This window comes from Gossypium raimondii, chromosome 4, assembly GCF_025698545.1.
Source record: "Gossypium raimondii isolate GPD5lz chromosome 4, ASM2569854v1, whole genome shotgun sequence".
In the NCBI taxonomy this organism is placed as follows: domain Eukaryota; kingdom Viridiplantae; phylum Streptophyta; class Magnoliopsida; order Malvales; family Malvaceae; genus Gossypium; species Gossypium raimondii.
The window spans coordinates 11,229,650-11,301,738 of NC_068568.1; the positions used below are offsets into that span (position 1 = coordinate 11,229,650).

At 35.2% G+C, this 72,089-nt stretch overlaps 3 protein-coding genes, 1 non-coding gene and 1 pseudogene across 6 annotated transcripts; 3 read left to right on the top strand and 2 right to left on the bottom strand.

Moving 5' to 3' along the window:
• The first annotated feature begins 10,968 nt into the window (after window positions 1–10,968).
• Window positions 10,969–11,042, top strand: TRNAV-CAC (transfer RNA valine (anticodon CAC)). The gene has a single exon. It is a non-coding gene; the product is annotated as a tRNA-Val (tRNA).
• Window positions 11,043–11,128: 86 nt separating this feature from the next.
• Window positions 11,129–14,195, top strand: LOC105780431 (PRA1 family protein A1). Of its 2 annotated transcripts, none has more exons than XM_012604760.2 (8): window positions 11,129–11,498; window positions 11,740–11,780; window positions 11,888–11,966; window positions 12,129–12,215; window positions 12,292–12,380; window positions 12,487–12,558; window positions 12,641–12,763; window positions 13,691–14,195. In XM_012604760.2, exons 1-7 carry the CDS (start codon window positions 11,341–11,343, stop codon window positions 12,742–12,744), a joined length of 630 nt encoding a protein of 209 aa, XP_012460214.1. In that variant the 5' UTR covers window positions 11,129–11,340; the 3' UTR covers window positions 12,745–12,763; window positions 13,691–14,195. The 2 variants fall into 2 exon arrangements, with proteins under 2 accessions (XP_012460214.1, XP_012460213.1); XM_012604759.2 differs by having other exon boundaries at window positions 11,131–11,498; window positions 13,792–14,195.
• Window positions 14,196–25,037: 10,842 nt separating this feature from the next.
• Window positions 25,038–26,097, top strand: LOC105779043 (uncharacterized). The gene is made up of 2 exons (XM_012602795.1): window positions 25,038–25,251; window positions 25,982–26,097. The coding sequence occupies exons 1-2, from the start codon at window positions 25,038–25,040 to the stop codon at window positions 26,095–26,097; spliced, it is 330 nt and encodes a 109-aa protein (XP_012458249.1).
• A 223-nt stretch (window positions 26,098–26,320) lies between these two features.
• On the bottom strand, window positions 26,321–44,139 carry LOC105779042 (uracil phosphoribosyltransferase-like; annotated as a pseudogene).
• Window positions 44,140–51,471: 7,332 nt separating this feature from the next.
• Window positions 51,472–53,268, bottom strand: LOC105781036 (F-box/kelch-repeat protein At5g60570-like). 2 transcript variants are annotated; one of them, XM_052629902.1, is made up of 4 exons: window positions 53,104–53,268; window positions 52,337–52,430; window positions 51,718–51,995; window positions 51,472–51,613 (listed from the first exon to the last, which is right to left on the bottom strand). In XM_052629902.1, exons 2-4 carry the CDS (start codon window positions 52,396–52,398, stop codon window positions 51,609–51,611), a joined length of 345 nt encoding a protein of 114 aa, XP_052485862.1. In that variant the 5' UTR covers window positions 52,399–52,430; window positions 53,104–53,268; the 3' UTR covers window positions 51,472–51,608. The 2 variants fall into 2 exon arrangements, with proteins under 2 accessions (XP_052485862.1, XP_052485863.1); XM_052629903.1 differs by having other exon boundaries at window positions 51,718–51,992; window positions 53,104–53,262.
• Window positions 53,269–72,089: the final 18,821 nt, after the last annotated feature.

Consider the following 72,089-nt stretch of genomic DNA (forward strand, 5'->3'; position numbering starts at 1 on the left):
GTGCTTTCTCATCGTTAAATACAATAAAGCGCATTTCTCCATCCCCGTCTTTTTCCTTCTCAATAAACCCCACTCTAAGGAAAACTTTGGTCTTACCTATCGCCATGCAAGTTGTGTTAAACAAAGAGTAGTAAACAAATTACAAACCCATCGATAAATGAACACCGATTGTTGTGTATGAATGATCACACAAAATCTTTAATCATGGAGCATAAAAATATGTTCTAATAACATCTTGGCAAAGGTATTGTCCAATGCGGGACTTTCATTTGATTTTACGATAAAGTCGAGAGTAGATGATGTTCTAATATCGATCTATGATTTGAATGTTGTTTTCATTCTTTCATGCTATTCGAGAAAGTATTGTTCTCAATTTGACGACTTACTATCTTTAAATACTTCGACGGTATCATCAACTGATTAATCAAATTTCGCAAGATAACAACCGTATTTAGTTTCGATTTTCTTACCGAAAGCTTCAGAGACCTTTCTCTCTAGGCTTGGATATTTTTGTTTTGTTTGGGTTAAGGTGTAAACCATGATGGATGATATGACCTGTATATTTTCCGTGTTATGGTGGAGATTATGTTTCTCGGACTAATGCCGATATGCATTTTGTTAAACTATCTCTTGGGAAAAAAATGATTTGTGTGGTCCAATGCAGATAGAAGGGAATAATGCGAATGCCAATGATGCAATCATGCTCGACAAGGATGGTTATGTATCTGAAACAAATGCCACAAACATTGTAAGACTAGGGTTTCCCCCTAATAGCTTAGATCTATATATGAATTGGGGGTTTGGGGAACATTAAGACTGAGTATTGTATCTATATGCATCAATAATCTTCATCTTTGTTCTTGGTTATTTTCCGTTGTTTTTACCAAAAATGGAAAACTGCGAAAATACCGTAGTTTGCCATTCATCTCGATAACTGATAACATTGATGGTGTGGAATGTTCAAATGCATTTAGTTGGTTATAGAAGGAAAATCTTTTTTTTCTAATGCATATGCTTTGAAAGTTGAAAATCTCTAATCGAAACATTCTTATGTTTTACGTTGCGCTTCTTGGTCAAGAAAGGTCGTGTTTTAACCCTCATGCCGATTATTGTCTTCCGGGATTACTCGAGCAATCTGTAAGTTTCTTAAACATTCATTTGAGCTGTAATTTATATTTAGGCTCGTAAATATCGAACTTCCCGGTCTCAAGCGCATAATTTTGTCATGAGAATTTCAACTATTTCATTTGTACTTTTATATTGTATCATTGGCACTGATATGCCTTTCATGCCGTTTGGATTGCAGATTATGGAGCTTGTTGTAAAGGAAAAATTTGAGCTAATGGAACGAAGAATTAGCTTATCTAAGTTCCATGCAGCAGATGAGGTATCCTGTTGTTTTTCTATCGAAAGCATTTATATGGAATACTTCTGAAATTCTAAAGTAACTGCATATAATTGATGAAGTTCCTTTGAACCATATGAAAAGGCCTTATTTGCTTCTATCCTATGTTATATTTTAAAGTTCATTGTCACGAGACAAGTGTTAATTATGGTAGTTAGCCCAAGAACTTTCAGTATATATATATTTTTCTCGAGTTAGTAACCTTCATATCAAATGGAAGATGTTCGGTTGTTTCTATTAATCATATTGTTCATGCTTCTTTCGGTGAGTCCCCATTACTTCCCTTTAGAGTTTGATTTAATAGCGAGGCAGCAATTTCCCTTCTTGGTTATATTTTGTTTGGTTCTGTTGTTGTTGCATTTGTACAAAATATTATCCACCCAAGAAAGGATTTCCCTTAACTTCTTAAAATCCAAACATTAAATCTAGAAAGATTTGATATTGAATTGCATAAGCAATTGCTGTTATTGTTCTTGGATTTGTTCATACATTTTTGTCTCACAATTTATGCCAACAAGTATATACAACAAGTCTATTTAACAAGTCCTTCCAAACACATTTTGTAATGGTGGGATATTGTGCACATCTTGTAATGGTCAACTCTTTATGGACTCAGTCTCACATCGAGAAGCTTTGGGGTATTCCTAAGTGCATTAAGCGAGTTTATCCACCTTGTGATACTTCAGGACTTTAGGATCTGTTTCTCGTTATTCATCACCAATCATCGTGCATTTTATATTTTTAGTGCCATTCATTTGTGATTTCTTACCAGTTTACATCTGAAACAGGCACTTCCTTTGGAAAGGTCGGTGGAAACTCCAAAAATCATATCTGTTGCACAATTTCGTCCCGAGAAGGTGCACATACTTACATAGACCTTCAAGCTAAATTTTTAATGGTTCCGGTGTTTCAGTTTTGGAACCTTGATTAGTTCTAGAAACTCTTTATAGTTTGATTTTTTTTTAACTCAGGAGCTGCAGGAGTACATAGCTGCAGGAGTACATGGCTGTGATTTCTTACCAGTTTACAGTTTGCATTAGTGTTGTAGAGTACATGGCTGCAGGAGCCATACCTATAGGTGAGCTAGCATGGCAACTGATATTATAATTTCTGATTCGAGCTACTTTTGTTTTCCATTTTAAAAATGTTTTTAAAATGATATTCATTTTGCTCGACTCCTCAAATTTCATAATTCACGCCGAAAATGGATATTGTTTTAGATGAAGATGGACACAAACAGATTTCTTGCTCAAAATGTAGAAGAATATGAGATCGATCTTGAAAATCGTGAAGATGCCCGAGTCTGAAAGACTCAAGATAGTTACTGAAGAAGGAGAAGAGCTAGCGATTTTCGGAGCAAAGATTTTACGATGATCTCAAAGCCGTAATCCGACCAATTATATGCGGTTCTTCCTAGTTATAGGATTGCATTAGAAGATCACAGTGACATAGAAAACAATAGTTATACTTTTTTTTTGAAAGAAAACCCGAAGGTTAAAACTTCATTTAATTGAATCATTAAGAGCAATATCATGGATTTCCGTCGGAAAATCCATGTTAAAGTCCATACAGCTCTTGTTAAGGTTTGCCCATTTACACAGGGCATCAGCAACTCTGTTACAACACCTTGGGACCCATTTAACCGTAAAGAAATTGAAACCAACTGTGAACTTCCGAATTTCTTTCAACTGGTGGCCCATCAAGGTCAAGTCCTCCTTACTGCTGTTGAAACGGTTAACGATACTTGCGCAATCTGACTCAATCACCACGCACTTCCAGTTTTTGGAACGGGCGTAATTAATACTCACTTCCATGGCATGCGTCTCCACCCACTCAATACTCTAAACATTGTTAGACATGCCCACACGTCCCCCAAGAACGAAACCATCTGTATCCCTTGCCACCAGACCGTACCACCCCGTATTCTCATGGATAGTAGCATTGAAATTAATCTTGATAACTCCTGACTCAGGTTTCTGCCAATCCCTTTCCACAATAGGCTTAGGTATCATCGGCCTGTCCAACAGATTAAAGATACGAAAGTCCCTATTTAAAGCCCCAGCCCTGTCCCATGTCACCTTGGCATCCTCCTCTATATTACGAAAAACTTTGCTGTTTCTACTATTCCAAATATTCCAGAGGGTAGAAATAAAATCCGACATAGCCTTCTTGTCCATCACGCGGGCAACATCCTCGATCCAGTCCACACACCGGTCATAAGTACCCTCGAACAGCTTTTGATTTAACCCCCCATAGCGCAGCACTGCCCTAGCACTAGGGTACTCTCTCAAAGCGTGAACAAGGGTTTCCCTCTCAACACCACATCTCGGGCACATACTGTTGAAATCCCTCCGGATTCGAGAGATATTCTCATAAGTAGGTAGAATGTCATGCCCCAGGCGCCAGCAGAAAATCTTAATTTTTGGCAAGGTTTGCAGTTTCCAAGTAAGGTTCCAGAAAAAACGGTGGGGTCGTAGCCCACATTCTTCAAAGTCATCCAAGAGTAAGCTGACTTGGTAGAGTAAGAACCCTGGGGATTATAAAACCATATACGTAAATCATCCGGGCCATTAGGAAGAAAGGGAATTTTACTAATATAGTCCCACATATTCTCCCCATAGATCACCTTCACTCTACATTCGTTCCATCCATCTTTGTTACTGTTCAAAAGATTACACACCTTGTTCTCCTGAACCTCCCTTCTATCGATACGGATGGAATCACCGGATAAGCCTTCGAAACCCCAATTATCCTTTCAAATGTCAATATTGCAGCCATTCCCCACCCTCCATCCGAAGCCCTCCTGTAGCCAAGTGGTCGCCTTTTGGATACTCCACCAAGTAAAAGAGGGTTTGTCGACCCACTTTGAATGAAAGACGTTGCCATCTGGAAAGTACTTAGCCCTTAAAACTTTGTAACAAAGCGAGTCTTTACAACTCATAAGCCGCAACACCTTTCTGCCTAATAAAGCAACGTTAAAACGCCTAAGATCTCTGAAGCCCAGTCCTCCCATACCCTTCGGAAGGCACATCCTTTCCCAGGCCAGCATATTCCACCCCCTATTATTATCCTTACCCCCCACCACACCCTCTGGATCAAGGACTGAATCTTATTAATGACACCGTCCGGGATAAAGAAAACCGAGAAGGCATAGGTCGGGATCGATTGTAGAATTGCTTTAATAAATATTTCCTTACCACCATTAGATAAGAGTCTCTTAGACCAGCTATTAATCCTATTGGCGACACGATCAATAATATTCTGAAAGACCACCGATTTTTTCTTACCCACCGGGATAGGCAAACCAAGATAACCATCAAAGTTATCCACCATCTTCATTTTCAGCAATCTGCTTAAGGTTTCGCGATTCACGTTCGGGGTGTTAGGGCTGAAATAGATCATCGACTTGTCTAAATTGATACTTTGGCCCGACCTCTTTTCGAAAGTTTCCAGAATCTTCATGACAGCCTTTGCTTCATGCTTTGAATTCCTAACAAACAATAAAGCATCATCAGTAAAGAAAAGATGATTAATACTCGGGCCATTCTTACTAGCCTTAATGCCTTTAATACTCTTAGTCTCTTGAGCATGGGTTAACATACGAGACAAGGCATCCATGCAAAAAAGAAACAAGTACGGGGAAAGGGGATCTCCTTGTCTAAGACCCCTTTTCGGGACAATAAGCTCAGAGAGGGTCATATTGCATTTAACTCTATATCGAACAGTACAGACACAGTCCATAATAATATGCACCCACTCATGAGCAAAACCCATCTTCAGTATCACATTTTTAAGAAAGTCCCAATCCACCCTGTCGTAGGCTTTGCTCATGTCGAGCTTAATCACACAACCCTTGTTCGACCCTTTTTTAGAATTGCGAAAGTTGTGAACCAATTCATGGGCCACTAAGACATTATCATGGATCATCTGATTAGGGACAAAAGTACTCTGGTACTGGCTAATACAAAGGTGGAGGTTCTCTTTTAACCGGTTAGCCAGTACCTTTGCAATAATTTTGTAAACCACCCTACAGAGGCTAATCGGACGAAAGTTAGACATATCACAAGGATTCTTGATTTTGGGGATCAAAATAATTAAGGCTTCATTGATACACTCTGCGCTTCTGTTGCCTTTAAGGATAGAGTGACACAGGCTCAGCACGTCTTTCCCAACGGTAGACCAATTTTTCTTGAAAAAGCTGCCCGAAAGGCCATCGATACCAGGGGCCTTACGAGGGTCCATTTGGTTGAAAGCCTTAATGATTTCACCGTCAGTGAAGTCGTCCAGTAGTCTCTTGTTAACGTCCTCGTCAATACACCTAGGGATCAAGTGCATGTCACTATCATTCCCCTCATAAGTCGGCGATTTAAACAAATTATCAAAATAATTCCAAGCAATCTGACAAATCTCCTTCTTATCTACGTGCCACACGCCCTGCTCATCTTTAATTCTGTCAATTCTATTCTTTGATCTGCGACTCGACGCCCTCACATGAAATAAGCGGGTATTCCTATCCCCCTCCTTCAGCCACTGTGTCCGCGCCCTCATGGCCCAATATTTCTCTTCCACATCATAGTGATAGCCCAACTTACTTCTAGCTATCTTCAGGAGACTCGTCGATCTCTCACTAATCTGGCTGTCCATAAGAATACTAATTTCCTTCTCCAATCCTTTGATGTTGTTTTTTAACTTTCTGTACCGATTATACTGCCACGGGCCAAGCTTGTCTTTTACCAGCTTCATCTTGTCCACTGCATTGCACCCCTCCATTGACCACACCTTAGAAATAATGTCCTTAGCTTCCTGCTCCTTTGCCCAGCAGATGTCGTACCTAAACCAACCTCTAGAAACATAACCCTTCTCCTTAGGCTTGTTGCCATGCAGATCCAATAAGATAGCCTCATGGTCCGACTTAGACTGGCGCACAATGCTCGAGGTAATGTACGGCATCTTCTCGATGATAGTATCCGAAATGAGAAATCTATCCAACCTTTCCTTAATAACCCCGGTACCCTCTCTATTATTAGTCCACGTAAACTATCCGTTATTGGTTTTGACATCACTCAGGTTTAACTATTCCATAATACCCCAAAAGTTATCCATCACACTCATAGGCTTTCTGCGGCCCCCTTCCTTTTCCGAATTGTTAAGGATAGCGTTGAAATCCCCACCAATGATCCAACCTTCGTTAACCTTTATCTTAACCTTCTTTAACATATCCCACGCAAGGTGCTGAAGAGTGGGGTTAGGGTGGCCATAGAAACCAGTGAAGCGAATAACCTCGCCATCGACCAGTTTAATCAGCGAGCCAATGTGGAACTTGGAGTAAGTCTGGATTGTAACATCAACACCCTCCCTCCACATCAAAGCCAGACCACCGCTCTTTCCCTCAGAACTAACAGCAAGGCAACCACCCATCCTACACCTAGACTGAATACGAGAAAACTCGTTAGCATGAATTTTTGTTTCGCATAGAAAGATAATGTCGGGAACATTCGCAACCAGGAGTTGCTTCAGCTCTCGAACTGTCACCGGGTTCCCGACCCCGCGATAGTTCCAGCAAAAGATTTTCATTGCTCTTGGCGGGACTGGTCACTAGCCGCCGCCTTTGATGGTGAAATAGGTCCAACAAGCCTTCTTTTAACTTGTCTCGCTGGACTTTCAACCGAAAAATAACCTTGTAAACTCTTTTGTCTCGTTCTCTTACTTTTCGACTTTCCATTCCCCTCCTTAAGCTGTTTGTACTTTCTATTTTCCATAGGGGAGGTAGATAGAGATTCCTCCTCAAGCACCCTTTCTCTTCCATCCATACTTGGTCTCCAGCTTTCATTGCTTGATCTAGTCAGACTTTCCTCCTTATTTTCCTTCGGTTTTACCATTGATTTAAACTCTTCCACCCCATTTCTTCTCATTCCCTTATCCTGATTTGGGGTCACAATGAGTGCCTTCATCCAATTTCCAAATTGAAGATTCGAGTCCATCATTCCGCCCTTCATCGCATTGTTCGTGCACATCTTCAACGTATGCCCTATGATCCCACACGAGTGACAAAAATCTGGGAGTCTTTCATATTTTAACAGACTTATTCTTTCATTGCCATCTTTATCAGCGAATTTTATGATTCTTCTCAGTGGTTTTGACACATCAATCTTGACTTTTAGTCTCATGAATTCTATCCAACTCCCAAATCTGTCCTTCAAATCGATTGCCACCAGTACACCAATCGTATTACCGACATCCAAAGCTGTTTGACGGTCCATAGGTTCTATAGGGATGTTGTAAATTCTCACCCAGAATGGTACAAATTGGAATTCATAGGATTCTAACTCCTTTCCTTTCTCGAAAGGAAGCAACGAGAATAAACACCTGTCAAAAAGCCATGGTGAGAGATTTAAAATACGGCTACGGTGCTCCTGGCATCCGAACTTCACAATAATCACCCCATCTTTCAGAGCTACGAAGTCAACTTCCTCTTTTGTAAACCAAAGCGACTTAAGAACCCTGTACATCGCCTCCCTGTTTGGTAGTTCGGTCACCACGATCTTTCCCATTGCCCATGCCTCCCAGCTTTGAACCCCATCCACTACCCCTGTATTAACAACCAAGGAAGATTCTTCCTCCGAAAAATTTAATTTTCCTAACAGTTCGTTAATTTCTTCCATCAATAATACAAGAATGAACACTGGCTTTCCCTCCAAGACGTTCAGCCACAAAAGATCCAAGAAAACACAAAATAAGCAGGAAAACTACGATAATAAACTTTTCATGCATGACACACCACCGACTCTATGTAAGTAAAAACTCATTAAAAAGCGAAACCAATGGACCCCGCACAGGCCCACAAAAAGAAAAGACGACCCTAAACAGCAAAAAAGAGGAAAAAAGGGGACACAGGACACAAGAAAAAAACAATCAAGAAGAAAAAACAAAAAAAGAGAAAGTGGTTAAGACAAGAAAGCACCGCAAGAACACCCAGAAAAGCACCCGGAGAAAGAGGGAAATCAGGTCCGGCTAAGAGGCATCAAAACACGTCACAAGACACCAGCACCCAAACAGCAACCCCCACTTGACACCAGGAGAAGCAGACGAAATCACCCAGTCAATGCAACTCCCTCAGAAACCTGCTAACTGCCATAATATTCAAGACAATAAGGTAGACGCTGAGCAAATCTATACTAAATTCATGGTTTTCATACGCATACGCTAAAACAATAGTTATACTTGTTCTTGTTTATTGGGGTTCTTCACCCTTTCGATCCAGTCATTAGAAAAAGCTTAGTTTAGATTTGTCAACAAAATAGATATACTTAATACACTAAACCAAATCCTCATTCTTTATTTTATTTGTTTTAAACTTAGGTTACCTTAATTAAACTAAATTTATATGTAATAATTAAATTATATGTAATAATAATTATTTTAAATTATACAAATTCATAAAATATAATTTATTAGTTATAATTATTTTAAATTTTATTAAATCATATATTTTAATTAAAATATATTTTATATTAATTATTTCAAATTTTCTTTTATAGTATCATATATTATGATTTGAGTAAATTCATATAAGAATATTAATTATTAAGAATTTTATTAAATTATATATTTTAATTATAATATATTTAATAATAATTATTTTAATTTATATTTTACAAGTATCATATATTATGATTTGAGTAAATTCATATAAGAATATTAATTATTAAGAATTTTATTAAATTATATATTTTAATTATAATATATTTAATAATAATTATGTTTAAATATGATTAAATTATTTATTATTGATATTAATAATCTTATTAAAATTTAAATAACAATAACAATAATAATTTACCAAAACAAATTTCGCTAATTATTAAGAATTTTATTAAATTATATATTTTAATTAAAATATATTTAATAATAATTATGTTTAAATATGATTAAATTATTTATTATTGATAATAATAATCTTATTAAAATTTAAATAACAATAACAATAATCATTTACCAAAACAAATTTATGCTAAGGGTATTCTAGTCATTTTAGTTTTTTCCATTATGCTATTACACCTCTATTCCATTCAACCAAACACAAGATTACTATTACGCCTCTATTCCATTACATTCAACCAAACAGTTGATTTGCTATTACACTTCTATTCCATTACACATCTATTCCATTACACCTCTAATCCAATACACCTCTAATCCAATACAGCGAACCAAACGTGGTTTAAATCCCTAACCCCTAACCCCTAAATCCTCCTAACCCTTAAAGCATAACACCTAACCCCTAAACCTTAAATCCCAAACCCTAAATTCATACCCGACCTACTCCTTAAACTCTAAACCATATACTATAATGATAATTAATTCAATATTTTAAAATTAATACTACCTCTTTTACGATTATATAAGAAATTATTTAATATATAAACTAAAAAAATCAGTAATGTATCCAAAAAACTTTAAAAATATTTTAAATAATAGTTTTTAATTTTTCCATTTTTAAGAAATATTTTAAATTATTTTAAATCTCTGAGCATTAGCGGCGCTTTCCTAAAAACGCCGCTAAATCCCCGAAAGCACAGAAAACGGCATCGTTGGGCTTAGTTTTTTTGCGGCGCTACACCTAAAACGCCGCTAAATCCCCGAAAGGCTAAGAAACGGTGTCATTGGGCTTAGGTTTTCTTGCGGTGCTTTTTTAAAAACGCCGCTAAAGCGCTGAGCATTAGCGGCGCTTTTAAAAAAACGCCGCAAAATCCTGAAAGCACAGAAAACGGTGCCATTGGGCTTAGTTTTTTTTGCGGCGCTATTCCAAAAACGCCGCTAAATCCCTACATTAGCGGCGCTTCTTTAGAAACTCCGCTAAATCCCCGAAAAGCTCAGAAACGGTGTCGTTGTGCTTTGGTTTTCTTGCGGCGCTTTTTCAAAAATGCCGCTAAAGCCCTAAGCATTAGCGGCGTGTTATTAAAAACGCCACTAATGACTCGAAAGCTCAGAAAACGGCGTCGTTGGGATTAGGTTTTTTGCGGCGCTTTCTCAAAAACGCCGCTAAAGCCCTGAACATTAGCGGCGCTTTATTAAAAACGCCGCTAAATCCCCGAAAGCTCGGTAAACGACGTTGTTCGGCTTAGGTTTTTTGCGGCGCTTTCTATAAAACGCCGCTAATTCTTATTTTCAGCGGCATTTTCCATAAAACGCCGCTAATGATCGATCTTTAGCGGCGTTTCAATAACAAACGCTGCTAAAGACGCCGCTAAAAGCCTGTTTTGGTGTAGTGAACAAATAAGCTGATTTTCAAGAATATCACCCCAAATCAGGTTGGAGCTATGGAAAAACTTAACCACCTTGTTTATTCCATTCTCTCTTCATTCAACTTTGACACGCAAAGATGTAGGCATTACCAACCCCTCGATAGATAATTGGATCATCAACATCTCTTATCCCCATGGATCCTCATCTACTGCAACAATCTCATAAAAGGATCCTCATCTTCTCCCTATGGACATCCTAAATCAAATGCCAACAATCCGTGGTTATATATAATATAAGTTAAAGCTAGCACAAAGGTTGTCTGGGTGGTGTAGTTGGTTATCACGCTAGTCTCACACACTAGAGGTCCCCGGTTCGAGCCCGGGCTCAGACATGGCAATCAACTTTCGTTTTGCCTTTCACAATCACTGAAGCCAAACCTTCCAAATTCCTTCACGGTTAAGCATTTTTCATTTTTAAAATACCATTTTGTTTTTCTGTCCAAAAAACCCTCTCCAATAACAATCTGTAAAGCTTCCTTCACGTAGAAAAATCAACTCTCCCTTTCCCTCACGAAACTTCGATATCTTTTTCCCCAGCTTCACTTCCTCGTAAAAGTTTCCTTTTTGCCGCTCCTTCCCCCTAGGGTTTCGTATAGTAAGGAACGAGGGGATCGAACATAATCAAATCGAATGGATTGGGGAAACGTAACCGCAGAGGATCTGATCGACGCGCTTCGTGAAGTTGACTGGTCATCACCGCCACGACCTCTCCCCGAATTCTTCTCTCGTTTCACCTTCCCTCGATCATATGCCAAATGGAATAGCCGCCTTAAATGCAATCTCTACTAGTATTTTTTTCTTTAATATTTTAATTTTATTTTCTTCTTTTGTTCGAATCAGTTTGAATCTTGATCGATGCTGTTTATTTGCCGAGAAGAGAAAATAAAAGAAAATTTGACGAGAAAAAAAAAAGAGAGAGAAGATAATTGTTGAATCTTAATCGGGAATGTGCTTTTGCATATACTAGAACAAATACGTCATTTCTTTTAGTTTTGTACTTGAATTTTATGCATTTCTTTCTCTTTGCAGCTACCGAACCAATTATTTCATCATGGTTGTTGTCATTCTTGGTAAGTAGACAAATCAACGATGGCGCTCGAGTTTAATTTTAGTTCATTTATTTTTTCTTAAATAACCTTGTGTGTGTGCGTGTGTGTGTTTTAATTTCATTTTGTAGGTTTGGGATTCTTGAGGAGACCGGTTGCTATTTTAGCTGCGATGTTAACAGCACTTAGCATTGCTTTTCTGAATGATAGGTAAGTTATGTTAGACCTCTTTGTTTAGTGTTCTGAATATCAAGTCAGTGAAGTTATTTTGAATGTTACCTTTGAAATGGATATACCTAGCATTGACGGTTTACATATGGTTAGGGTAGTTTCTGGTTCACGTGTGTATAACAACTTATTTATTTGTTACAGCTTTGCTGGTACTTTTAGTGAGAAGGTGACAAGAACTGTGAGGCAATTCTCTCCACATTTAGCGGCTAAGATGAGGCCTCCTCTTACGTAAGTTTTGATTACTTTGTTTGTGTTTGCAGACCTTATTTTCTTGATTGGTTATTAACTTTTTCATTCTGGTCAGGCCTGTTATTCGTGGTCGTCCCTCTGCTAAAAGAACAATTCACATATGTGGTCGGCCTCGTTGGGTCTTTGTCTTCATATTCTCAGCTGGTATTGATATGTTTCAGAAATGTTTTCTTTCTTAATAAATGAGAACTGATCTGTTTTCCATCCTGTGTAGTATAGGAAGCCATTAATTTTACCATTCTGGTTGCAGTGAGTTTCATCCTTTGGTATGTATCCTGTGGTCTCTTGACTGTGCTCTGGGCGCTTGCCATTGCACTTCTTGGTGAGTCATCTCCTTATGCTTTGTTTTTTTACCTCTAATTTTCCCCTTAGGATCTCATTTTTCATCTCTCTCTCTCTCTCAGCCACTATCCTCCATGCAAGTTTTAGAACACCTAACCTGAAGGCTCGTCTTAACACTTTCCGTGAGGAGTTCCGTGCAGTTTGGCGCAATTACAGTGAGCTGTAGCTCATATAGCCTATAGCATGTAAGTATATCTGCATCTAATGTTACATCGGATTTCAGTTTCCCTCTTTTTAAAAAAAATTAAGGTTTTACCTTGATTAGGGATTTACAACTGTTATTTTTGTTTTACTTCTCTAGTCTTCAGTGGTGAATCTGTTGACTAAATTCACATTCTTGATTTTAGATTATCGTGTATATTCACAATTTCACATGCTATTTTTATGTATTCCATGATTGTGGTTTTCTTCTCCACTGTCATATGCACAGTGGCATATTGGTATCACTCCTGAAGTCTTTGCTTTGTTTGTGTTATCTTGTATGTACACAAATGCATTATTTTCGAAACCTTCTCTATATAGTGATACTAGTTACTGAGTATCTATAAGTATCATTTAGTTCTTTATTCCATCTGATGAAAAATTTCCATTTAGGCCCTTTTATAATTTATAAAATTTTAAATTAGTAATGGTAAAATTGCACTTTGGCCCCCAAAAAATAAAAAGTTGATTTAATCCTTTAAAAATTATATAGATGTAAAATATACAATTTTATTCTGCCCTCCCCCCCCCCCCCAAAAAAAAAAAAATTTCTGGCTTCACTCCTGGGTACTAGGATTCGACATGAAGGTAATTGGCCTAGTGCTTAAAAGGATTGTGTTTGCATTAGGCATGCAAATGGGAAAGGTTCGATTTTGTTTTAGATTAGTTAACAAATTTTTCCATAGATCAAAATTGGCAAATTTCTTGGGTTTATATGTCAAAAGGTCAATTGAGTGACTGACGAGACACTTCCTAATTTGAACAGCTCTTGAACATTTGGTGTAGTAAATCACGGGACTGCTTCAAAATTTTTCTTGTCATGGTGTTGGTGTTGTATAGACTATTGGTTTTATAATTTCTAAACTCTGCTACTTTCTCTTACAACTTATACCATCAACCTTTATCTTCAGCAATGCCTAATCCTTTGTCGACTGCCTCTTGTACATGGGTGATTTGGCTTAAACACAAGGCAGGGCATGATTCTTATTGTTACTGCTTTCTTTGGTTTCAGCCTCTGGCAGTGAAGGAAGGTTGTGATTATGTGAAAACTCGTACAACATGTTATTGTAAGGTTAGATGGGTGCTGTTGATGTTTCTAAAAAGATAGCTTGTTTGGCTGAAGGCTGCTAATCTTTGCAATAGTGGAGAAGTTGTAAATTGTCAGTACCTCATTTGTTTCTGTAAAGCAGACCATTTCTGTGTTGACTCCTTATTGGAGAATATTTTTACTCAATACCCCTTCCTTTGAGAAGAAAAAGAAGTGCAGAATTTACATAAGCAATGATTGTTGTTGGGACAGGATTTAGCTACACTTGATTCATAATTACTTGTAGTTCCTTTTGCGGGTGAATTTATTGCTAAGATAGTGTAAAACCTCGTGCCTTGAGAAAAGAATGTTGTGAATGATTTCCATTATTGTTTGTTTACGATAATAATACCATATTGCTTTATTTTCTCACCGCTCACTTATCTGTGGCCCTTAAACACTGAAATATTGGTTTGAAATTTTGTCCTATCTCGGCCCAACTTTTGACTTGGCAAAATTAATGAATTAAATTACGTAAATATATACATTTTGAGTCAGCAAGTACATGGTGGTAATTAAAAAGTGAATCTTGGAGGCAATAAACCAAGATAAAGGGGGAAAAAACCAACTTCCTCCTATGACAAACGCTTTACATGTTAAATAAGCAAAAAACATAAACATTCGCAGTCAAACATAAAATCAACTCATCAACAATAAACTCATATTACTCAATTTATAAACATTTAACATTCAAGATATATTGAAAACCAGGAGCAGTATTTGGAGGAAAACGTATTTCAAAGGTGAATTAAGAGAAATTTTAGTGAAGATTAAATTGAAAATTTGAGAAAGATGGATTAAAAGTGTAAATATACTCATTTTAGAAAAATGGGCAAAATTTTAAAAAAATATTTTTTTATGAATGTGATACATATATGTATTGATATGTTGAGTTGGAAATTTTATATAGGGATTAAATTGAATAAAATGGAAAGTATATGGACTAAAATGTAATTTTCTCATTTTTATGGAAGAGGTACCTAAATAGGGGTGAGTAGATCCGATTTGACTTGAAAAACTCGGTAAAAATTTTAAATTTTGAATTAAATAGTTCAAGTTATTAGAGTTAATCGAGTTATTCTGATCAACTCGAAAAAAAATCAAATTTTTCGGTTTAACTTGAATATCAATTATACAATTCGAGTTATCCGAAAAAAGGCAAAACTACGTCGTTTTGATAAATATTTACCTTTTCTAAAGTTAAAAGTCAAAACCATTAAGTTAAAAGGCAAAACTACGTTGTTATAAATCATTTACCCAATAAATTAAAACGCAAAACTATTATATTATTTATGTAGTTAAATAATCTTGTACTTCAAATAATCGGTCCATGTAAACGCAACATTGAGTATAAACAATAGGATCCGTTAACTCGACTCGAAATTTTTTGACTCGATTTGATTCGATTCGAAAAGATTTCAAATTGAGTTTGGTTGTTTTTGACTCGATTTGACTCGTCTCGATCGAATGCTCATCCTTAGACTTAAATAAAAATTTTCCATCTTTAATTGATATTTAGAGACATGATGATGGGATTAAAATCCCATAGCTGACGAGGTGGAAAGTTTGTGGAAATTTATGGAAATTAAGGATGAAAAGAATTGAAATTTGATTGGATGATGGAGTAAATGAACTAAATTGAAAAAAGAAAGAAAAGTGTAGAATTTTCTGTCAATTAGAAGGTTGAACAGCAGCAGCTTGGGCAGCAAAAATAAAAGGGAAAGAAAGGAGAGAAAAGAAAGAAAAGGAAAAGAACAAGAGAGATAAAAAAGGAAAAATTCTCTTCTTTTTTTTTTTTTGAGTTTTTCCTTAAAACCAGAGCTTAATTTTAGATCTTAGAGTGCTATGGAATATTTTCAATCATGGAAACAACTTAGATGAAGATGAAAGTAAAGTGAAAACTTAGGAAGGTGAGGAGAAATGTTAATTTCAAGTGAAGAAATAGGTAAGTAATTAATTGAACTCAAGTTAGTTTATTTTAAATTGAATTATTTGAGTATTTAAAATTTAATATGAAATAGTTAAATAAGATATAATTAAGATTATTGAATATGTGTATTGAATTTAGTAGTTAATATGAAATTAAAGGTGTGTTAGTTTTCACAAAAAAAAAATAGGTGTGTTAGTAATGTAAGAAATGATAACGTGATAATTTAGTGACTAGTGAATTTCATGAAACTAAGGATTAAATTTTAAAGAGTGAAAATTTATTTATTTGTCACAAATTGATAAGTAAATAAATGTAGCATAGTGAAATTACTATAAAGAGGACTAAATTGTAAAGCGTATAAAAGGAGTTATGTGAAACCAATATTGTGATTAAAGACTTAAATGAAGTACTATGTGATAGAAGTGAAGTGTAAAGTGACATCATAATTATTGAATTTTCAATAATTTAAGGACTAAATTGTAAAATGTTCAAAAATTACTAAGTGTGATAAAATAGTGAAATAAAACATTTAAGTGAAGTTTTATAAGAAAGTAAAGTGTTTAATGACAGTGAATTGAAATCTAAAGTGCTAAGTGTTGTGAATATATGTTATGTTTGTTTTTTATGAATTGTGAATAAAGTAAATATGTGAAATAAAAATGTAGTGAATGTATTTATGTGATTCAAAGTGAATAAGTAATATGATACAAAGTGATATATGTGTGATATGTCAAGTATGTTATATGAAAGTGATACGTGAATAAATGCCTTAGCGAACTCAAAGGAAATATGATATATGATAATGAAATGATTTTGGAGTTGAAAGGGGCTAAGGATTCGGATGAGAATCAAGTTGGTGATACAGGGGTCCGAAGGAGATTAGGATAGGAGTATTGGGTTTTGTAATGTGTTTACTAGAGTTCCTATATATTTTTTTTTGGAGTTCTCGTTATCAAATTTCTGTTATAGGCTAGGAGTTCATGTTTAGCCTAGATCTCTACAAGTAAAGAAATTATTGAACTCCTCTGAGACTTATTAAGGACTACAAAAGTGATATGTGAAAATAAAAGTGTATGTATATATGCAATAATATGTGAAAATAAAGATAAATGTGAACATGTGAATTAAGTGTTTATGTTATGTTTGCGAAATGAGAGAAATATTTTGGTATGTGAATATACAAGATTTTGAGTCTTCGATTGGGACAATGGAAGCTCTTAGGAGCTTTGGCATTACCAAATTTTGTTGGTTTTATTGGAGCCTTCAGGTGATGAAGGAGTAGTTTTTTCATGTTCAATATTGTGCCGTGGGGTTAGAAATTTAGTCTCGTAATCTGTGCAATTTTAGGTTTTTTTTGTTTTAAATCTGTCAAAGTCAACATAACTCTCGCAAAGTGAGAATTCTCGATAGAAATTCTCCAAGACATCGAAAACAAAGCGGAAGCAACTCAAAGGTAAAAGAAGAACGAAAAAGCAGAAAAACCACAAGAAAGTAAAAGCACGCCAAGTGTTTGAATAAATGTTCTCAATAGTATTCGATTAGTATGAAGGATTACAACTGAGTGATTACAAATGAGGGGAAGACCTCTATTTATAGTAGAGCTCCCTCAGATCCAACGCCATAGATCAAATTACATCAATAGTTGAGATTGGTGTCTATCTACAAGATGAGAGTCCTAAGGGATTTAAACTCTATACATCTTTATCCCTTAGGATTTACAATATTTATCCCGATAACACTAGTTTTACTGGAGTGTTTCATTGGGCCACCAAGACTTCAAGTAGATGGATTTATCCATGTGTTCCACAAATCGGACTAGTTCAAGTGTATTAAATGAGTCTCATTTGATCAATTGACCTCCATGAGACGTTCCATAAGCATTCATCACAAATTTTTTTGATGATCATGTTGGTTGTTTGTACTACCTCTTGTAAGATGATTTTCTTTCTTTTTGAAAGTGATGTATGTTATTATAAGAGAAGTGGATTTTGAGTTTTCGGTTGGGGAAGCTCTAAGGAGCTTTAGCATTACTAAAGAAGCAGAGAATTGTGGAATTAGTTTTCTATATTCAACGATCAAAGTTACAGAGGAATTTATACAAGCTATACATGAGCTAATCCCTATTCTTTAGGAGATGAGATCAAAGTTTAAACTACCTAAAATTAAGCTAACAATACAGATATAGTGAGTTTAAACAACCATATGAAATGGTCAAAGTTTAAGCATGTGTCAGGCATGTGTTACACTGATACCCCCCCCAAGCTGAGAGTTCGAAGTAACTCCAAGCTTGGACAGATGAAGTTGGAAAAGATTATTTGCCAAGGGTTTGGTAAACGTGTTTGCAAGTTGATCCTTGGCATGAACATGAACAATACGGAGCTGGTTTTGGTGTACTTTATCTCGAACATAATGAAAATCGACAGCAACATGCTTCATATGAGTGTGGATTGCGGGATTTTTACTGAGATAAATCACGCCGACATTGTCACAATATACCGTTGGCGGAACTGTTTGATGAACTCGCAATTCTAGAAGAAGATTGGTGACCCAACAGACCTCGGATACAGAGTTTGCAACAGCCTTGAACTCCGTTTCAGTTGATGACCGAGCAATGGTTTGTTGTTTCTTGGAGACCCAGCTGATCAGGTTTGGTCCAAGAAACAGAATGTTGCCCGATGTTGAATTTCGACTATCAAGATCCTCGGCCCAGTCGGCGTCAACATACATGGACAGACCAAATTGTTGCGCAGATTGAAATCTCAAACCAAGTGTAGTGGTGCCACGCAGATATCGTAGTATACGTTTCAAAGATTTCCAATGCAGCGCGGATGGTTGATGCATGAATTGAGAGAGCTTGTTGACAGAGTAATTAATGTCAGGCCTTGTAAAGGATAAATACTACAATTTACCAAGCACTGTACAATAGCGTGTAGCATCAAATGAGGGTGCTCCATCATGTAAAGATAACGAATCAGTGCTGCTCATCGGTGTAGGAGCAGGATTACAATCCTGCATATTCTCAGCACTGAGCAGTTCGGCAATGTAGTTTGTTTGAGTGAGATATACGCTGTCAACGGTTCGGGTTACCTCAACTCCCAAAAAATAGTGTAGATGCCCAAGATCCTTTATTGAAAATCGATTGGCAAGAGAGTTTATAACTCGGTCAATTGTGGAGGTATGAGTCCCAATAATAATGATATCATCGACATAAACCAGAGCAATTATTTGGACTGCACCATTGCACATTATAAACAGAGAAGGATCAAATTTAGACTTGGCAAAACCAAGCTCATGTAGGTAGGTCGTGAGGGCAGTATACCATGCCAGCGGAGCTTGCTTGAGGCCGTAAATTGCTTTGTTAAGACAACATACATGAGTCGGAGCAGTAGAGGATGCAAAACCAGGAGGTTGAGACATATAAACCTCTTCAGTAAGATCGCCTTGCAGAAACGCATTGTTGACATCTAGCTGTCGAAGCACCCAATTATTCGAAATGGCAAGGGATAGTACAACTCGTACCGTTGTTTGTTTGACTATGGGACTGAAGGTTGAGTTGTAGTCAATGCCTAGCCGTTGGGTAAACCCCTTGGCAACCAGCCTCGCTTTATAACAATCAATCGTTCCATCCGACTTGCGTTTTATCCTGAAAATCCACTTACAAGCAACAACATTTTTAGTGTTATCTTTAGGAACTAGTTTCCAAGTTCCGGTTCGAGCTAAAGCATCAAGCTCTTCTTTCATAGCATCCCGCCACTCTTTGTGTTTTTGAGCTTGGTTCACAGTGGTGGGTATGGTTTCAGGTGAGACAAGTGTAAGGCAACTAAATGGTTTTTTTTGGTTTGAAAATATTATTCTGGGAGCGAGTGACAACTCGTGGAATAACAGGGGAAGGTTGTGGTATCAGAGGGGAAGAGGCAGTAGTAGTGGGGTTTGAGGACGAGGCATGGGCTGCATCAGATGAGGGTGAGGCTGACTCGTCAATAGGTGTTGATAAAACAATTGGGTTATCGGGTAGGGCTGGGGTTACCTCGGGTTATGAGTGAGAGGCGTTGTTTGGTGATAAAGGAGCAGTAGGATGAGAAGACATACCTGGGGTGATCGAGGACGGCAGTGGTGCCGGACACGAGTCGATAGTCCTGGTTGGTGGGGTTGGTTAAGAGCAGACCATGGATTGGGGCAGACATGGTTCGAGAATTGAGGGAGGTAAGGCAGGTTCGTTTGGGTGCACTGGGAAGTGATGTTCACGATTGTTGGTGGGAAACATATCCCACTCAATGATTTTGGAGGTGGGTAACAAGTTACGGAATTGTGTTTGATATAGGAACTCGGTTTTAACAAAGGAGACATCACGAGATAGATAGACCTTGGAATTCACAGGATCATAACAAATGTGGGAATGATGAGTGGTTGACACGCCTAGGTAGACACATGGCTTGGACTTGGGATCAAGTTTATGATTAGCGTAGGGTTTGAGCCATGGATAACACAAGCAGCCGAAGCTTTTAAGGTTATCATAGGTTGGTGTTTTGTGGTGTAGTTGTTCATAGGGGGACTTATACTGCAGCAAGGGAGTGGGCATGCGATTGATTAAGTAGACCGCATGGTGACAAGCAAATGACCAAAATGAGAGAGGAAGGGTAGCTTGGTGTAGTAAGGATTTTGCCGTCTCAACTATGTGTCGATGTCGACGCTCAACAGTGGCTACTCGTTGTGGTGTGTAAGGTGGACTCACTAAATGTTCAATACCATTGGTTTGAAGGTATGGGTCTAGGCTCTTGTATTCAGTCCCTCCATCAATGTAGAGGGAGAGAATGGTTGTGGAGTAGTGTTTTTCAAGCAATGGTTTGAGCATTTAGAAAATGGTTTTAACTTCACTTTTGAGTTTCAAAGTAAATAACCAGGTATACTTGGTAAATTGATCAACAAAGATACAATAATATAACTTGTTGTCAATGGAAAGGACTGGAGAAGGACCCCATAAATCACTGAAAATAGTTTGCAAATGTTTTGTACTTGTGAGAGAAAACTCTTTAAACGGCAAACGATGGGATTTATTGCATTGACAAGAATTACAAGTCGTAAAATTGTATTTGGTTGAAACTGATAACTGGAACTTGCTGCAAATAAAATTGAAAATTCTTAAATTTGGATGACCTAGCCTATGATGCCAGACTGCATTTGGCACGGTGTGGTGGACAGTGAAGGCTGTAGGTTGTGAAGGCGATCGGCTAGGCCACTCGTACAGTCCATCTCTACTCTATCTGTGCACCAATGGTGTCTTCGTGGTGAGATCCTTCACACAAAAGTAAGAGGGAAAAAATTCAATTGATGTTTGGTTATCATGACAAAATTGTGAAACCAAAATTAAATTACGTTTAAGCTCAGGAGCACAAAGAGTGTGAGGAAGCTTAAAAACAGAATTCGATGCTTGTAAGTGTGTTGTGCCTGAGTGAGTTACTGGAATTTTCATACCATTGCCAACAGTAATACCATCATTTCCAAAATATTGAAGCATATCATGAGATTCGGAAGTCATGTGATGCGATGCACCAGAGTCAACCAGCCATGTGTTTTGATTCTGAGAGTGTGTCATTGCAAAATTTGCCTTAGCCTCATAATGATTGTGTGAGGCTGAGCGACAAACATCTGCTTCATGTCCTGTTTTTTTACATAATTGGCAGCGAACATCCAAATTAGAATTGTTTCTGCGTCCATTTGATGAGCGATTGTTGTCTTGCCAGTAAGAGGATTGGTTGCTGGATCGTTCATTGTTACGCCACGGCTGGGAATTTCTTCGGTTGTTCCGAGGGGTAGTGTTGTTCGAAGACCTTGCGCGTTGTGCTACCGCAGCTGTTATAGGAGCCATCGGCTTCTTTGATTCTTCATGGGCTAAGAACACCTCATGATCCATTAACTTGTCGCACAAATCTTCATAAGAAATGGTCACATCTCTGGCTCTAATGGCAGCCGAGATTTCACGATACTCGGAGCCAAGGCCACGAAGAATGTGAACGACTAAGTCTCCATCAGCAAGTGGGGCACCAGCCGCAGCCAGTTCATCAGCAATTGCACGGGACGAGAGAGGTATGCTGAAATAGATTGAGTGTCTTTGGAGATACGAGCAAGCTGGTCGCGGAGACTAAAGAGCCTAGAGTGAGACTTGTTGGCATAAGTATAGTGGAGGGCTTCCCAGGCACGTTGAGCGGAGGAAGCGTCGGCCACCGTAGGTGCAATGGTCGGATCGACCGATGCCATAAGCGCATTCTGAATGAGCTGATCTTGTCGAAACCAAAGGCTAAAGGCTGGATTTAGGTTGTCACTCTCGCCAATGGTGCGTGCAGGAGATGGTTTGGTGCCATCGAGATGGCCGTAAAGATCGTGGCCATACATAAGCATGGAAAATTGAGCTTTCCATGTAGAGAAGTTGAGACTCCCAGTGAGCTTGATCGGGAGCTGAGATGCTGGATGAAATTGAATTACCGGCGATGTGGTGAGATTGTTGTCACCACTAGCAGTAGGGAGGGCCATTGGAGGGGACGAGATTAGAGGAAAAAAAACTGGATTTGGATCGGTTAAGATTTGGAAGCTCTGATTACCATAAAGAAGCAGAGAATTGTGGAATTAATTTTCTATATTCAATGATCAAAGTTACAGAGGAATTTATACAAGCTATACACGAGCTAATCCCTATTCTTTAGGAGATGAGATCAAAGTTTAAACTACCTAAAATTAAGCTAACAATACAGATATAGTGAGTTTAAACAACCATATGAAATGGTCAAAGTTTAAGCATGTGTCAGACATGTGTTACACTGATAATTACCAAGTATTGTCGGATTTATTGGAGCCTTCAGGTGATCAAGGAGTGGTTTTTCCATGTTTAATCTTGCACGTGCTTCGATAATTTTGGTATGCTTTGGCGATCCTTTGAGAAGCATTTCAATGGTGGGTTCACTAAAAGTAGTCATGATTATGTTTGATTTGCTTTCTTGGTGATTTGCTGTGAAAGGGTTTTTGGATAGGTAGATTGTTGGTATTTTGTTTCTTCTATTGGCTGCAAATGATTAGGCAATTTTTGCCTTCTTATTTCTAGTAAATAACTTCTTTGCACGTAAGTTATTAAACTTACTAATAAGTAATTTGTATTATTTTCAGCACTAAATCTGTTATTAGTGATTGAAAAAATTGGTGGAAGAAAAAAAATGTTGCACATCTAGATCATGGGTTTTGTTTTAAAATGTAAATTTTAATTTATAGGACTCATCTTACTTCTTTATTTATGAATATATGGTTTGTTTAAATTGATTCCAATTCTAATTATTATGTTTTTAAATTTAACTTTTAGCTTATTATATTTTAATTTTACAATTATATTATTAATGAAATCTTAAAATCTTATAAAAATAGTTTAATATGATTAAGTTAATAGGTAACAAAGCTAATTTATATATATATATATATATGTATATATATATATGATGTCTCTGAAATTAATTAAAATTTGACTTAGACAAGTATACCTATTAATTAATAGTATAGTTACGGTAAGTAAAGATATCGTTCCCACGAGGACTACAAGTATTAGTAATTACCGTCTTTCTATTATTTAACCGAATAATTCAAATGATCCATTAAAACTAAAATTAACTAATTTAATTAACTAACGAACGTGACAAAAAAACACGAAAATAATCGAATAACAACCAAGAAACGAAACAATATCCAAATAAGAATCTACCTAGATTTCATCTGTCACTATCAATATAAATAACGCAATTTCTTTACTTAGCACATTGATCCGTAGAAATCCTTAAATTATGCTAATATCTCTTTCGAGTATAAGAGCAACTGACTTAAGTTGATTAATAATTGAAATTTCTTTCTAATTAAAACCTCTATTATCGTGCTATGAGTTCCTCTATTAGATTTGATTCTAATATGGTAGATTTATGTGATCCTATTTCTAAGATTGCATGCAACTCCACTTAATTACACAAGATCTAATCTTAAACAGGGTCTATTCAACTATCGATTTAAGCACATCGAACATGGATTAATACTCTAGAAATATCAAGTAAAGAATTAAGCACACATAATTGAGAACAAGAAACTAAGTATTTATCACGTAAAATAGAAATCAAATGACATAATTCATCATAAGGTTCAACTCCCTAAGGTATTTAGAAAATTAGTTCATACTTGAGAAGAGAAAAATCAAATATACAGTATAACCAAAAGAATAAAAAAAAAATCATGATAACTTTCTAATAAATCAACTGAGAATCTTCAATCTTGATGGTAATCTGCTTCAAAATCGGCTTCAATGCTGTTTTTTGAGTTGTTTTCTTTAGTATTCTTTAACGGCTCTCTCATATTTTCTTATCTTTGTTATATATATGTCTTAGAATGCCAAAGAAAACCTAAAAATCGTGATTTTCTGCTGTTCAGTGCACAATCTTGTGAAATTGACACGGCATATCACACGGTAGTGTGAAAAGGTGTATCCTGTATGGCTCCTTCAACTTTGCTCTGACGCTCCGATTTTCACTCCCAAGTGCTCTATTAAGCATTGAAACATGAATTTAAAGGATTATGAGTATAAAATTCGCAATTAACATCAGATAATCACTCAAAACGCGTTAAGAATGAGATTAAAACATGTTACTTTTAACACTTATAAATATAATAAACAAGATAACTATTGCATTATGTTTAATAGATATAATGTCATAGTTATAAACTGTTTTTGGTCCTCATTTTGTAATGGGCATTTCCGCTGAATACAAATTTCAATTATCGAAAACAAAAATAAAACTTATTCCACCATCACAATTCAACACATCATATTACCCTTTACACTGGAAACCCGAATTGTAATACAGCGTCAAACCCCGCGTTACTCCGGCAGAAACAGTCAAAGCTCCGCCCATTGCCTAGCCCGATGTAACCAATTAAAATATTTATGTATGTTTGACTTTTACCTTTAAACATATGGTTTCGTAGTTACTAATCTATACCCTAATAATTGCTTCATTCAATTTCGATATACCCAAACGCGGTTTATGACTTTTCTTTTCTTCTTCTTTTAGGGGTTTGAAAAGTATGATATTCAATCTAACGTACGACAACCGTATAACCTATAAAAGGAGTTCATCGTTATCAACACATTAGAAGGGAAAAGAAAAAAAGATCAATGGAACCTTGGGTGATTCCGGTTATTATATTCTCTGTATTTTTATGTATGACGCTTCTGCTTGCTGCTCTTAGTCGATGTGCTTCCGTAGGGAGTAGTAATATTGGCGGTGGCGGTGCTGCTGCTGGTCATCATCGCTTTGGCCGAGATCATGTAAACATAGATATTGGTGGTTCTGGTGATGCAGGGTATAGCAGTTGGGGAGGAGGTGGCGGTGGTGGTGGAGGAGGTTGTGATAGTGGCGGTGGGGGAGGAGGAGGAGGTGGCTGTTAAAGAGGCAAATCACGTATGTAATTAGAATGACAAAAAACGAAGATTCGTTGGTTGACTTCAATGGGAGAACACAACAAATATATATAAAAGCTATTTGTAAAATAGATTAACAGTTTTTTGAGTTTATTGTTATGTAAATTATAAAGCTTGTTCCTCCTTGCTCATTCATAACCATGTTTGAAAATCCAATGCAAAACTACATTTATTTGATTTGATTTGTAAAATTAAAATTTATTTGGAATTTAAATTTTTATTTTCATATCTCAAAATTTAAATTTAACTATTAACATAGTTAAAATTATTTTGTTAATGTGAAGTTTATTATAATACTATTTTTAGTTATATTTCCATCTAGTAATTATTTTTTAATTTTAAAATGTCTCGCAAATAAATTGGACAAAGAAAAGTAATATTATTAATAATTGGATCTAAATTTTGAAATATGAAAATAAAGAAACTAAATTCATGAAAATAAAAGTACAATGACTAAATTCTAAAATTTTGAAGATTATAAGGACCTATGACATATTTTAACCTTTATCAACTATTATTATTATTGAAACTTTTGTTTGAACTCTTGAAACACATTATTTCAACACTGCTTTCATACATGAGCAATGGATTGTACATAAAAGTGTAAAGTTATGCATGACTTTTTGATGGTCGCTTTGGCTTCCCTTTTGGATTGCCTAACCATGTCTGGCGGCTGCAAGATATAGGATTCAGTATCGGCAGAATGGCAGTAGATACTTCGATCATAGTGGTGGCAATATCAGCAGAGAAGGATGATGTTGGTTATCATGTAGGTGGTGGAGGAATTGCAAGTGGTCGTTAGAAACTGGATAATCTGGTGATGCTATTGCCAGGAATGTCTAATAAGCCAAAAAGAATCATACGTTGGGCATTAGTTCTTTTAAACCAGATGAGAATAGTCTATTTCAAGTTATTAAAAGTAAACAAATTTGGAAAGCAACTAGCAAGCCTTTTAAACAAGTTGATGGAATCAACAAATCCAAATTGCACATGATTGATAGTTTTCTCCTTATTTTTATTTCTACTCATGTACCATAGCCATTATCTCCTACATCTCCAAGTCCAGGAACGATAATCCTAAAAGCACCCAAAATTACACTTCTCATATCACAACATTCATAAGTGTTGAAAGCTGGACTGCAATGCAACATGGAACCAGCAGCCAGCTACTATCGAGTTCAGCAGCAGCAAAGCAATTGGAAGTGTAGCATTGAAGCTTGACCGAATGCAACAGTTGCTTGATTGATTTTGTTTTAATGTAATCTTGTTTAGTTACAAATTTGTGTAAGAAAGTTAGTAGGATTAGTGTTTGAATGATCTTTGATGTAATAGCTGATTGGTCAGCTATTTTTGTGTATCATTTTAGCTATAACTAGATATGTATTAGTTGGGGCAGTTAAACAATTAGGTAACTATCATTTCATCAATTTGTAACTTAAATACATTTTGAATTTTGAATGAAAATATGGTTGTTCGATTACATTTTCTTCCTGTATTCAAGTCCTTCTTGTTGCTTTCTTTTCTTTTCCTTTGCTTCGATTTTTCATTGGTTTTGCTTTGCAAATCTGTTGATGCTTGCTGCCAATGTTCCAAGAAATGGTATCATGAGCCCGAGTCTTTGAGGGGTCTTTTTTATTTTATTGTTTTCAAATCAAAAGCAAAGCTTAAAAGAGAAAAGATTGAAGCCTTTTAACTCAGTCTAGCAGAATGAGTTTCACTCCACCTCCACCACCTGTGTTCACTGGAGAAAACTATCACATTTGGATAGTTAAAATGAAGACTTACCTCTAGGCACATGATCTGTGGAGTGTGATCGAAAACGATGCTGAACCACCTCCATTGAAAGCCAATCCCATCATTGCTCAAAAGAGGCAGCATGCTGAGGAACGAGCCAAGAAGCACAAGGTTATGGCTTGTTTGCAGAATGGAGTTTCTGATGTGATCTTCACTCGCATCATGACCTGTGACTCACCTAAGCAGGCATGGGAGAAGCTGAAGGAGGATTTCATGGGGACTGACAAAACGAGGCAGCAGCAAGTGATCAATCTTAGGAGAGACTTTGAGAATTTGAGGATGAAAGAGTCTGAGACCATCAAGCAATACTCAGATAGAATAATGGCCATTGTCAATAGCATAAGGCTCCTTGGAGTGGACTTCACTGAGTGCAGAGTTGTTGAAAAGGCCATTACAACTCTCCTTGAGAAATTCGAGTCAAAGATCTCTTCACTTGAGGACTCGAGGGACTTATCAGCCATTTTATTGTCTGAGCTGATAAACTCCCTATATGCACTTGAGCAAAGGAGAGAAAATAGACAGGAAGAAATTCCTGAAGCTACTTTCTAGGCAAAAGCCAATGAAGGCTCAAGTTCGAATTTGAAAGGTAAGAAGCCTTGGCACAACAGAAGAGACAAATCAAGAAGAGATGAAGGAAAAAGGGTGTTTCCACCATGTGCTCACTACAAGAAGACAACACATTCAGAGAAGTATTGCTGGTATAGGCCAGACATCCAATACAGAAAATGCAAATAGTTTGGTCATGTGGAGAAGGTGTGTAAAGGCAAGGCAAAGAAGGCTGCTCAGCAACAGGCTTGACCTGCTGAGGATCTGCAAGCTCAGGAGGAGCATGTGTTTACAGCATCCTGTTTTGTTGGCACAACAAAAGCCAGCAGTGATTGGCTATTAGACAGTGGCTGCTCACACCATATGGCAGCTGATGAAATGCTGTTTAAGGACCTAGACAGAAGCTTCTACTCGAAGATCAGAATTGGAGATAGAAAGCTAATTGAGGCTAAAGGAAAAGGCAATGTGTTGGTCAGCACTGGTTCAGGTAACAAACTAATCACTGATGTGCTCTTTGTACCTGACTTAGACCAGAATCTACTTAGTGTAGGCGAATTAGTGGAAAAAGGCTATGCCCTGGTCTTTAAAAATGGTTGCTGCATTATTCACGACTTGCATGGTCAGGAGCTAGTTACAGTTGCTATGACTGATAGATGCTTCATGTTGGATGTAAGTCAAGTGGAAAGAAAGGCATACACCAGCCTTGCTGATAGCACTGATTTGTGGCATAGGAGATTAGGCCATGCTAATTTCAGATCCCTTGATTTGTTGCATAGGCTAAATTTGGTTGAAGACATGTCTAAAATTGAAGCTGGTAGGACTGTGTGTAAGGTTTGTCAGCTTGGTAAGCAGGCTAGATTGCCTTTTCCTATTGACAGTGCTTGGAGAGCTCAAGAAAGGCTCGAATTGGTGCATTCTGATGTCTGTGGTCCTATGAAAACAACATCAATCAGTGACAACAAGTATTTTGTCTTGTTTATAGATGATTTGACAAGGCTTTGTCTGGTTTATTTTTTGAGGCAAAATTTAGAAATGTTTGAAGCCTCCTACAAGTTCAAAGCATTTGCTGAAAATCAATCTGGCTGTAAAATTAGAGCCTTGAGGACTGATAATGGCTCTGAATATGTGTCTAAAGATTTTAGAAGCTATGTGAAAGTGCTAGGATTCATCATCAGCTCACAACTGTCTATACTCCTCAGCAAAATGGAGTATGTGAGAGGAAAAACAGAATGGTGCTTGATATGGCCAGATGTCTGTTGTTTCAAAGCAAGCTTCCAAGTCAATATTGGGCTGAGGCAGTCAACACCTCAGTATACCTGCTCAACAGGTTACCAACTCGAGCAGTCAAGGATAAAACTCCTTTTGAGGCTTTGCATGGAGCCAAACCAGTTGTAGCACACCTGAAAGTATTTGGTTGTGTGTGCTATGCTCATGTTCCAGTGGAAAAGAGAACCAAAATCGAGAGCAGAGCTATTCCAAGAATTTTTGTTGGCTATAGTAGTAACAAGAAGGGCTATAGGGTGTATGATCCATCAACAAAGAAGGTTTTAGTCAGCAGAGATGTGAAGTTAGATGAAGAAAGGGTATGGAGCTAGAATGGAGCTGAAGCAGGCTAGTTTGAAGAAAATCAGTTGGACTTGGTTACTGAACCTACAGAAGAAGGACCAAATGCTGATGTTGTTGATGATACACCAGTGAGAGGCACCAGAACCTTAGCTGATGTTTACCAAAGGTGCAATGTTGCTGTAATCGACCTACTGACAATAAGGAGGCTGCCAAAGATGGGAACTGGATGAAATCTATGGGAGCTGAGTTGGAGATGATTAACAAGAATCAGACATGGGAATTGGTGAACAGACCAGAACACAAGAAGGTCATAGGTGTTAAGTGGGTGTATAGAGCCAAATACAATGCTAATGGCTCATTGAACAAGCACAAGGATAGGCTTGTGGTGAAGGGCTACAGTCAGTAGTATGGAGTTGACTTCTTGGAGACATTTGCTCCAGTAGCAAGATTGGACACAATCTAGCTTCTATTTGCCTTAGCTACTCAGAAACAGTGGAAGGTTCACCAATTGGATGTGAAATCAGCATTTTTGAATGGCTTTCTCAAAGAGAAGATTTTTATCGAGCAACCAGATGGATTTAAGGTTGCTGGACATGAAGACAAAGTGTACAGGCTGAGAAAGGCACTTTATGGCCTGAAGCAGGCACCAAGGGCCTAGTATGACAGATTTGACACCAACCTGTCCAAGCTCAGATTTGAGAAAAGTGCTAGTGAACTTACACTTTATGTAAAGAAGTTAGAATGTGAGACTTTGCTGATTGTTTCTTTGTATGTTGATGATCTGCTAGTGACAGGGAGCAAAAATGAGCTCATTGATGAGTTCACAGTCCAAATGCAGCAAGTGTTTGAGATAACTGACTTGGGGATCATGACTTACTTCCTTGGTATGGAAGTGCATCAGTCTGATCGAGGCATCTTCATCAACCAACATACATTTTCCTTGAAGATTCTTGATAAATTTTGCATGCAGAACTGTAAAACAGTCAGCACACCAGTGGCTCAAGGTGAAAAACTGACTAGCAGTGGTGACCAAGAAAGGGTTGATGAAAGGCACCATCAAAGCCTAGTAGGTTGCCTGTTGTATCTAACAACAACTAGGCCAGATATTATGTTTGGTGTCAGTTTGCTATCGAAGTTCATGCACTGCTGTAATGAGGCTCACTTGAAAGCTGCAAAGAGGGTCCTTAGATACATTAAAGGGACAACAAACTTTGGTGTAATATTTGAAAGTGGAAAAGAGCTGAGACTTGAAGGTTACTCAGATAGTGACTGGGCAGGATCTCTTGATGACATGAAGTGTACCTCTGGCTACTTCTTCACACTTGGATCGAGTGTATTTTGCTGAAGCTCAAAGAAGCAACAGACTATTTCTCAGTCCACAGTTGAAGCAGAGTACACTGCAGCTTTAGCAGCTGTCAATCAGGCCATATGGCTCAGAAAACTCCTTCAAGACCTTAATGAAAACCATGCTAAAGCAACTGAGATTTGGGTGGACAATTAATCAGCAGTTGCTATAGCTAAAAATCCTGTGTTCCATGGCAAAACTAAGCACTTTAAGATTAAACTTCATTTTGTTCGAGAAGCTGAGTAAACAAAGGAAGTCAGCCTTGTTCACTGCAGCTCAGGGGCTCAATTGGCTGATATGTTGACTAAGCCCTTAGGAGCTACCCGATTTGAAGCCTTGAGAAGTGCAATTGGCATGTGTTGCATACAGTTCAAGGAGGAGTGTTGAAAGCTAGACTGCAATGCAACATGGAACCAGCAGCCAGCTACTGTAGAGTTCAGCAGTAGTAAAGCAATTGGAAGTGTAGCATTGAAGCTTGACCGAATGCAATAGTTGCTTGATTGATTTTGTTTTAATGTAATCTTCTTTAGTTACAAATTTGTGTAAGAAAGTTAGTAGGATTAGTGTTTGAATGATCTTTGATATAATAGCTAATTTGGTCAGCTATTTTTGTGTATCATTTTAGCTATAACTAGATATGTATTAGTTGGGGCAGTTAAAAAATTAGGTAACTGTCATTTTATCAATTTGTAACTTAAATACATTTTGAATTTTGAATGAAAATATGGTTGTTCAGTTATATTTTTCTTCTGTGTATTCAAGTCCTTCTTGTTGCTTTCTTTTCTTTTCCTTTGCTTCGATTTTTCATTGGTTTTGCTTTACAAATCTGTTGATGCTTGCTGCCAATGTTCCAACAATAAGCCCAAGTTCTATAATAAGACAGCGGTTACCCTTTGTCATTGACCATAGGATCAATGATTCCGGTATAAACATGAAGCCTGATAATCACAAAACCAGTAAATACACAAGTTACTATATGGATTCATTTAATTGCCCTGGGAATTTCTCGCTGAGCTTTTGAAGGGCTGGAGGAGCTGCCACAACAGATATCTGTAATAAAACAGCTTCATTCATATTAGTAAGTTGGCATAAAAAATGCATATTGAAAGTAATGATTTCTGGCAAAGTTGAAGATGGGAAAATATAGACACATTTTATCTAGAGTTTTCCCAATCTTCATAGAAATAGCTAAGGTCAAACTGTGGGATGCAACACTTAATGATCATATTCCGAAGAAGTTCCGAGGTGCAAATTCAACTGAAAAGAGAAAGATTCTTCCAAATTATTTACCACTTTCATTTGCTTCTTGTTCCTCTAAGAGGTCAACTGCTGCCACAATTGTGCCACCTGAAACTCTTAACAAGAAAATTAGCAAAAGCAGTGCAACATTATCAACCTCAGTCTTAAGAAAAATGATCACTTAAAACACAACGCTTGTGCGGCACAGCAACCATGATAATACTAACCTTCACTTTCAACACAAAAAAGAATGATTTGCTTGATCTTCAACAAATTGAATGCTAAAATAAGAGGTACAAATGCCAAAAAGATTTATATTTCTTTAAGATGGATATGATACAAGATTTCTAGCTCTAAGATGAAGATTAGTACCTGTTGCCAACAAAGGATCTACCACAAAAACTCGAGATCCTTCAAAAAGCATTTTAGGCAACCTACAAGAGCACATTAGCACAAATTACACACACAGTTAAACCTACACTCAACAAATCAAAAGGATGAAATGGGGCTGACCGAACTAAATTACCACAGTTCAACTGGGAACATACCAGGAGGTAGGAACCACATAATAGAAAGAGAAGTAAATTCTTATTATTTAGATAAACTGTCGGCAAAAGTGTTTTTACATCTCTAATTATCCCTTCGTTCACAAAGCCATAAATAATCATAAACAAGTAAACTGGTTGGCCATATAAGAAAATGTAGGATAAGAGGTAGTCTTAAGTAACATGTAGGAAACAAAAGCCAAATAAAGATATCTTTAAACATGAACTATGCTATCTTTTGTTTTGTTGGTTGAGTGAGAAAATGTAACAGTATGTTTTTCAACAGCATCGAAAATAGAGATTTTGGGGTCATAATCCCGACGAGTAAGTTCATAAATAGTGTTTATTAATATTTATGAGTTGATTATAGTGTTTTATTAAATTTTGATTGGGTAAGTTTTGTTAATTGGATAATTAGTTAAAGTCGAGTGGTTTTAAAAAATGAGGTATTGAGATCTCGTTTTTGTAAACCGAACTGTAAATATTTTTATTAAATATTTATGGAGTTGTTATATAGGTAAATTGAAATTTGGTCCAAAAATTTTGGTGATCGATTGTTAATTAAGGAAAAGAATTAAATCATAAAATGTGTAAAACTTAATCGCTATTAGTATATATTTGCTTAATGGTTATAAAATCACGTTTAGAGGGTTTTATAAGGCAATTTGATCATGTTGGAATATAATGGCTGGTTACCATACAAATTTGGTGTAATATTATGTTAATATAATATTGTTTAATAATTTAAAAATGATTAAAACATAAAAACAAAACACATGACCTTTTTCATTCCACTTTCTTCATCCTTTCCGCCTGAAACCACCATTGATAAACCTCAAGAAGTTAGGCCAAGCTCAACACCTTTCATGTCACTGATTTCTTTATCAGTTTTTAGTAATTTTTATGATTTTAATATCGTTGTAGCTTAATTTAGCTATCCAGGGACCATTTTGTAAAACTATTAAACGTTTTGAAACTTACCATAGATGATTTTTGGATGTTTTTGAAGTTAAATGGTTAATTTTGAAGCTTGATTGTTTAATAGGACTGTTTTGTAAAGTAGTTTTGGTTAGTTTTAAGTTTAGGGACTAAAATGATAAAATAATAAATTTAGCATGAAGTTATTATAAAATTTCAGTAATAATGGGTTGTATATGTATAAGGGTAATTTCAGACAAGTGTTTTTGGTTTGATTGTGATATATGTGAAAGTTTCGGTTTTAAAGACTAAATTGAATAAAAGGTAAAAGTTTAGGGCAATAATGTAAAATGTCATTAAAGGGTCAAATATATGAATATAGATATTTTAAGGTATTTGAATTAGTTAATTGAGCTAAATTATTATATGTAGATAAAGAAATGGATCAAGCGGTTGATAATCGAGGAAAAGGAAAATCGTCAAGTAGTTCTAGGTATAATGCTTGTAGTTGTTTCGTTTATGTAAGTTCGTATTAGATTTGTTATGCTTATTGATGGTTTGAATTTTAATTATATGTGTATATATATATGTGTGTGTGTATGGTGAGTATGGTTAATTGTGGTAAGTTTGAAAGTGGAAAGAAAGGTTTGAATTGTAAGTATAACAATTGTATATGTTTGAGTTGAGTCATGTTATTCTATGTAATATATGTAATGAAGTTGATCAAGGTATAATGTTATAAACATGAAAACATTATAGAATACAAGTTAAGCCCCATGTGAGCTTAGTGAATGATAAGGATACAAATGACATGTCATTAGGCTGTTCTAGGCACTAGATGTCGGTGATTACAGTTTTTAGGTACTATGTATTGGTTTTCCAATTTCCAAGCACTCTATGCTGGTGATATATTTTCAGATACTATGTAGCAGTGGTGGATACCATACCGATAACTGGAATCTAGAATTTGTTGCAAATTCTCGTCAACTTGTGTGAGCAGTATTATGTAATGGTTAATGTCCCGATGATCAGCTTGTGTAGCATTATTTCTATGCGTATTCAAAGTTAATCTACTATAGTTCCCCTAGAAAAAAAATTAAGGAATTGTTTAGAAATTAAATTCAGGGCATGAAGGGCTAAATACTTATTAGTTGTGAAATGGTATGCGAAACTAGTATCTTGTGTTTTTTCCAATGTGATATGTATATTACTAACCATTTGGCATGGTAGGTAATGTGAAATATGGCAAGAATCATTGCTATATGTTAAATTGAAATGTATACTTTAAATGAAAGATATGTGATGTTTAAATTTTACAAACTTACTAAGCTTTATATAAGCTTCGTTTTCTTCCTTGTAGATTGTCGGGTTTGAGCTGTCAATTGGATCGATTTTAGAGATCACACTATCTGTCAACTCTTTTGGTAGCTATTTACTTATTTTGTCCTAGTTATAAGTGGCATGTAAATAGGGTTTGCCAATGTATGTTATAAGTTTTTAGTTTAGTTTTGTGCCATTTGGTATATGTATTAATGTATAAGTTTGTAAGCTATGATGGTTGTTTGTTGGCTTGTGATAGTATAAATTTGTTTAGCGTTATACTACCTTAGCTATGAAATGTGCAAAAGTTTTGGTTATTTGGTTAACTTGATTTCATGAATGTGAACATGAGGAAATGATTTTAGTTTAATAGTTGAATTGGCATGGAGTGTTAGGTTGTTATGCTTGAATGGTTAAAGTTTAATGTTTGAATTGTGGTGCCAAGGATGACATATTGGTTAGGCACTTAGGTTGGATGTTATTTGGTATGTTTTGATGTATTTTATGTAGGTTTAATGGATGGTAATTGCATGAATTATGGCCTAAGTGATTATAGGTGTGATGGCTTGGTTTTAAAAGCATGTTTAGGTGCACATGGCAATGTACCAGACATGGTTACCTGACACGACCATGTGGTCTATTTGATTTTGGTGCACATTAGTTCACATGGAATCAGTCTATCACACGGTTAGGCAACACGACCATGTCTTAGGACCACATAGTCTCAGCCTTGTCACACAATTTGGCCACACGACCATATGACCCTCATTTACACTTTTTACCTAATTTTTTTTGTAAAAGTTTCAATTTAGTCTTGATATGATTCCGAGTTGGTTTAAGGGTCTCGTGTGCTTAATTCATACCTGATTTTGATTGTAAATCACACCACACTTATGCTAATATTTTTAATAGATTTGTTGATTATTTATGAATATTTGTATGATAATAATGTTTAACAGCTGTACTACCTTATAGTTCGAGGCAGGTGATCAAACCGAGTATAGGGTGTTACAGAAGAAAACATTATAAAGATAATATGTCAACTTTACCTAAATGATATGTTTTTGTAGCTAGGAAAACGGATGATGCATGTTCAGCTAGAGTAAGACCAGCTCTCAGTATTGTAACAATCTAAGAAACCCCAAAAAAACAAGTATTAGTTACTAACTGAAAAAATTCAAAGAAATATATAATTTAAATGTTAAAAGTGGAAACTAACCACTATAGGTTCCTTTAGATCAATAAATTCAACTAAAGTAATAGCCATTGGTGATTGAATGTCCCCTGCAACAGTAGGCTGTTAGCCAGGATATTTTATGTTCCATATAGGAAAACACATCCTTAATTCCACTATAATTTCAAGAAAGATATGTACAAGGTAAGAACTTACCAACCAATCCCTTGAAGCTTCGTACATAAGTAACCTCCCTAATGTAGCCATAGCATCTCCTAATAACTAGAGAAATCAGAAAAGAAAAATAAATAAAATGAGATTTTTCCAGTGGTCCAGATATGTAAAAGCTAAAAAAAAATATAAAGTTCAAATAAAATTTGAAGAAAACTTAGTGAAAATGGGCCAAAGTATTTGCTTATTCCTCAAAACTAAAACCCGATGCTTAATTCATGGATGTGGAGGCACAACGACCTTAAAGAAAAATTTAAATTTAAATTTAAATACAATAAACAAAAACATAAAGAAACTACATTGTTTAAGTTCTAAAAAAACAAAAAGAGAGAAAAAACTGATGAACACTTTGAACCGGGCAAAATACCAGAAAAAGCCACTTTTTTTAAAATTTACTGAAATGGGCCCGATATTTTATTATTTACAAGAATGGGCCATTTTTCCCCAAATTGCGTCCACGTCAGCGCGAAGTCAGAGGACGTGTCAGCAAATCGCGTCCATGTAAGCACGATTTGTTGCCACGTTAGCAAAGCGCTCTGACACGGACGCGATTTGCTACCACGTAGCGCGCCCCTAGGGACGCGTTTTCCCTATTTTTTGGTTTTTGGTTTTTAGGGTTAAGGTTTAGGGTTTTTAGAATTTTTAGGGTTTTAGAGAAAAAGTAAAAAAATAAGGGTTTAGGGTTTCCTAATTAAATTAATTATAATTTATTCAAAATTGGATTATGTTTCGTGTTTATGGGTTTTTAAGATAAAATCAAAGTAGGATGCTTTATCAGAATAATTTCTGAAGTCACGCCCACGTGTACGCGCTTTTGCTACAGTAGGTCCTGCAAAAATAATTTTGAGTTGACGTTTCTGAGCAAATAGTATAAAAAACGCTTCAAGCAGGATGTTTTATGAGAAGAATTTGTGAAATCACGCCCTCGTGGACGCGCTTTTGCTACAGTAGGTCCTGGAAGAAATAATTTCGACTTGACATTTCTAAGCAAATAATTTAAAAAAATGCTTCAAGCAGGATGCTTTATGAGAAGAATTTGTGAAATCGCGCCCTCGTGGATGCGCTTTTGCTACAGTAGGTCCTAGAAAAAATAATTTCGACTTGATGTTTTTGAGCAAATAGTTTTAAAAAATGCTTTAAACAGTATGCTTTATGAGAAGAATTTGTGAAATCGCGCCCTCGTGGACGCGCTTTTGTTACAGTAGGTCCTGAAAAAAATAATTTCGACTTGACATTTCTGAGCAAATAGTATAAAAACGCTTCAAGCAGGATGCTTTATCAGAAGAATTTGTGAAATCGCGCCCACGTGGACGTGCTTTTGCTCTGATAGCATGTTTAATGAGGCTATAAATGAGGCAAAAATGTTCTCAGAATGCATAAGTTACAGCAGAAACAATTTAGAGAGGCTAAGAAGGTTAGAGTTTCAAATCTGAGTGAACGTATTAGTGCTGTTATTTACTATGATGGTGAGGTTTGCCACACCGAGAATGGTTTTGTTTTTTTGTTGGAGAATACGGTGCGAATGATTTTTAACCAGAACATAGATTTGACAGAACTTCGTAAAAGAATTAGGCGTAAAATTTTCAGAACGACGCCAATGAAACTTCTGTCTATTACGTATCGATTTTGTTCTTCTGTTGATCCGGTGACATATGACTCGTTCGACATAAAAGGTGCTCGTAGTTTGGAGGCAATGATGCAGACTCATCTTGCTAGTGGAGCACCTTATATTGAGTTATATGTACAATTTACATTGCCAAATGATGTACTTACGACCGATGTTCGAGATGTATACACGATCCCTGGACGACACTCGGTTAGCGGGTTACAAAACACATAATAGCCCATGTTTGGTAGCGGTGTGGAATGCACATCCCCTGCAAGACACTCTGTCGATGGATGGGATATGTACGTCAGTGGCTCGATGTTTAATGCTGGAAATACGTACTAGAGAACAACATCAAGTTCTAGTGGCTGGAAATCTACATCAAATTGGGGACGTTATGAAATGCCCAGAAGAAGGGATGATGTACTCCCTACGACGTTCACCGGTGAGGGGACCTCGTACGCTGCAGATAATTGTGGGTTAAAATATGACTCCGATGTGGATCCACCTCGAGAGCCTGGGCCCGATGGTGTAGAAGTTGGCTTATTTTCTGAACCGAAGCCTATTCCAACAGAACCTGAAGATGCTGAAAGGAGTTCAGATTAAGAAGAAAATCCATGATTCAGAGCATACTCACCTCCAGCCCACATGCATAATGTCGATCTGTCTGTAGATGATGCATTGGAGTTTCCAGGTCTACCACACCGGTTGCGTGATCGTACAAGTTTGGGGGCTAGATTCGGGTGAATTTGAAGTTGGTAATCAGTTTACCAACAAGGATAGTTTTATTTGTGCTTTGAAACAACATAGCATCTAAAACGGTGTTAACTACCTTGTCGTTAAATCCAAATCTGATAAGTTTGAGGCGAAGTGTGCGGTGCAAGAAGACACATGTTCATGGAAAATCTACGCCTTGTTAAGGAAAAGGACAGGGTTGTGGGAGATTAAAAAGTACAAAGGTCCACATACATGTGCTGCAGGTACAGTATTGACGGTTTTTAAATAATACTGTTATTATGTAATGTTGGATTATTTAATGTACTCCGTTTATAGGTGTTTCACAAGATCATCCCAAGATGGATTCAGTTATGTTAGCTAGCTTGATACTACCCACGGTGAAGGCATATCTCAAGACTTCAGTGCTGGTCTTAATTGCCAATATTCGTAGCCAAATGGGGTACACGCCCTCTTACCGCAAGGCTTGGATAGCTAAGCAGAAGACGTTGGAGAAGATGCATACTGGGTGGGACGCTTCATATAATGAAATATGACAGTGGTGTCAAGTGCTAGAGAGATACGTCCCAAGTGCCATCACAGACCTTGAAACGGAACATGCGTACTACAACGGCCAATTGCTACGTGGATGCCAAGTGTTCAAACGCCTGTTTTGGACCTTTAAGCAATACCGAGACGCATTTCCATACTGCAAGCCATTGGTACAAATTGACGGTACCTTTATGTTTGGTAGGTATACTCATCGGCTATTGCTTGCAGTGACACAAGATGGCGATGGGAGAATCTTCCAATTGCGTTTGCAATAACATTGGGGGAGTCGTCTGATGACTGGGATTTCTTTCTCTCTAGGTTAAGGAGGCATGTGTGCCCCAACCTGATATCTGTGTTATTTCAGATCGAGGTATAGGTATACTAGCTGCATTTGATCGACAGGGAAGCTTATGGCAGCGCACACACCATCGATACTGCCTAAGGCACGTTGCTTCAAACTACTACAGGTAATATCCATCTAAGAGCGAACGTCGACAAGTGACCAACATGGGTATTTAGTCTCTATCTGTGTTATTTCGTTTGTCAATTTGAATTAGTTGTAAATGAAGAAGTGGTATGTAATATTCGCTATGAACTTATTTTGGCAGGGTATGAAATAAATAAAGACCATTTTCACGAGATGTTGGCAATTTTACGTTCAATTAACAGAGAAGAGGCGGACTACCTTTGTAACATACGTTTCAAATGGTGGGCACAAGCATACGACGGCGGCCTACGATATGGTCATATAACCTCAAACCTGGCTGAATGCATAAATTCTGTTCTAAAAGGAACATGCCATCTACCGATAACATCGGTTGTGCAAGAGACATTTTTTCATTTGACGGCGCTATTTCCAAAGCGAGCAGCGAGTTATGCAGGCAAGATGCAGGGAGGCCATGTCTGCTGCAGTAAGGTAGTACAAGAAATTAACAAGGCCAAGGCACGAGCGAACACCATGCAGACAGTGTGTCACGATCGTGACAATTTATGGTTTCGCGTGACAGAGTTTGACAGACCGTACCAAGGTGTTGTTGGCGGGCAATATCGTGTACACTTACGAAATATGACTTACTACTGTGGGATGTTTGATGCATTTTGTTATCCATGCGCTCATGTTATTGCAGCTTGTTAGAATCTCCGTCTGGATCTGATGAGCTATGTGGACGAAATGTATAAATTAGAAAACATGTACAACGTCTGGAGACACGTTTTCCCACCGGTCTCAGATGAACGTAAGTGCCCGCCCATATCTCTTGCTCCTTTTAAGCTGTTACTGGATAGAGAATTGCGTCGCAAACCAAATGGTCGACCATGCTTGACTAGAATACGTAACAGTATGGATATCCGAGAAACAGCCAGTCAACAAAAGTTGTGCGGATGGTGTAGGAATCCAGATCATACAAGTCGATCATGCCCTAATAGCAATAGTTGAATGTAATTGTAAACAAATTATATTTTTTTCAATTATTAATTGATAGTTGTATTAATTGTCAGTAAAATTATCAAATTATATCAAATTATTAATTGTTAGTACCAGTCAAGGGTTATGGTTAGGGTTAGGGTTTTTAAGTTAAGGGTTTAGGGGTTTTAAGTTAAGGGTTAGGGTTTAAGGTTTAGGGTTAAAGAGTTTTTAAGTTAAGTTATGGGTTTAGGGTTTTTAAGTCAAGGGTTTAGGGTTTTAAGTCAAGGGTTTAGGGTTTTAAGTTAAAGGTTAGGGTTTAGGGTTTAGGATTTGTCAATTAAATTATGCATTTAATTATAATTTATAAATTTATAAATTTTTAATAAATTAGTTTAGGGTTTTTAAGTAATAACTCAAAAAAATTTCTATTTTATTACATCAAATAATATCAAAATATTCAAAATGTTTGTACAAATATATTAAAATACAAATAAATCTCTGTTCCTGCCGAATTCAGTGCCACATGGCGGCCGTCGACGGTTACGCGCTAGATTCCTCCTTTGGCCAGCTTCCGGCGGCGGTTGTGGTTCCTCCGACACGGATTTTGGTTCCTTCGGTAGGGCATTTGGTTGTCGAAGTTCGGACGATGAACCACCTTGATAGAATAGTGAATGTGGAGGTGTTTGCATCACCAACGACGGCGGTGTTTGAAACCCATACGGTGGTGGGGATTTTTAAAAAGAAAAGCTCCCCGACTGCCCCTCTTGCGATCCCTCGTACCCCGCTGGCCTATACATCGGCGGTCCACTCGACATAACAGGAAATGGAGCTGAATCGGGCCATTGGATCCAATCTGCTATAGGACTCGGAAAAGGAAACATATAAGGGTTAGGATACATAAAAGGGCAAGGAAACACACCTGACATCATCTGAAAAGGCTGTGCCGTGGGTATCGTCGTTTGAACTGCTGGGTCGAGTGACTATGTCGGTGCTCTCGTTGGGCCTGATGATTGAATGGCCGCTAATGATGGGCCAGGTGAATGTCTGGGCCTCGTTGATAGGCTAACATCATCGTCCTTTGGTCTTGGATTTAAAGGCCCGCGTCTTTCCTTTTGGACATGTAATTGCCACTGCTTCTCCTTTGCCGACAGTAAATACGACTTGCCATGGATCCTAAACCATGGCATGTATTCCGACATACACGCTAACTCCGGAACGATGATCGGTTCCATAGTAGGTATATACTCATATCGATCTTCCCACATTTCGATGTAGTTGGACTAGAATCTCAGCCAATCCGTATGCAGTTGCTGTAGGTCGATTTTGTGCTGATCATCAAACACCTCAGGTGCCACAAGAATCGGTTGTCTACATCCAAATTGCCGTAACACTCTGTCTGACTGGTGCATCTCCACGGTCTCGTAGCTGATCAACGTGACTTTCGCGTACCAAGCGTTTGGATTTTGTAAGAACTCATCCGGAATTACTACCCGAATTGTCGGATCCTCGTATGGTGTCCATTGAAACTATATGAACATGATAGAAATATAAGTTATATACATAATACTAAATACTAAATACTAAATACTAAATACCAATCGACTAGCGAATGATGGAAATATCAATTTTATTTAATACTTACATGTGCTTCCGACTGTTGGTCTAATAGAAGCCGTATATCTTCAAGAGAGGTAGGTAATCGAGCATGACTTGCCGAATGGTTCCACCTAATTAAATAAAATTTTAGCATACTATTATTTTTAAAAATCTACATAATAATTGTAAAATCTAATATAAAATTTACCTCGTTATGAGTGGGAATATATATGGGTGGTCCACTCGATGACGTAGAATAGAAAGCGAAACCGTGCCCATGACTGCAGTAGTGACAGGCAACCTCCGATTTTTTCTTTACTCGGTCGCGTCGCCCCACACATCTCCCGATATAATGTTGCCAAGACGGAAGACCCCCAACTCAATTCACCAGCTGCTCTAAAATCAACGAGTTTCAGCAGCCATCTTAGATGTACGCGGCTCTGTGACAAGTCCGGCATCAGATAACCTTTAATTATCTAAAGAATGTATGCCCGAGCATATCAGATTCTTTCTACTTCGCTTGAATCATCATCTGGATCTGGGAATGTGTCTTATAACCAGCCCATCTCGATCCGACCTCCGTTAATTTTCTCTTGAATAGCGCCTAAAAGCTCGTAGCACACTGCTCCCCAATCGCCAGATTGAACAGACCCGGTGACTGGCTTCCCGTCCACCAGTAATCCGAATTGCAGACTGACATCTTTCAAAGTAATAGTGCACTCTCCACATGGAAGATGGAATGTGTGCGTCTCGGGTCTCCACCTCTCGATCAACACACTGATAAGTTTCGGGTCCAACTTGCATCCCCGGCCTACCGTCGCCACGTGCCAAAAACCCGCTTCCCACAGGTAGTTCTCTACCAACGGTGATGAAGGAGCATGCATATTCCGGATATAGCATTCCAATATCTGATCTACAGACTTTTATAACAAATAATAAATTAATAATTATCTAAAAATGCATAAATAAAAAAATCTTAAATAATATTTAAAAATTAAATTTAACACTTACCATTTTCATTTGTTCGACGGATATGTGCTGATTATCAAGACGAGTTAGTTCTCCGGCCATTGATTTAATAATAAAGACAAATTTTTACAATTTAAAAAAAATTTAAAAAACATATTTTTTAAAAATTATTTTAAAATATGGATTTAAGAGAAATTTAAGAGGAAATTGAGAGAAAATTGAGATTAAATATGAATTTGAGAGAAATTTGGAAGGAATTTGAGAGCAAATTAAGAGCAAATTGAAAGGAAATTTGAGAGAGGATTAGTTTGTGAAAAAAATAAAGATTGGGAGGTATTTATAGATTTTTTGTTTACCGTTGGAGGGGCAACGGTCAAAAAAATGACCGTTGCACTGTTCATGTGCGGGGAAATTGTGTCCCCAGGGGCGCGCTATGTGGCAACAAATTGCGTCCATGTCAGCGCGCTTTGCTGACGTGGCAACAAATCACGCTTACATGGACGCGATTTGTGTCCATGTCAACAAAACGTGCTGACGTGGACGCGATTTGCTGACACGACCTATGACTTCGCGCTGACGTAGACGCGATTTGGGGGAAAAGGGCCCATTCCGGTAAATAATAAAATACTGGGTCCATTTCGGTAAATTTTAAAAAAAAATAGGCTTTTAATGGTAAATTGCCCCTTTAAACCCTATAATAGGGTTTTTTGGATGCCCACATGAGAATCTACTGTAACAAAACCCAATGCCACGTCCGTAACCACCAATGAGTTGTAAAAGAATGCTTTAAAAAAGAAACAATAAAGGGAATACTAAAGAAACAATAAGAAACTCCGCTTTATTATCAATTGCATTTCACAAAATTTTTACTTTTTTTTAATAATGGAAGAAGGCAACCAACTGCCTTTAAATCAAATAAATCTTACATTCGATGCACCAAGTTTATCTTCTAACAATAATTTCCTAACAGGAAAGCTATGGAACTAAAAAAAGAGTAAATTCAACGTTATTAATTGAGCCTGATTTACCAAACCAATCTATTACCATATTCTTGTAGCTTGACTTATTGTAACTTTCTTCTGAACTCATTAATCCTTCGGATAATTGTCATTGACGGAATATTCACAGAATTTCCCAATATCATCTCAATTGCATCCAAAGAGTCACTTTCAACAATAACCTTACTATAGCTCCTTAATCGAGCAACTTCAAGTCCAACTAAAATAGCCCATAACTCAAACTTAAGAGCAAAGCCCCTTCCGATGTATTTCCTGAAACTTTCCAACCAATTCCCCGCGAAGTCGTGCACCACTCCACCAACCATCAATCATTGTCTGTTCATGGTTGAAAACCCATCAACATTGACCTTAACCCATCCCAGACTCGATGGACACCATTTTACCCTCCCACCTTGCTTCACTCTCAAGGACCTAGAATTCTTTAATGGCTCGCAGATATTAGAAACAAATCAATTTACCCTGCAAACAATCTCTCCAGGCCTATTTGCTACTTGTTGGAAGATAAAACTATTCCTATTTTTCCATAGCAACCAGCACAAGATAGCAAAAAATCACACATGAGCATCATTTCCACCAAAATCACTATTCAAATTGACAACTACTTAGTCCAAAAGATCTAAACTAAAGAAGTGAGACAAAGAATTTGAGGATATCACATTTTTCCATACCTTAGTCGCAACAGTGAAATCACACAAAACATGAATAATTATTTCCTGATTATCCACGCACAGGGTGTAGCCCATTGTGGGAGACATATTCCTCCTATTCCTTTCAAAATTTGTTAAGAGCTTCTTGCGTAAAACTAGCCAAAGAAAATGCTTGATTCTTGGTGGCAAATTGGTCTTCCAAATTCCACTCCAAACATTATCCCTTGCTCGATCATCCATCTGTACTAAACTATTATATGTTGCTTTGACAGAAAACTTCCCAGTTTTATGTGGTTGCCAAAAATAATTATCCCTCCTCCCCGTATCACAAGGGAGAGGGCATACTGCTATATATTCCAAGACATTTCTACATTAACCATCTGCATTAACCATCTTCTATATTCAAGCTGAACAACATGTGATTACGAATCGCCCCTAATTCAGGAATCTAAATGTTACCAAGAAAATACACAACTTTCCCATTGCCTATGCTCCAAGAAATATTATGCCTAAACTGTTCCCAAAAATTTGATAAAGAACGCCATACATAAGAACAACAAGGTCGATAAATAGATTTAGGACATTGGTCTATTACCTTATACATATACTGCAGCAGACAAACCCAAGGAGCATCCACATTGGTCGTGAACTGAAAATCTACCTTCATAAGAAAAGAGTAATTTTTGGGGACCAATCTTCTGAAACCAAAACTCTCATGCTTCATAGGTTAGCAGCATGTATCCCACTTAACTAAATGCACTTTCCTATAGTCTCTCGTAAAACCCCAAACAAAGTTCCTAACAATTTGTTCAACCTTTTCATATACTCCTAAATGAATAATGGTCAATTAAATAAAGTAACTTGAGATAGCCAACAACACTAACTTAGCCAAAGTAACTCTAGCAGCCATAGATAGGAGTTTAGCATCAAACCTATTGAGCCTCTTCTGCACCTTATTTATAACAAATTGAAACGTACTCCTAGTGACTCTTTTATGGAACAACGGTATTCCCAAGTAGATCCCCAAGTCCTCCACCTCTTAAAAACCCAAATCTTCACTAAGCATCTCCCTAACCAATTCATCAGCGATAGCTAAAAAATAGATTTTTGATTTCTCTGTATTCATTTTATGAATCGAGTACAACAGAATTGTCAAAAGACTGACCTCATGGACTAAGCAATTTTCTTACTTGCTTCTCCAAACAAAACCAGGTCATCCGTAAAAAAAAGATATGAAAGAGGAGGCCCTCCCATCCCTAGTCGAACAGGCTTTCATGTAGACTCCGTAATTGCCAAATTAATTGTCTGACCAAGCTTCTCCACTGTTAAAACAAAAAGATATGGGGAAATAGGATCACTTTGTCTTACTCATTTGTGAAGCACCCATTCCACAAAAATTGCATAAAAGCAGAAGTGACACACCGCATAATGGCGCGAACTAACCTCTTAGGAAGTTAGGCATTTAAGAGTGTATCCTCAATAAATTCCCATCTTAGTCCATCATAAGTCTTCTCCATATCAAATTTGACTGCCATCCAACCTTTCTTCCCTTTTTTGTATTGCCTCAAATGTATAACCTCTTGAGCAATAATCATGTTATCCATTATGTATCTCCCCCAGCAAAGCTAGTTTGATTAGTTGCAATAATGGACAACATAATAGGCTTGAGGCAGTCCACAATTACCTTTGTGAGGACCTTATAGGGCACTGTACATAAGCATAAGGGTCGGATCTGTGAGATAAGTTTCAGAAAGCTTACTTTGGGAATTAGAACAATCAATGTCTTGTTAAAAAAGGATTCAATACTACATTGTTCAAAAACCTTTCTAATTATGTTCACAAGTTGATTCATAATATTCCTCTCAAGGGCTCTTTGAATGCCATCAAGTCTATTCATAATATTCCTCTTCCTTTTCAAAACATTCTTGTTCCATATTTTTGCTGCCACCGTTAACTTCTTAACTGACTCTTCTAAAGAGCTTCCACTATCCCAATTCTCATTGATTATAGAGCTAAAATTACTATGAGACAACCAACCACTTAAAAACTAGAAAAGACGAGGAGATTCTGTTCTCACCTTATTTCCAAACGAAATCGAGAGCGAGCGATGGTCAGATTTGATTCTCAACATATGAAATACAGTAGTATTAGGAAACATTAATTCCCAGTGAGAATTACATAATGCTCTGTCAAGACGTTCAAATATGGTCCCTCTATTCCAATTGAACCTGGGAACTTTAAATCCAAGGTCTTTCAACCCACAAATCTGACAAATCTATTGGAAAACTAGACAACTAGAAGCAACCCTTTTCAAACCACTTTTCTTCTCATCCTCGTAAAGTAAAGCATTAAAATCCCCAACAACCAACCATAGGAGTTGCATACTTTTTGCAATATAACTTAGGCCATACCATAATTCCTTCATTAGTATTCTACGAGGACTCCTATAAACACCTGTAAAGAACATCCAATCCATAGCATCATCAAACTTAATTTCATGTGAATGAACTGCACATGATTAATCATAACCTCCACACGGATGTTATCCTTCTAAAGAATCCAAATCCCACCTGAAAACCCCATTGTTTCCACTTGATGTGAATAAGGTAGACCAATACTTCTAATCGCTTTATTTGTTTTAATGCCACTAATTTGGGTTTCCATCAACACAACAACTTGAAGATTTAACTCACGTAAATATTCATTCATAATTCTACCAAAATTAGGATTCCCAACACCTTGGCATTTCCATACAAAAATTCTCGACATCATAAAGAACATAAATTAAATCGGGCAAACCTTGGAGAAGTCCATCACTCATCTGATGAATATTCTATGAGTGTCGCATCGTTTTCGCCCCATGGACCAAACTCATCGATCTACCCAGTTGCTATCCACTATCGGCCTATTCCAGCACCACCAGATTAATGCTTTCCTCTCGCGCGCCCGTAGCTCTCCCCTCCACCTTCAGATGGTCCACCATTCCTTGAATAACTTGTTGAACAGGGACCATGCCATCCAAGCCACCAAAGTTATCCCCGTGTTCTAGTCTCAATGCTCAGGGTGTTGTTACTTCTCTTTTCCTTCAAAAATGGAGGGAGTGTCAAATGAGGAATTAGATTTGCGATACCCAAATTATCCTCCATTAGAGAAGAAAAGCCAAATGTAGCATTCGGATTCTAATTCTCTTTGAAGTTATGGACTGAATGAAATTTTTGATAAAAAATTCCTTGATTACCATTAACACTAAAATTAGGTATCCCATACCCCACTTTTGGACCAATTTCTCCATTACCACTGCCCAATTTCTCCACTTTAGGCTCATTTATAGTCTGCTTAGTACCCTGCCCTTTAACACCCACAACCCATTTTTTATGGCCTTTGCCTTTACTGACTTTTCCTTTAATACCCCCATCCAGCTTTCTTCCATTCGTTACTTTTATAATAGATTCTATAATACTTTCCTGGCCCTCACTTGATAATTCAACAGATAATGTAGCTCATTGTTCCTTCTGTTTTTTGAAATTAAATATGCTCGTGCCATTCTCGTTGCTATTAGCTTGTGGAACTCCAATTTTGGAAAGAATATTGAACCGAGATCTAGAAAGATTGTTCTCTTTTTCACCCTCCAGTCCATCAATGTTCCTTTGGCTTTGTCTAAGATTCTGGTGATCCACAATCATCCACTCACCAAACCTTTCATTCTCAACCCTTTCTTATATTGATCCAGGACTTTTTTATTGATCCAATCCAACAGGTTCCTCAGCATCAACCGATCCATTCTCCAAATTATTCACTTCCTGGATTTGGGGACAGTCTCATTTCAAATGCCCAAGGGAGCCACAACTGAAACAAACCGTTGAAAGGGATTCATACTCCACTTTGTAAATCTGGCTAGCGATTCTAATTCTGGATACAAGAGGCTTCCTCAAATCTACCTGGACTGCAAATCTGGCAAATTGACCCCTAGCTCTTTTATCTTTCTTTAAATCAATTTTGCTTACATTCCCCACCATTTCATCGATAGCTTGGAAAATACTTCTCTTATACAATGATCCTGATAAACCCAAAATGTGAACCCATGCAACAACACTATGGGGAAACGACTTTAATGGAGAAAACTGATTCGTCCAAGGTTGAACCATCATATATTTCCCATAAATCACCCATGGACCATTTGAGAGAATGTTGCTATAATCCAAATACGATTCAAACTTTGCTGGAAAATAGTCATTTTTAATATCCATAAGCTGGAAGTGCATAGATGGTTTCCACAACAAACAAACTTTGTTCCATGAGGCATTGTACCCTATCTTCCTCCCTAAAAGTTTGATGAACACAAGTTTTGACATGCTCTCCTCAATTATTGAATAAACTCTGTCAGAAAAATCAATAGAGGGAACACCATCAATAACCTCATTACGTATATCACCATCTAGTAAATCAATACCATCCTCTTCCCATTTATTCTCCAGAGAATTATTCAACGGATTTGAATTCATCACCACATCTTTAAACAAGAAAGGTTTAGAACCCAAAGGCTCTATTTGCTCGTTCCCTCCTCCGTCATCAGGAGGGTCCTCTTCTCTCTACCTCACTTTTTTAACCGCCCGACCAGGAAATCCCCCGGTCTCTTCGCTTTTACCACTCATACCACTCATAATTATTAAAATTGTTAATACTTTTGTGTACTCTTTTGCACAAAATTTTTACTTTAATGGCCTTTTATAGGCTTTTAGTTAAAAATTCTTTTTTCATAAATTATCATTCATGTATATCATAATGTAAAGGATATTAAATCTGAAATGATACATAAAGTACCTCTAAAGCTCCTGTTGTTTTTTCAATGTCATTGTGATCATTAAACTTACATTTATTTCTCTTTTGAGTATTCCATTCAAAAATGGGAGGACTTGACTTGTACCTTAAGTTTATGCAACCTTGTTAGCTTCTGCCTTGGATATTTTAGTTAAAGTTTGTGTGCTGCAAAAATTGTGATCACCAAACATCTAGGCCATTGAATGATCATGCATAGGTGTTATTTTCTAAACTTGCTCGACAAGTTTTAGGTTTAGGTTGAGTTTAGTTCATGATCTTTCTAATTAGGGCTTAGGTGAGGACTTGTTGTAATTTCATTAAAATAATAAAAATGGTTAATTACATAAAACTGATAGCACACTTAAAATAATTTAATATAAATTAAGTCGCTCGTAAGCAAGTAATTTAAAAAGTAAAAGAATTGAATCAAATTATTTATTTAACCTGCAGCATTCTCAAATTTTAGTTGGAAATTTTATCTACTTATTTAGCCTTTACATAATTTCACTACATTAAACATTTTAATTTTAATTTTAAAATTAAAAACCTATATATCAAATTTAAATTTGGAGAAACAAAATATTATTTATGCTTAAAGATATATATATATATATATATATATATATATATATATATATATATATACCTTATAAAAGAATTACATGTATATCACTAAAGGCCGAGGCTCGATTCCAAAAAGAATTTCATGCCCAGGCTCCCGACTCATTCAAAAACTAATAAAATACTTAAATATATATTTTTAATTGATATTTTATGTATTTTATAATTAAATTTAAATTTAAATTTAAAAATATTTTTTTATTATTTAAATTGAATTTGTGCCGGGCCAAGCCAATTCAAAATAAAAAAATCCTTATCCAACCTCGGTCCAAGTTAATCCGGGTGGACTACCCGACCCTTGAACAAATCTATATATCAACATTGCAAGGATAACAATTTAACATCATATTACTTTAATTAGTTTAGCTACAAATTTTAATATACAAATTATTATAGTATAGTATAGTATAGTATAGTATAGTATAGTATAGTATAGTATAGTATACATCCAACATATTCATAGTATTTATGTATTTTATATTATTATTTTATGTTATACTATATTATATCCTGTAATTTAACGTGTAAGTAGCTATTTTATACTATAATATAATGTGCATGAATTATTCTTCGATTAACTTTTAAACTAACAAAAATATTATATATTATTTATTATATTACTATATTCGCATTTAAATTATTTTATTGTTTAGAAGAACCTTTACTTTTATTATTAAGTTTTGAATAATAGAAAAACATTTTCAAAATTCATAAATTTTAAATCCTAAACCTTTAGTTTAGAGGTAGAGCAAAAGTCGAATAAAATCAACTTAATCATCTAAACTAAGGGTCCGTTTGATTGCCATAAAATGTTTTCCGTAAAATGATTTCGGAAAATGTTTTACTTTTTCGTAAAATGATTTACTAGAAAATATTTTTGGTGTTTGATTGAATCATGTAAAATATTTTCATTTGTTTGTGATTTCCTAAAAATATTTTCGGAAAAGTTGTTTTACATATATTAATATATATTAATAAATTTTATATTTTAAATTGTTTTTACATATATTGTAATGACTTATTTATAAATAAATAAATTAAATTAAATATATAATAATACTCAATTATTAAAATATAAAAGCATTGCAAACTACTTCTGAAATTTACTAATTAGTAGTGAATCAATTGTAGTGATCTCCTGATGAAATTACGCTTAGCATAAAAGCAATTACGAGAAATGAATTCAATGCCAAAGTACAAGATAAATGGAACCAGTCATTACTTGGTATGAGGTTAATGCTTGCAATAGAGGGATCAACACAATCAGTTGGTAACTTTAAGAAATTGATTCGAGGTCAATTATTCTTCTGAATCATAAAATGGGAAAAAGAACAATAAAATTAATGATACTGAGACAATAAAAATTATAACAGATAGAGGATCGTTGATCTTGGTCTTCTAGATGTCGATGTTTGCACCAAAGATGTGGCAACTCTCATTAATGACCCATTAGCGCACAATAATACACAAAGCACTGCCGTGCCTTGACAACAAGCACATTCCACTCTTGTCCATCCTGTTTCCCTCCTCTGGATTCCAAAATGCGAACAATTACTCCATCATCATGCCCTCCATGACCTCCAGCTCCTATTACTAGTAAACTGTTTCCGCATGCTTTAAATGCCAGCCCCCAACCGTAGGAAGAGTCCGCCCTCACAGGGAGTCTCTTCACAACACTCCATGAGTTATTAACCTTATCATATTTCTTAACTTCATTAGTTGCTTGATCAGCAGAGTAAAGCTGATTATTTACAACAACAACTAAAGGAGGTGAACGCATAGTAGGATGAAACGTACTTGCATCGCGACCAGGGTACATATTTTCTATCCTCCTCCATGACCTTGTCTCAATATTGTACTCTTCACCACAAGTCAAACAATCTGTATGACTTGACATGCCCCCAATCACATAAAACTTCCCATCCATAAAAAATCCCGAACATAGTTTACGTGGGAAGTTCATGTCGGGCAATGTTTGCCAAGTACCTACTTCAGAATTGTAGAGTTCAGCAGATTGTAGGACATTGCCATTCTTATCACTTCCCCCAGCAACAATGGCTATCTCCCCAAGGCTGCTAGAACCAAACAGACAACAAGGCAAATTCATTAGGAGGCATTTAGAGCAATTGTGGGTAACCAAACTCCATGAAAATGTTATAAATTCGCAGCAGCTCATGATTCTAGTAAACTAACTTGATAACAATTCCAGAAAACTAACTTGGTGTTATATTGAGAGTCTAACTAGTAGGATAATGGTACATTCTCATTTAATGCTGAATGAATAATCATCATCATTTGGTGCTATCTGTCCCCATCTCTCTTTCATTCAAACATATAAATAGCTCACTTATTTTGATCCATTAATGAAATAAGCCTTGAAAAAAAAATCAAACATCAAGAGGGGCAGGGAGCTTACAAAAGGCGATCAGAAACTTTCCATAGCCTTTCATTTGATACGGAGGAAGGGTAAGGATACATGCCAAATTATATGATTCCTCTTAATGTTTTTCCTGCATGATCAAACACAAACTACTAACTAAGATATTTGTTTGTGTTAGGAAGTACAGTCTAAAACACAACAATGAAATGACAAAAAATGATCAGTAACTACAGAAAATTTTAGCAGACATGCTATGAAATGAATAAGAAATAGAAAGCCCCAAATACACGCATATAAACAATAAATTCTACTACTTGAAAGCTCATAATTTGAGGCTACAAAGGCAAGAATTCTTGTATCCACTCCATGCCACATTACTAAATTCCAATTACAAAATATCAGAATTTCCACAAACATATAGACACTAGTTGTAAACCTGCATCAAGAAACAAAAACGCACTAAATGTTACCTTAGAAAAGTATCCAACCATATGGCAACCTCGATCATCACATTCACATAAAACATAAAACAGAAACAGATCAACATCATAATAAAAGGTCTTGTGGTCAAGGAATAACTTCGCCAAATAACAAAGATTCGCCCATAAACTTTATTCGGAATAAATCACGCCCTTCCTAATAAGTACAAAATAAATGACCCTTTCCCCACATCAATTTTTTCAAGAACAATTTTTCAATATCTTAAGCAGTTTTTCAAGAACCAAAATGATGGCATACCTTAAGCAGTTTTTCAAGAACAAGAAGAAATGAAAATGATAAAGAAGATAAAGAAGATGTCATACCTTAAGCCAAGACCCTGCGAAGAGGGAGATTTGAGCGAAACGAAACAGCAGCGTGTAGTTTTCCTGAGAAGAGAAGATATGAGACGGACACAGCTAAGGAAAAATGGAAGATATTATAAAAGATGAAGAAAGGAAGAAGTAGAAGGAGGAAAGTTACTTGGATGAATAAGGAGAAGGGATGAAGAACGGAAGGAAGACGGAGAAAGTAACCTGGTGAAAGTTGGAAAATGTCTTACAGAAATAAAATCGGTAAGACATTTTTCGTATACTCATGCTCATTTTACCCGTGTTTTGGAGAATGTTTTCCTTCAGGAATTCATTTTCCAGCAAACAAACACAAGAAAATAAGGAAAATATTTTCCGGAAAACATTTTCAATTAAATTAATTTCAATTTTAGATTAGTTGGAGAGATTAATTAAAATATGTTACTTATTAAATTTATACATTTTAAAAATATTTATGCCCCAAATATATTATAAGGAAGCCCATAACCAAATAAATATAATACTCATTATTTAATATCCAAAATACATACATAACCCAAATCCATAAACATTAAATAATAAAATTTGTAAAATTAACCGAAATCCAATTAAAATTTATTAACGATAAAAAATTTAATATGTGAAAATTATAAAATTTAAATTATTAATTAATGTATTATATCATTATATCTTTTATACAATCATTAAATATAAATTTTGTAGATTTAAATAATAATTATTTTGAATATTTCTTATACATATATAATAATTTTATTTAAAATATTTTATATTCATAATTAAAATTTTAAAAATTGTTTCACTTTATAATTTAAATAAAATCTTATTATTAATACATTTATAATATAATTATATAATATTTATAATGTCGAAACCATTTTTATTTTGAAAAACGGGATCGACTTTTAATATGAAAATGGAGTCGCTACCAATCTTTTTTCGAGGTGTGATCGGGTCACCTTGAGATTAATCATTTTAATCAAACATTTTGATTTATTAAAATAATGATTTTGGCCTACAAAATTCGAGAAAACGAGCTTGGGAGTCGGTTACGCATGAGAAAGGATTAGCACCCTCTCATAACGCCCAAAAATTGGTACCTAATTGATTAATTAACATCCTAATGTCGAAAATTTGAAAAGATTTTAAAATATGATCCTCTTTAAAAAACTGAATAAATCGAATTTGATGTTAAGACCTCCTTGTCCCGAAGAAATAAGATGTCACATCCAGTAAGTTAGGATACGACATTTTAACCCTCAAAACTAAGCTTGTCACATGCATTAAAGTTTTAAAAGGATATTCAATTATTTGGATAAAAAAATCGAAACCCAGTAAGTTAGGGCACAATTTTCTCAAAGCTCTAAAGTACCGAATATTGCCTTATTTTTAAAAGTTTTCTTTTTTTAAAATTGGGGAAATTTGACGTAATATTAAAACGATGCATAAAAACTTTGATAAAAAAATGGTAATATGAAAATACAAATAAACAATTTATAAAACACATAATGGCAATTATTTAAATGCTAGCATCAATAATCAAAGACCAATGAATTTAAAACAAAGACTATATATATATATATATATATATATATATATATATATATATAAGGCAAAATAATATGTAAATAAATTTAAAAATAATGAATTTGAAAATGAATAATAAGGAAAAAGAAATTTGAAATCAATAAATAAATTATATATATAAAAAGTAGGTAATATATGTATACATTTGGAAGAAATAATATATAAAAATGAAAATAGGTAATATATAAAGTAATAATATATAAATGAGTTTAAAAATAAATATTGTGTAATAAGGAATTTAAAACAAGTTATACACAAAACATCTTAAAAATAAATGGTATATAAAATAGATAGTATAAAAAAATTTGCAATTGATAATATATGAAAAAAATTTTAAAGCAAATAATCAAACAATTTAAAATGGATTATTTATAACACGAGTTTTACAAAATAAACAACATGTGTGACATAATATTAAAAATAAATAAAGTATATAATTAATGGAAGAAAATAAAAGAATGATAAGGATGGTTAAATGAATGAACAATATGTAAATAAGAAAGTTGATGGATAAATAAACGAATAAAAATAAAAGAATGATTAATGATTAAACAATTAAATGGATAAATAAAAAAAGTTTAAAAAAAACGCTTAAGTCAGCCTAACTCTCACAATATGAAGATTCAACGAAATTCATCCACCAAAATCCAACTCAAATGAAAGCAACTTAAAAAGAAACGAAGATGAACGAAGAATAAAATAAGAACAAGCCACAGAAAATAAGAACGCAAGAGAGGGAGAAATTTGAGTGAATGCTGTTAAGAATTATTATTGCTCCAAACTCAAGTGTTTTTACAATGAATGGAGCGGCCTCTATTTATAGTTGAGCCTCCCCAAATCCAACGGTACAGATCAATTACATCAACGGCTAAGATTAAAGGGTATCTACAAATTAAATCTCTAAGATTACAAAATCATATCTTCTAAGATTGCATATCCTTGAAGATTATGTTTCCATATGCATCAAGCAACCTTTTCAAGTAATGGACCATTTCGATCGGGCCAAATGATATAATTTTGGACTAGACTTGGACTTTGTTTTATTATTTTGGGTTTTTTTTTGTGAGCCCGAGCTAATTTGGCCTATTACATATAATATATTTTCATAATAATAAAAATTTTGAAACCTTTTTTAGATAATTACATTTATTTTCTTTAAATTAAGAGTTATTTTTTTAATTTCATGTATGATTTATTTTATTATTTTCCACAAGTAATTATCTTATTGTGTTACCTAAGTAATAAATTACATCTCATTCAAAATATTCCACATCATCCACGTAATTTTTTTAACAGAACTTTGATCAAACCAGTTTGAAAAAACAGTTTGAAAAAAAAAACAAAGGTTGATGGCTCAAAAAGACTCAAAATTTTAATTAGGACCATTTTGACAAAACATGTAAAGGTGTTTGACAGTAAAGACATCTAAAGCTTAGCAAGAGCTTCGTTCTAAACATCATAGCCTTCTGCATAACTTAAACTTATCATAAATCAAGAAAATCCTTTCACCCTCCAATAATGTATCTTAATTAAATCTGATTAAATGTCAATTTGTCTGCTCTTTCAAGTGTTAACCGATTTAGGGTGGGTTTGGATGGGCGATTGGGTGCGGTGCGGTGCGTTTAGCTTACTTTTTGTCTCACGCTACAGTGTTGCTACAGTATCTAATCTCACCGCCACCACTGTTTTTACACTAACCGCAGGTAAACGCACCCCCCATCCAAACTTCCCCTTAATCATCCTCAAACATGTAATTTTCAGTTTTCAATATGGATTATTAACAAGAAGCGATAATCCCTTGCGTGGATAGAGAGACATGGCTCAATTATCAAAGAAAACCATACAACATTTCACCATTGCCATCCATTAATGAAAGTTTCAGCCAACACAGAGTTCCTATGCGATGGTTGCAGGACACTAGGTTTCGGCACAAGGTATCGATGTGAACCATGTGACTCTGATCTCTATGATCACTATGCCAACTTCCCTTTGGAAATCTCTTCTTTCAAGCACCAAATGTGTCTGCGACTTGTGTGGCAACCATGTCGAAGGCCTTTTCTATTGGTGCAAGCTATGCGAATTCGATGCGCACACTCTTTGTACACAATTACCTGAATATGTACGGCATGTGATGCATACAGATAATCCTTTAAGGTTGCAATGATCAGTGCCTAGTAGGTGCATGGTCTGCAAAGATTCATGCTTGTAATGCCTCAAAATTTTGAATGTTTAATGGTGAGATTTTATAGTAATTAAGTCTTTGTATCTATGGCTTTGTGATTTTCATATGTATTCAAGGGCAGGAGTTCGAGTCACGATTTAGAAGTTTTGCTAGTTAAATTTAATCAACCATTGCTCTTGAAGCGTCAACTTAACTTTAATTATATGTCAATTTATGACAAGAATAAGCCTGCTGATTCATTGGTTAAGCATTTGAATATTTTTTGGTCTTGTGTTTGAGTCTCAGCATATGTGTTAGGAAATATTTTTGCTTACTATCGAAAAACTTATTGGTGGTTAAAATAATTTTAAAACGTTTCTTTTTATTCTCTTTCTTTCTCAAAGTTATTTCTTCTTTCTTTATTTTTTTATTTTCCTTTTCTTCTCTTTTTCATTTTGTTTATACATCTCTTGGGCTTGCTGTTATCGATTGTTCGACGTCTTATTCTGATCGGATGTTTGGGACAAGTAAGTACGCTTTCTGTGATATCAACTGAGAGTTAACTGTGTAATTCTGTTGGAAGTTCTAGGAAACGACGGCTTCGTGTCGTTGAGATAGTTTTACGCTAATGGATAAATTCTTGTAGTTAAATGATTTTGGTTTCCCTATTTTAGGAGTAGGTGTTGAAAGTAGCGAGTCTCGACATGTCAATTAGAGTAATTGCTATAGAACGTTCGATAAATGTTGATTTCGTTGAAGGTTTTGTGTCGAAACTTTTGACATAAGTGTTTTGAGTATAATTGTGCATCATTGTCGATAAATTGGGTTGATTGAGTTACTGGATGGTCATTTTAAGCTTCAGAGATCCACTGCATTGTTACTACTTTGAAATCCCTTCAGGTGCATACCGAAAACCTCAAATTTTGTGAATTTTAGATGCCGAGAAACATGGATGTCGATGCTACACGGTCGTGTGCCAGGCTGTGTGGTAGGATATGTAACACGTTGCTTACCCAATTTGAGCCACACAGGCAGGGGACATGGGTGTGTGCCCCGACCGTGTGTGGGCATGCTAGTGCAGGGTTCACACAAGCCAAAGACATTGGTGTAATGACCCAAATTTAAGGTTATCGGAACAGTGGTTTTGGGACCACAAATCCGATAAGAAAAAATTTATTTTTATTATATTTTATGGCCTACAATTTCACAGAAATATTTCGTGAAAATTTCGTTAAAAAATTTTGACGTTTGGGCACTCAATTTAGTAAAAAGGACTAAATTGTAAAAAGTGCAAAAGTTGAGTTCTATATGTTAGAGGTGTCCAATTGTTATGAAATTTTAAATTGGAGATCTTTATATGGTAATTAGACCATTGGTTAAGTTGGTGGACAAAAATGGACATGGTTAGGCATGTTTCCAAAGTTTTTCATTAAGGGCATTTTAGTCATTTAGTTATTAAAATGAATTAAAAACAAAATTAAAAGCCATTTTTTTATCATCTTCTTCATTAGGCCGAATTTAGCAAGGGGAGAAGCCATATTTAGGGTTTTCAAGCTTCCAAGCTCCATAATAAGTGATCCCAAGCCCCGTTTTTAATGCTCTTTACGTTTTTGAGATCCCGGTAGCTTAATTTAGCTTATTCTAGCAATAATTTAACCTAGGGTTTATATTTGGAAAAATACCCATAGGTGAAAAGTGTTTATTTTGATGTTTTATGAAAGAATATGAAGCTAGAAATTATGTTAAATAACTTTTGCTAGCTGATTTTAAGCGAAAACGAGTAAGTTGACATAATCAGTAAAAATCTCTAATGTACAAAAGTAAGTGTTAGAGTGAGAATTTGATGTTGTCATAGAAGAGAAAAATGTTCAGCATGTTATATAACATAAGAATATGAGATGAAGTTTAATTTCTGAACTTTGGGGCAAAAGCATAATTATGTAAAAGTTTAGGGGCAAAATCATAATTTTTCCAAAGTTAGAGTCGATGGCTATTTTGATAAATGTGAGTATTAAATGAGTTAAATTTGCTATTTTAGATCAAGAAGAACGAAACTCGAGGTTAGACAAAGGAAAGAATAAAGTTAAAGGCTAAGTTGGTGAATTTGGCTATATTTTGTACCGAGGTAAGTTTACGGTAAATAAATGTAATATTTTAATAATTATTATTAATTTTGTTATTTTCCAGCAATTATATATTTATTTCATGAAAATATCTAATGTTAACTCAAGTATGAGATGACAGAGAATCAATGTTACAAGGCCCCGTTGAAATATGAGGAATGTATCGGATACAAATGTCATGACATTTGGGTAAAGAGGTCTCATGTAAGACCATGTCTGGGACATGGCATTGGCACCGAGATGAGAGGTCCCATGTAAGACCATGTCTAGGACATGGCGTTGGTACCGAGATGAGAGGTCCCCCGTAAGACCATGTCTAGGACATGGCATGGGCACCGATATGAGAACATCCCATGTAAGACCATGTCTAGGACATGACTTTGGCATGTTATTATCAGAAAAGACCCAAGTATCCTTATTATTCCAACGTGGCTCAATGGGATAGTAAATGAATCGTGTTAATGAAAGTTCATTTAAAAGCATAAATGGCAAGCTCAGATGAGTTATAAGAGTAAGAACTTACTATATTATCAATTGATACTCAATGTTTCAGCAAGAGAAGAATAAGTTACGATCATGAGTTAACTAAGTAAACCAACAAGAGAACGAGAATGAGATTAAATAAAGAGTAAACTAGAGATCTTGACATTTGAGTTTAATTATTTGTGTTCAATGTTGTTATTTATTTGCTAGTAAACTTACTAAGCTTTATGCTTACTTCTTTTATTTTTTTCTCTTATAGTATTGTAAAGCTACTTTCAGAAACTTAAAGACGTCGGAGATCGTCCACACTATCAACGACAACAACTCGGTATTTTATGATGAACCATGTTTGGGTTATGGCATGTATAGGGACTTAGTTATTTTGAATGTTTGTATTTATGATTTTGCTAAAGAATGATATGTAAGTATTTGATGATGAATGATTGTTAAAATGGCTAAGTATGAAGGTGTTTGTTGTTACAAATGTTTAGGTGATAAATCATGAAAGAGTAAAATTTGCAAAGAAACAAATTTCAAGCAGCAATAGTGACGTGAATTTGAAAAATCACCTAGGATATTATAAAATGAATTAGAAGATGAATGATATATATAATTAAAGCTTATTAAGTCTAAGTTCATAGAAAAATAATGGTATAGCAAAATGAATTTTATATTTTAAGAAATGTAAATTTTAGTGAGACAGGGTCAGAACTGTTTTTGGAGTCCTCTGTTCTGAGTTTAGAAAATCATTAAAAATTTTACAAAAATGATTATGAGTTGTAGTTTATATTTCTAAATTCCTTATTGAGTCTATTTTCTTTAGAAACAAGTGAGAACACCATATGAAAATCCCAAAATGAGAAATATTATTTTTAGTGACAAGAGGTCAGGATAGTCAAGTGGTGAAACAGGGGAGACTTTAACTAATAAACTGTACTAATTGTCTGAACCAAAAATTATAAAAAATTTATAGTAAGAAAAAATATGAGTCTAGTTTCAGGGAAAATTTACGGATTTAAATTTCAAATTTCATAGCTCGAGTTATAACTAAATTAGTAACTTCTGCGCAGGTGGACAGCTTTGTTGTGAATAGTGAAATTAATTTCAAAAGTGAAATTTTATGCCCCGAATTTTTAAGTTGAGTAAAGTAATGCCTCGAGCTCGACTCCGGCAACGATCTCAGGTAAGGGGTGTTACAATGGGAGTGTGTTCAGGCCATGTATCTCATTGAGTACAAGATAAGGACTACACAAGCCAAAGACACGGGCGTATGACTCACTATTTGAGATTTAAGTTCCCACGGACAAACTAAACGAGTGGGTGTTAGGCCGTGTGAGGCACACAGGTGTGTGCTAGGTCGTGTGGAATCACACGGACGTGTGGGTCAGTTTTGGAAGTCATTTCTGGGGCCGTAAACATTGTTAACGTAAATGTAAGCTTAGGCCATATGAATGCTATTTGATAATCTGATATTGAGATTCTGATTATACAAATGTTTACTAAATCTGAATGATTGTGTGTACATTTTGACATTTGTAATCTGTAACTGCATTGGGTGGGAAATCATGTAAAGAAGGAAGTGATATGTTCAGATTCGGCGGCTAAACCACTACTCATATGTGAGTTCGACGTTATTCGTCTATTGATCTGGCAGCTAAGCTACAATCATTCTGAAAAGTATCGTATCGACACTAAGTGGTGTGTAGGGCTAGATGGGTATTCTGTACCTAAATGGTGTGTTGGGAGGGACATAGATAGTGTGTAGAGGATGGGGTAAGAATAAATATATCTGTTTTTAATCTATTTTGTTCTGTATCTGAATTGGAACTATTTTGTTATAAAATTGATACAGTAAGTTCGTACTGAATGTCTTCCAATTCTGATTGGAACTTAAGACCCAATAATTATATTTAACATTGTGCTTTAGTTAAATCTATTATTGTTTTTCACTGGGTTCACAACTCATTTTGTGTTGATTGATTTTCAGGTGGGTCGCAGACTTGATCGGGTTGGCGTTGTGGAAGCTCGATCAATCACTTTATTACCCTTTTATTTATACTATTAGTAAATTTCAGTATTCTCTAGTAATACGATATTTGATGACGGTTGAATGTTTTGTTGATTTCTATGATTGCTATAACATGTTGAATGATTTTTCTTTTTCTCTACAAGTATAAATGTGGATTTCTAGTATCGTCAATGTAACTCTTCAGACTTGGTCCTAATGTCTAGGCCGAGTTTGGGGTGTTACAATGATCATCATGGAATTATAGATGTGGGATTTGTTGCTCCAATCTCCACCTTGAGTGTGTTTTAGTACCATGTGAGGAGGAAACAACGATGTTAGTGCCTTGGTCTTTGAAAACACCAGCTCCACCACCATTGGCTTCGTTGCTTTCTTTCGATGCTTATTATACTTAAGGCTAAGGGGTGATTCCACCCCCTCTTTATTTTGCATATACTTACAGAGTCCCTTATGCCCATGGCTATGGATCCCCCTCTAATTGTGGCAAATTCTATGAAGTTAATAGTTATCAAACTCATAATAATGGTAGTCAAGTGCAGGGAAATTTTGGGAAGGTGCGAAAGAAAATGTATGCAATTACTGGGAAGTTGGCTCTTAGAGTGCTTAGCAACATGGTGTTTGGAACCTTGTTCTCATGATATAACTCAATATAGCATTGGGGTTTTAGTTGTTTTAGTTGTTTTTCTTTGTAATATACTTTACTCTTTTGTTTGAAGACCAAAACATTGTAACTTCATGCTATAAAAAAAATCCCTATATATTTTGTGATTTTTCTCTTTTATCTTTTAAGGTTAAAATTTTAGAGAAAAGAATTAATTTTGTAATATCCTTTACTAAAGTCAGTACATTCAAAGTTGATGTGTTGATCGAATTAGACAAAGATGACGGTGAGGATAGGCAATTTACTTCGCTTGATGCAAGGTGGCAAACCTCAACTTAAGGTGGCCGATATAAAGAATGAAGAGAAGAGTTGGGGAAAGATATAGTGTCATACCCCGAGTTTGGAGTTAGAAGAATCAAGGTTTGTAGGATGAGTCAATGGGTGCGATGAGACTTTTAAGTTTGTTTTCGTGTTCTAAACACAGAATGAGCCTACTGGTTCAATGGTAAGGTGTTAGCTTACCCTTAGTCTTGTGTTCAAACATTCGCATATGCTTAGTGGAGATTAATTTTGATTACTTTTTGCTGTAAACTTTTTAAAAAAAATTCTAATAGGTTAAAGTTTTATTAAATTTTATTTTAACTATTTTCTTTTAATTTTTGAAATAGGAAAATTTCCCAAAAACTTCCTCACATTCTCACGTCTCTCTTCCTCTCTCTTCTAACTCCAGATTTTGGTTCTTTTTGCCATTGGGTGATCTTTTTGCTATCATCTTCTTTTCTTCTTCTTCCTTTTATCGTTCTTATTTGATTCACTATTACCTTACTCGAAATTCTTGTAACCTAGTGTTATCTCTCTAGTCTCATTCGTTCGTTCACATTTTTGTTCATCAAGTTTTAACGGGTAAGTATGGTCTTTTGAGTTTAGATAGGTTATACCTTTGTTCTTTCTGTACTGTAAAGTTTAAATTCTTATAGGCTTTGTATACATGTGATATTGAGTTTTTAGATCGGTATATAGAGGCAAACCAATCATTTGTTGGTGCTTGGAATCGCGTTTTAAGGTGTGCGTTCTTGAACCTTTATAATTAGGGGTGATTTGTAGCTGAATTCCATGAATTACAGTAGTTTTGGGGGTGGTTTTTGGGATCACACAAGCATGTGCCACATACGAGTGGTTCACACGATTGTGTGCTGCTTAAGATATCAGGTTAAACTTCTTGTCACACGGCCTGGGGTAGGCCACACGGGATAACCACACGGCTGTGTCTTCCCTGCTTCGAAATTGTTAGTGAGTTACATGGCCTGTATACACGGTCGTGTATCTTAGCCACACGGACGTGTATCTCAACCACACGACCGTGTCTCCTCTACTTCTGAAAATGGCAGTGAGTTACACAGCCTGCTCACACGGTCGTGTACCTCGGTTACACAGGCGTGTCCCTCTACCACATGGCCATGTACCTGTCACACGGTCTGGACCTTACAACACGTCTATGTGGTCCCATTTTGCAATTTTTTTTTCTTTTTGCAAATTATCTCATTTAAGTCCCCGAATGATCCCTAACTCATTTAAGTCTCCGTAAGAGTGATTGATAAACCATTTTTGTTTGTGGAAGGTTTATTTAGGGGGTATTACTTCTCGAATGTGTATAATTATATGTATTCATAAGATTTAATTTGTCATTCGCAGGAGTGCTTATTTATGTGGTATACTAAGTTGGAATATGAAAATGTCTGGATGTAATAATTGGAAATTGTGTATGTTGTCGTTCCATTATTTTGTATCTAAATACAAGTATGTCTGATTCTGCTAAACTGAATTGGTTGCAAAAATGTTCATTGTTTATGCAAGTTCAAAAATGATTATGTTCAATTCTACATATCCAAACTGATTCTTTTATTTGCATTTGTGGTTGAGATTTGGATACAAAATGAAGGAAGTTTGATTTGGCAATTTAACTGCATTATTTAATTTGGTGGTAAATCCGCAATAATTCAAGTGACAAATGATTACATAAAGGTGTGATTTGGTTGGATGGGTCCACCAAAACCTAAAAATGGTGTGTAGAGGATGGAAGGGTTTAGTGAACCCTATTTGGTGTGTTTGGATGGAAGGAGATGGTCTGTACCGTTTGGATAGGTGGGATTATCTTACATTTGTTTTTGCATTCGAGTATGTACCACATATACGATTGATTTTAATATCTACGTATTGATTCACTTATTCAATGTGTTTTGATATCATGAATCATCAAGATTTTCATGTGTTTGGATGTTCACTTGACACCGCTTATTTACGTTTGTTTTGGAATCACACTAAGCTTTCATAGCTCACCCCCTTAGTTTTCCTTTTCAGATAATCGATAATATTAGGGATTTGGACTCAGCAAATCAGAAGTCTTGGGTTACTCATCTCGGTTTGATTTAATAAGTTTTTTCTGTTAGAAAAAATAGGTTTGGAAAACACAACGGAATATAAATTTAGGGGAAAACTAGAGTTTTAATTTTTTTTTCAAAACAAGATCTTGGTTGTGAGATCTAAAGTAATAAACACTTAATCAAAATTATACCTTTTCGATTACTCTAGGATGAGCACTTCGACCGAGCAGTCTTCTCCGCTATCCTCAAGCTCACGTTTTTCGAGTGTGGGCTCGCTTCGAATAAAAAATTTTCACAAAAATTAACAGTGGGGTAATTTCGTAATTTCTTTAAAATTTTGGGTCAAGTTGTAAATCAAAAAAATATCTCTAAAAATTTTCTAAAATAATCTCTTTAGAAAATTTTCTCTCTACAACTTACTCTTGAATTCAAGTGTGTATAAAATTGTAACAGCCCGATTTTGACCCTAATCAGACAAAGTGGTTTCGGGACCACAAATCTGAGTTAAAAAATATTTTTAAATTATTTTTGGTATTTGCAGTATGTGAATTAATATGTATAAAAATTTCGTATAAAAATTTGATCGTTTGAGTGCTCAATTTGATAAAATGACTTAATCGCGTAAAATGAAAATTTAGAAGGTCAAACTTAAAAGAACCCAATTGTTGTTGTCTTTCAAAAATGAGGGTTTTAAATGGCAATTAGGCCATTTAGTAGATAGTGGGCAGCAATGGTCAATATTGCACTTAAGTTATATGTTTATAATTTATTTAATTAAGGTTAATTTAGTCATTAAGTAAATTATAATATTATAACTAAAAATAAGTAATGAAAAGATGAATATTTCATCTTTCTTAGCCAAATAGTGAAAATGAAGAAACCTTCCATGGCTTTTTAAAGTTTCGGCACTTCCATAGCAAAATTAAGGAATATTTTGGTTTCGGTTTTTGATAATTTTTATGTTTTTGACATTGTTGCTTTGTGTATTACAAGACCCATACTTTAATTTTAGAATTTGATGGTGATTTTGAGATATGCCATTGATGAATGCTTGAGCTTTGTGATAGTTGATGATGAAATATGAAAGATATGTAAAGGATTAACATGTTTTGTCTTTGAATGTTTAGTGAAATTGAGTAATTAGGGTTAAAATTGTGAAAATAAATTTTTGAAGGACTAAATTGCAAAAAGTGTAAAATGTTAGGGGCAAAATGGTAATTTTCCCATTTATGTATTTTTGGATTTAATTGAATGTTTTTATGAATAAAAAGGTTAAATTTGAATATGTTTAGATCAAGAAACGAAGAAAACAGAATTAGATCGGGAGAAAATGAAAGTAGTCGAATAGTCGATCGTGTCCGCTGATATCCGAGGTAAGTCAATTAGCAAGTAAATGTTATCTAAATTGAATATATATATATATATATACTTTTTTTACCACACATATGATAATTTAGAACTTAAAATGTGTAAATTAAATAAAACCTTGTAATTTACCTATATTATAGCGAATATAATAATTAATATTGATAAGTTGATGTTAATGATTTACGTTTCATGTATGTTAGCTAAATATGCTATAAATTCAATGATTCAAACAAATGGTGGAATAAATATGCATAGATGTGTAAATTGAATGTAAGTCTTAATTCTTTGGATTGAATTTAAGTTATGAGTTAAAGATATGGTTCTAAAGTATATTATAAGTTCTTGTAATAAAATTTACATACTATGAATTACATATATTTTTGTGCGTATGGTTAGAACATAGTTATATACGTATATTCATGTTCTTGAGCTGGAAAACTAATGTATGAATTTTATAGGTATAAGAGGGTTCGAACATAGATTACAAAAACATTTGTGCTGAATGTAATGTTTTTTCTTTTAGTTATACCTATGTGGTCCGAATGTAAGTTTACTATGAAGAATCGGATATAATTCAATGTTACGGATATGCAATTACTGAGTAAGACTTATGTAATTATAAATAACTATACGAAAGATCGTCTTTGTATTTGAGATTCTCAGGCTTGTGCCTAGCAGGCTTAATGCCAGTGAAATATTCAGACTATACGTCTAGCAGGCTTAATGCCGGTGAAATTTTCATACTATACATCTATAGCAGGCTTAATGCCGGTGTACAGAATCAGGCTTTAAGCCTAGCAGGCTATGTGCCGGTGAATTTATATAAAACGTGTGTTCAAAAAGTTCTTGTTAATGTAATTTTAAATGTAGTCGGACATGTGAATGAATTATATCTGCAGGTATGTATTAATTAAATGAATGAATGGAAATAAGGTAAGTTGTCTATTCGGAATGAAATATCATAAGTGTTTGTAATATTATAAGTTACCAATTTTATTTAGAGATGTAAATTGGCTTAGTTGATAACTAAGCTACCATAACGAAGGCTTATATATATATTTATATATGAATGAATTAAGGTATGTTTAGATTAATAGAAAGGTATATGGAATTGAAAGTGTAACCAAGAGATGTATAATATCCTTATAAATAATTTAATTGTTCTTTTATTTTATTTGTTAAATTTTATCTATGCTATTGACTTACTAAGCTTTAAAATGCTTACTGTATGTGTTTGTGTCTGTTTATTTTGTCTTATAGATTTTGAGGTGGTTACGAGTTCGGGATCGTCAGTAAAGTTTATCACACTATCGGATAATTACGGTATTTTAAGCTAAAATTTTCTTGAAACTATGGCATGTACAGACTAGTTTGAAATTGTTTCTTTTGAGAGTATATTTGTATTAAAGCCATGCGAATATGGCTTAATTAGCTTGCTCTACTCAATTTTGGATTGGATTAAAGACCATGCACAATTTGGTTTTGGTTTGACATTATAGGAAAATTGTAAGGTAAATAAATGTTGTGTGTGGTTTATTCGAACTAGGTATGAGCTTATATATATATATATATATATATATATATATATATATATAACATGGTTATAGGTGAAAGTATACATTATTTTAGAGTGGAATTTGGTTTTGAATGCTAATGAAAAGTTAAACTTGAGAAGTTGGATTTTATATACAGGTATATATGTTAAAATGGGGTATGAAATGCATTTTTATAAGGTGATGAAATAAAACTTTGGTAAATGATATTTGTATAGATAATTAAGTGTGTGCATATGCGGTTTTAGTATTTATATACATATATATACTTGATAATTAAAGTTGGCATTGAAGTTTATAATATTTTGGAATAAGGCGATGGTTGAATATGCATGTTCAGCTTGGTCATAGTAAATATTAAGTAAAATGTTTCACATTTTAATTTAGCATCCGCATGATATATATATATGTATAATGGTGATTTATCAAAATGTTTGACATTAATGATGGGGTGGTTGTTGTTAAATAATGAACTTTGCTTAAAAGTATATTTGACTTGTTAAATATATAATATGAGAATAATAAAGTTGAAAGTATATATGCAGTTAGTGAGTAGAGAATATTAAATTGTTGAGTTATAAATTTATGCAAAGGTTGAATAAAAAAATGCTATGTCTTGAACTGTATTAGTAAATATTGTATATATTTATATATATTCATATAGAATGTCTTGAAATTTGTTTGATTCAAGTATATAGGTGATAAGAAATATAATTATGTATATAAGATTTGCTAAAGTGACACCGATATATATATATATGTATAAATTACTATATGAAACGTAAGTTTTCATTAAATGAGTATATATATATATATACACTATTTATGTTCGAATATACCTTTGATTAAATTTGGTTGAGTTGATAAGGAATGCAACTATGTAATAATTTGAATTGTCCAGTAAGTATATTTAGCATTGTTCTTGCGTGTTTAAGATTGTTCAATAATTGTCTATAATCATGTTACGTTCAGTAATGCCTTGGAACCCTAATCCGAAGACAGACACGGGTTAGGGATGTTACAAAAATAATGACCCAAGGCTATCTTCATATAGGAAGAGTTTAGAGAGTTCAACTATGATTAAACTTAATCACTTTAATATTAAATCTTATTAAAATAATAAAATGTTTATAAATATTAAATTTAATTTAATATTAAGATAATTACTTTAATATTAAATTAATAAAATACTATTAAGATAAGTATTAAATTTAATTTAATATTAAACTATTAAAATAATATTATTTTTGGAATAATTAATCTAAAATCAAATTCTCTGGTAGAGTCCCAGTAGGAGTGTAACTATTCCACTGCTTAATCACCGAAGACCAACCACCGCCGACACCGCTGTGTCCGGTGATGCAAGTGCGACACCCTTACAACACCCTCGAGCAGATTCAATCCGGGTCAGTGACAACTTGACCGATCTGGTCTATCCACCGGTTGGACCGTCGACCCGGTTTCACATACTGGGCCCAGTTCGACTAGTATTTGGGTCTTGGTCATGGTTTTTAGGCTCTCAAGCCCAATTTACGATCATAGGTCCAATTTTCAAGTTCAATTATCTATTGGGCCAATTGTCTGACTTGAAACTTAATTTTCAAAAATATCATATTAATTTTAATTAATTTGATTAATTTAATTTTACTTGATCAAAATTAATTTTCCCAAAAATCACTTAGATTTTCCAAATTAATTTTTCAAAAAAATTCTTTAATCAAATTATCTAGTTGAACAATTCTCAGGACCACCTAATTTAATTCCACATCGAATAAATCGACTCGATTAAATTATTTCCAAAGTCGTAGAATTTTCTTCTGATCCAAATGCAGTCCGATCGAGCTTTTGTTGAACTAGTGGAGGGACCAATAGGACATATACAATTAGGCTCTAGTAATTGGAATTATGTCTAGAAGCATCGTTCCGATAATTCACAATTACTTAATCATGGAATCAGTCCACAAGAAATACCATGATTGAAAACTCCTTATTGTATACTCTTTACGAAAACAATTCATCCAATTGTTTTGTCCAATGACCTCGTCATGTGTCTGTTACCCTTATATGATATCCTTAATTCCTGGAGTTAAATCTATTCACTCAATACAATCTTATTTATCTCATTGTCACCATTGTGTCTTTTTAATGATTAATATGATCACTGTCAACAAATGATTGTGATAAATTACTCGTTCGAGAACAAGCAACCCGTAGCCACATTTCATATTTATCAATCCACACAATGCTAATGAGAGGATATCATTAACTCTTTAATTGAGCTACGAATTCCACTGTTGCTAGTAAAGCCATGCCATACACAAGTCATGTACCTAACATACCGGCTATGGGCTCGATCATCTTTAGAGCATAAGCCTTCACTTATATCAAATCACATGAGTTGCATACACATAGTCAGTGACTAACTCAGGATTTAAGTAAATCACGCCATGAACATCACAAGTGAATTAATTCACAAACGGATTCAAAATTAATCTATCTTGGGTCCAGCCCAGTTTATCATTCTACCAATGAATACATCTATATCTCTACCCATGGAGTCAACTGCTCCGATAACCAAGACTAGTCATTTCCCCAATTGGAATTGTAGACGACATAATAATTCTTCTCAGTATTTGAATCAAATGCTCACTTCGATTCTTTTATGGGATTACGGGCTTATTTAGATTATCTACTAAAGTAAGTTGTCTTTCTCGTAATGTAAACGTTCTTACAATGTCACTTATCTTCAATTTGAACTTAGACAATCAATGAGCTAATATTTACGGGATTTTGTGGTGTTACATATCGAGAAAGAGAGAGAATTCCACTCTATAGGAACTTTGAGCTTTATATCTCGAATGGGAATTGATAGAGTCAGGGATGATAATTAATAAGTGGGACCTTTATGAGTAGTGAATCGAGGGGTGCTCCAAAAAGATGTGTCCGATAAGTTCATGACTCAATTTCAAAAGCTGCTCCCAAAGTAATAAAAATTTGAACCCAAAAGAATCCAAGTTCAAAAAGATATAAATTTGAACCCGTAAAAATATAAATCTTAAAGAACGCTTGATATAAGCCTGCCTGAGCGTAACCATTTGTCGCTTCTATTAAACTCAAAAATGTGTGCTTAACGTGCACACACATAATGTTGGGGGTGGGCAATAATGGCCCTAAGCCCCTTACTCTTGACTCACGCTATATCTTCCTAGCTCATTTCTTCAGATTTTTATTTGGTGCCCAATAGAATATCTGTTTCTGGCCCAACAACTCTAACCTCTGGCAACTTACATATATTCCCAAGGTCTCTGCTAGGCCCGTCTTCCTAAAGTGTTTTTGTTCTGTCCCGGTTGAATTAGTACCAGAGTTTCAAGCTGAGACAACGACATCATATATTGATCTATAACGTCGTTTTAAGGCTACTATCTAAATCATCCCAATAATTGTCTGTTGACAAAAGGAACAGGCCAGACCAGGCATATGCATCTTGGTTGTTGATCTACGACAACCCCGTAGCCTATTCATCAATAACCATCAGCGTTTGTACATTCATTAAATTTTGTGGTGAGATTCGGATGTGGGCCTATATATCATCACCAAAATGTTGAAAAATATTGGATCAATGTGCCTTATCTTGCTAGCTGAATATCCCGTCCATATATTTTTCAAACAGTTGTTCCACAAGAATTTTGCCAATTGCCAATCTATGATTTATCACTTGAAAGTTTATTTCTTTTTCTCTTTGTCTTTGTATGCTTTATTGTGTTGGCACGCTTTCTTACAGTAATAATTTCTGCTGTTGATATCGTGTATCAACTATTTATCAAAAATATTAATTCTCTTTCATTTTCTTTCGTGTTAATGAATTGAGCTTGTTCAAATTAATCTAAAACTAAGCTTACTTAGAAAGAATTTCCATGTTTTTTTTTTTGCTTTTTAAAAATCAGATTGAACCATCGCCTTACGCAGCAAAACTGTTGAAAATTTTAATTTTAGATTCTTACTAGAATTATTTCACTCAAAAAAAAAAAACCAACCCAATTGGTAGCTCAATACTTGCTTTTAATGATAATTATATTATTTTTAGGAATAATAATAAAGTTAACCTTTTAAAGTTTACATTTTCTATTAATTTGATAATTATTCTTCTTTTAGTTAAACTTGATTATGTCAAATCACTTTTCTTTAATAGAAATATTGACTAGAACATTAATTTTTTTAATGAAGTTGACGTGGTACCTGTGTGGCAGTCTACATGCGTTTCATATTTATGTCGCACTATTTGACTTATATGTCATGTTAAGAAAAAAATTTAAAAAGTATAAAAATAAAAAATGAAAATTATAAAAATTATAAGTTCATAAAAATTCAAAAATATTAGCATGCAATACATGTGGATTGCTATGTAGGCTACTATGTTTTAAAATTTAACATTTTAATTAGTATTTCTATTAAATAGCAAAATCAACTCTTTTTCAAAAGGCTGATGGTCAAATTGGGCTATTTATAAAATCTCAAGGGCCAAATTTAGCTTAAAAAAGAATATGGCCAAATTGGTAAAAAAATATAAACATTAAGAGCTAAATTTGACATTGGACCTTATATTTAATACAATCATACACAGATAATTGACATGCATAAGAATTGGACTATTTGTCCATGCAAGAAAATAAGTTTGATACTTTTACGAATAAAAATATTAG

Excerpts from the sequence above, each read along its gene's own strand:
- LOC105780431 (XM_012604760.2), top strand. The coding sequence starts at position 11,341 with ATGGATTGGGGAAACGTAACCGCAGAGGATCTGATCGACGCGCTTCGT. Across the intron at positions 11,499-11,739 it reads CTTAAATGCAATCTCTACTA|CTACCGAACCAATTATTTCA; the intron begins GTATTTTTTTCT and ends TTCTCTTTGCAG. Across the intron at positions 12,216-12,291 it reads AAGATGAGGCCTCCTCTTAC|GCCTGTTATTCGTGGTCGTC; the intron begins GTAAGTTTTGAT and ends CATTCTGGTCAG.
- LOC105779043 (XM_012602795.1), top strand. The coding sequence starts at position 25,038 with ATGACGCTTCTGCTTGCTGCTCTTAGTCGATGTGCTTCCGTAGGGAGT. Across the intron at positions 25,252-25,981 it reads CGGTGGGGGAGGAGGAGGAG|GATTCAGTATCGGCAGAATG; the intron begins GTGGCTGTTAAA and ends TGCAAGATATAG.
- LOC105781036 (XM_052629902.1), bottom strand. The coding sequence starts at position 52,398 with ATGTATCCTTACCCTTCCTCCGTATCAAATGAAAGGCTATGGAAAGTT. Across the intron at positions 51,996-52,336 it reads AAAGTTTCTGATCGCCTTTT|CAGCCTTGGGGAGATAGCCA; the intron begins GTAAGCTCCCTG and ends GTTTGGTTCTAG.